Here is a 72,089-nt window from a genome sequence, read left to right on the forward strand (position 1 = left end):
GTAGTGTCCTGGGGCACTTGGGTTGCTCAGTGGGTTAAGCCTTTGCCTTTGGCTCAGGTCATGATCTCAGGGTCCTGGGATCGATCCCCACATCGAGAACTCTGCTCAGTGGGGAGCCTGCTTCCTCCACTCTCTCTGCCTGCCTTTCTGCCTACTTGTTACCTCCCTCTCTGTCAAATAAATAAAATATTTTAAAAAAATTATGTAGTGTCCTTCTGTATCTCTGACTACAGTCTTTTGTTTAAAATCTAATTTATCTGATATGAGAATCACTATCTCAGCCTTCTTTTGACGCCCACTGGCATGAAAGATGCTTCTCTATCCCTTCACTTTCAGTCTGAATGTATCTTTAGGTTCAAAATGGGCCTCTTGTAGACAATATATGGATGGTTCCTGTCATTTTTTCCAATCTGCCACCCTGTGTTGTTTTATGGGCACATTTAGGTCATTCACATTAAGAGTGATTATTGAGAAATACATTTTTATTGACATCGTGTTACCTGTGAAGTCTTTGTTTCTACAGATTGTCTCCATATATTTCTGTTCAGTAGTATTCTTAGGATTTTTCTTCTTTTATAGAACCACCCTTAATATTTCCTGCAGTGTCGGCTTGGTGGTCACATACTCTCTTAAACTTTGCCGGTCTTGGAAGCTCTTCATCTCTCCGTCCATTTTGAATGTCAGTATTGCAGGATAAAGTATTCTTGGCTGCATGTTCTTTTCATTTAGTGCCCTGAATATGTCTTGCCAGCCCTTTCTGGCTTGCCAGGTTTCTGTGGACAGGTCTGATGTTATTCTGATGGGTTTTCCTCTGTATGTAAGGAACTTCTTTGCCCTAGCTGCTTTCAAGAGCTCCTGTCTATAATTATGATTCATCATTTTTACTATCAGTTGTCTTGAGGTATTTCTAGATTCTATGATCTTGTGGGGATGCCTTTCTGCCTCTAGGACACAAATGCTATTTCCATTCGCCAGATTGGGAAAATTTTCATGGAGAAATTCTTCAACTGTATCGTCTAGTCTCCCTTCTTTTTCCTCCCCCTCAGGGATTCCAATAATTCTGACATTGGTACATTTCATGGTGTCATTTATTTCCCTAATTCTGCTAATTCTTGCTGCTGTTCCCATTCCCATTTGCGTTTAGACAAACCTTCTCTGACTTTTGCCATTGATTCTTGGACTATTCCCAAGTGGTCAGTGAAGAAGCAACATTCCTCATTTAAGGAAGCACATACCCCTCTTGTTGTAAGAAGACTAGGTCGAATCCCCTTTTGTTTTGAAGGACAGCCTAAGATAAAGTTGTTAGGAATATTGGAGGTGGGAAATAGAGGTTTTTATCTGTTCTATGTCTAGATTGATTGCTGCTTTGAGACTGTTATAGTGGGAATGCTGTATGACAAGTGAAGCAATACATGCCCCCACTCCTGCTAAAACAATTCCCAACAGTGTGGCAATGGTGATAGCTGAGATGGGCTCTCTTTTATCCCATCTGTGAGTAACTGCACTGAACCATTGAAGTACCTTTTCATCTGAGTGGTAGATAATTTTAGGAAGTAAAATTATACTATACATATACATATATACATATAACTATTATATGTACTATTATAGCACACAGAAACCCTTTGTCTTATTTAGAACCTGACCATGAAAGCAGGGGATTAGGCCTGCAGAACATGCCCACCAACCATTTTGAGGAGATAGGTGGTAGTCTAGGCTAGATATAGATCTTGTATCATTACATAGGGACTGGTATTGGGGTGAGGCGTTGCCTATACAGAGTCCCTGACCCGACACTGATTGTAAAGTGGGCCTTGAGTCTTTTGATGCCATCTACAGGCATTAGGGTCAGAGGTTGTGTTATACTGATCCAACATCACGATTCCCTCATAGAATGGAGGCTGGATGTCATAGCTGAGCAAGCCAGATCAGCTAATATTGGGCTTGGTTGCACTGAGGAACCTGTACGCTTGGAACATCGGGTCCCAAAATGGATGCGGAGAGGGGCTGAGGAAGGGAGGATCTTATGGGAAGGAGGTTGGGACAGGAGTGATTGTGTCTGCATCAAGTGTCTTATTGGATGGCATGGTAGGTACAGGGGATGGTGGTGGGGATATAGGAGTTGTCTGAGGTTTGGGTGGAGGAGGTGCTAACACAGGGTTTGGACCTAAGGAAATTGGGTTAGTTTCTCTGGCCAGGAGTCTCACAGTAAACAGGGCTCCAGGGTCAGTTTTTTCCCATCTTGAGTCATCTCTGGAAGTCAAATAGTTTCTAAGACCCCAGGTAAGTCCCATCTGCCATCTGGTATCTAGTTTGATGGCCTCAGTGAATTTTAGGGTGATTGGATTACAGGTTTTAGAGCCAGGGTTGTCTTTTACCTGTGATGTGTAGGTTTGAATTTTTTGTAAGGTGTGGTTTCTTTTAAGGGTAATTAAATCATCTTTGTAGGGGGCCATCCACCAAATTTCGCCATTGGAGATACAGCTCCAGCTGGCACAGTAAAACTGGGAGGGGACCCCACACTGTCTTGCCTTTAAGTTATCCTGGGCAAACAGAAATACTGTTTCTGCAAAAACCATGGTTGGACCAGGCAATGGCCGCATGTGTCCTCCACATGGAGTATCTGTAACAAGTCAAAGGTCAAGTCAGGAAACCAAGCTTGTAGTGGGGGCAGTTTTTGAGAGGGAATATACAATTTCTCCTCTAGAAACATCTATCACCTGCCAGGTTAGGTTAAGTCGTCAGTGGGGGTTCGATCTGGCATGAAGAGGACCTAGTATAAGCAACATTAGTGAGGTAAATAAGAACGGCGCAGTTTTAGCTTTAGGGGATTGTCCTTGTTTGGTTGGCTTTTCCATTCTGGAACAAAGTCCTTGAGAATGGTGTGTGGGTCAGCTGGCTGGACGTGGGTATAGTGGACCCAGGGAGTAATCCCGTCAACCTTGAGAGCTGTGGGAGTGGTCAGGATCACGATGTAGGGTCCCTTCCAGCGTGGTTGAAGTGTCTGGTGTTGGTGTCTCCGGACGTACACCCAGTCACCCAGCTGATGGGGGTCTGGTGGTGGCTCAGTCTCATAGAGGGCCCTCAGCTTAGGCCATACCTATTCATGGGTTTATTGTAACATTTGGAGGGAGAAAAGGAGTTGGTGATCATCAAACTCAGCAAGCACCTCAGGTTTTAAATTGGGAATAATAGGTGTAGGAATACCAAACATGATCTCATAGGGAGTAAATCCCATCTTATGTGGGGAGTTTCATACCCTATAGGACAAAGGGGAGGAGAGTCATCCAGTCCCTGCCAGTATCCAGGGTTAATTTAGTTAGGGTCTCCTTTAATGTTCTGTTCATCCTCTCTACCTGTCCTGAGCTTTGGGGCCTGTATGCATAATGTAATTTCCAATCTACCGCAAGTACTAGTGCCACTCCCTGTGTTACCTTAGAGACAAACCCTGGTCTGTTGTCTGATCCAATCTTAATGGGAAAACCATACCTCGGAAAGATGTCTTCCAGTAGTTTCTTGGTCATGGTCTGTGCTGTTTCATGTTTGGTGGGAAATGCCTCTGTCCATACTGAAAAAGTATCTACAAACTCTAGGAAATACCTGTATCCGTATTTTCCAGGTTTTACCTCAGTGAAGTCCACTTCCCAGTAGGCTCCTGGGCGGTCCCCCAGGAGCTGGGTGCCTGGGTTAGATTCATGGGCAGTCGCATTAGTTAACTTACATGTGTGGCAGCTTGCCACAATCTGTTCGATCTTTGATTGGGAGTCTTTGATGGTGATCTTTGCATGTCGCACCAAGTCTTCCATTTTTTTTGTTCCCATGTGGGTACTCTTATGAATTTTGGATAGGACTTGCCATCCCAGTTCCTCTGGTAGGATTATGCTGCAATCTGCAGCTCTCCACCAGCCATGTAAGCATTGTGTCATGGGCAGATGTCTAATCCATTGTAAGTCTGAGTCAGTGTAGTTGGGGCTGCCTGGCAAGTTCAGTGCCCCAGGATCAGGCAGTGTGGTCACTAAGACATGGGCCACCGAAAGAGCTGCCTCTTTTGCCTTTAAGTCAGCTAGCTGGTTTCCCCTTGCCACTGGCATGTCTGCTTTTTGGTGTCCTGGACAATGGATAATGGCCAGTGCCTTAGGCAGTCAGAGAGCCCTTAGGAACTCAAGATTTTCTACCTTGTTTTTCATAGTCTTTCCTTCTGCTGTTAAGAGCCCTCTTTCTCTATAAATTGCTCCATGGATGGGGGCTGTAGCAAAGGCATACCTGCTATCAATATAGATGTTTATCCACTTGCCTGCTCCCATTGTTAGTGCCTTGGTTAGTGCAATCAGTTCTGCACGTTGGGCAGATGTCCCAGCCACCAATGGTTCTGCCCAGTCTCTGTCTCTGTGGTCACAGCTTCCCCCACATACCTGATTCCTTCCCAGACAAAGCTGCTGCCATGTGTATACCAGGTGTCATCTGCATTTGGCAGTGGTCCGTCCTGGAGATCAGCTCTGACTTCGTGCACCTGAGTCAGGATTTCTTGACAGTCATGTAAGGGGGATTCCCAGTCAGGGTTAGGGAGCAGTGTCACTGGGTTTAGGGCGGTTGACGCCTGGAACAAAATTCTGGTAGGGTTCAAAATCAAGCCCTGGTAATGGGTCAAGTGGGCATTGATGATCCATCAGTCCGGGGGTTGTTTGAGTACCCCTTCAATGACATGTGGGGTAGTGACGTATAGTTCCTTCCCCATAGCTAGCTTATCTGCATCCTTAACCATGGTGGCCACTGCAGCAATAATTTTTAAGCATGGAGGCGATCCAGCAGCTATAGCATCTAATTTCTTTGAGAGGTAGGCCACTGGTCTCTTCTAGGAGCCTATTTATTTTTTTTTTAGATTTTATTTATTTATTTGATAGAGAGAAATCACAAGTAGATGGAGAGGCAGGCAGAGAGAGAGAGAGGGAAGCAGGCTCCCTGCTGAGCAGAGAGCCCGATACGGGACTCAATCCCAGGACTCTGAGATCATGACCTGAGCCGAAGGCAGCGGCTTAACCCACTGAGCCACCCAGGCACCCCAAGGAGCCTATGTATTGAATTAGGACTCCCTTTGCCACCCCTTCCTTATCATCCACATAAAGGTGGAAGGGACTGGGGCCAAAAGTAAGGCTTGCTTAAGGTCACTGAAGGATTTGTTCATGGCCTCAGTCCATACAAAGTCCTGTTTTTGTTTGGTGGCCTTGTAGAGGGGCCTAGCTATGTCAGTGAAACCAGAGATCCACAATCACAGAACCCAGCCGACCCCAAGAATTCACACACCTGGTGAACATTTTGAGGCTGTGGTATCCTCATGACAGTCTCCTTCCATGCATCTGTTAACCATCTTTGTCCATCTTTCAATTTGTACCTCCATTCTGCAAATCTGGGCCTTCTTAGCTGAAGCCTGGTACCCCAGAGTTGCTATCGCTTGGAACAAATCCTTGGTGCCTTGTAGGCATGTTTCCTGGTCCTCTGCTGCCAACAGGATATTATTATCTACATATTATAATAGAGTCAGATTAGGGTGCTTGGCACGGAACTCACCTAAGTCTTTGTGCAGTGCCTCATCGAAGAAGGTGGGCAAATTCTTGAATCCTTGTGCAGTCGAGTCCAGGTGAGTTGGATATCAACATCATTGATCAACATCATTGATAATAACTATCAACATCATTGATAACATCAATATCAAATGTTATTGATGCCCTTCTCTGGGCCCGCCCATTTAAAAGCGAAGAGGTCTTGGCTCTTTGGGGCCAAGGGTAAGCTGAAAAAAGTGTCCTTTAGGTCTAGCACTGTGTACCAAGTCTTGTCCAGGGGCAAGGTGGAGAGGAGATTATAGGGGTATGGGACTGTAGGGTGCATGTCTATCACCCATCGGTTAACTTCCCTCAAGTCCTGGACTGGTCTATAATCATTAGAGTGTGGCTTTCACACCAGCAGCAGGGCAGTGTTCCATGCCGACTGACAAGGTTGCAGTATGCCCGAGTCTAGCAGTCGCTGGATGTGTGGGGTGATCCCCGTCCATGCTGTGAGAGGCATGGGGTATTGTTGGACACTGACTGGATCTGACCCTGGCTTTAGTTCAATGTATATATCTGGCCAATGTTGGGCTAGTCCCGTTCTCCCAGTTTCTGCCCATGCTTAGGGAAACTCCTGCAACCAGTGGTCAATGTCAGTCATTGGTGTTGGGGGTGTTTGGTGAAGTGGTGAAGATGATATTCATCCTCAAGGGTCATGACAAGCACCTGGATCGGGTACCCTTCTTTATCCAGAATTTTTATCCCTTTAGGGTGGAAACTAATTTGGGCTCCCACCTTGGTGAGTAAGTCCTGGCCTAACAAGGGGTAAGGGCACTCAGGGATGACCATGAAGAAGTGGGATACCCAGGCCCCACCAAGATCCACCATTCTTTGGGTAGTGCATGAATATTGTTTAGTGCCTGTGGCCCCCTGTACCCATAAGGTCTTATTTGTCAATTTCCCTTGAGGTTGTAGCAAGACAGTGCTGTGCCCTGGTGTCTACTAGGAATTTAATCAGTTGCTCCTCCACTTTAAGGGTTACCCTGGACTCAGGGAAGGGTGCCAAACCCTGATCCCCCTAGTCATCTAAATCTTCGACCTCCAAGATAGTAGCAGATGCCTTTGGTTTTTTGTTGGGGCACTCCTTTACCCAGTGGCCTTCTTCCTTGCAATAAGCACATTGGTTTATGTTCAGTTTGGGGCATTCTCAACAGGGGCCATCCTTCTTACCTGCTCCTGAATCCAACTTCTTGAGACATCTCTGTTTTGCATGTGGGTCATCCGTGGTTGTGGCCAGTAGGATCTTAGCCAGGTTCCGGGTCTGTTAGTCATTTATCTTAGCCTGTTGTTCCCCCAGGCTCTCTCTGTTATTGCAGACTCTTTCTGCCACTACTATCAGATCCTGTAGGCTCTTTTCTCCTAGTCTTTCTATCCTCTGTAGTTTCCTTTTAATGTTTGGAGCAGTTTGGTTAACAAAACCATAATATTGGAAGCTTTGGTTTCTGGGGCCTCTGGATTCATAGGGGTATACTGTCTGAACACCTCTATGATCCTTTCTGGGAATGCCACCAGACTCTCCTCTTTACCCTGTCTTACATCGTATACCTTGGCCAGAATGGTGGGTTTGCATGCTTCAGTCTTGAGACCTGCCATAAGAGTCTGGCGGTAGACACGGAACCTATCCTTACCTTCAGCCGAATTGTAGTCCCAAGTGGGGCAAGACAAGAGGAAAGCTGCGTTTATGAGATCAGGGTTCTGAGTTGGCTGTCTGTCGTCACCCAGGATGGACCTTCGGGCTTCCACCTGGATCCTTTCTCTTTCCTCAATGGTAAAGAGAACCTGCAAGAGCTGCTGACAGTCATTCCAGGTGGACTGGTGGGTGAAAAGAACAGTATCCAAAAGATGAATAAGATCCTTTGGGTTATCAGAGAACTTTGCATGTTGGATTCTCCAGTTGTATAAATCACTAGGAGAGAATGGCCAATATAACATCAGCTGTCCCCCCATTTCATCGGGGGGGTCCCATGGTGTGGAGGGGAAGGACAGTGGAATCAGCTGGTCCCAGGTTTGGGGTTGGGCTGCCCGATGGGTCCATCCATGTGTCCTCACCGCTGGTCCATGCATGGGGGTCCCTCATCTGGGAAGGGGAGTGGCACTCCCTTGGCAGCCCCTGGTGCTTCTATTGGAGGGGCAGATGGGTGGGGGGAAACCTGGTAGGGTGGTGGAAGAATCAGGTCCTCCGTGAAAGTGTCCTGAAGTACCGGGTGAAAGGAGTCTTTGGTTTGGATGCCACTTCCTTGTCAGACTTAGGATTTGGGTTCCACAGGGCTAGAATCTTGGATGTAAGTCCTGCTTTGGGAAGGAGAAAAGGTTTAAGCCTTATATCCTGCCAGACCAGGATATAAGGCACTTGGTCAGGGTGGACATGTGGTTTTTCTCTGAAGATGATGACCTTAACCTGTAAAACAATAGGCAGTTGAAAAGTTCCCTGCCAGGGCCATCCAACAATAAAGGATGGACATTCAGACATGCAGAAAGTTTGAAACTTTCCCTTTCGTATGTCCATGCTCAGGTTATGAGCTCTTTCCCTGATGTCTGGGAAGTGGTCAACCATCAGAAACAGAGGGGTCATCTGTGTCTGTCTCATTGAAGTCCTCAGTCCACACCAAGACAAAGACACCAATGACAATTAACAAGAACACACTCACACAGACAAAATCCGGCGCAGCCATGAAGAAAAAACTGAAAGTAAGTTGAGGGGTGGTCCTACCACAATGGCAGCCAACTCTCCTCACAGATGAGGACTTCGTCCCCCAGGCAGGGGCAAGAGACGTCTCCCACGACCCCAGGTCGACCGCCCACCAGCACGTCCACTTAAGCGAATGTTGACCCAGATATAGCTTGGAATTCCTACAGGTAAAAATGCAGATTGGAGCTCCCAGAAAGTATGTGTGCAAACAGGTAAAAATGAGTCCAATCATCAGTTGGCCAGGACTCTCCAGGTCAGGGTCCTGGGGGTCTCTCAGATCCGGGACGCACCCCCAAATTTTATCCCCAAGTTGCAAGCCCAAGAGACCACCAAAGAGCCAACACTGACACAAACACACGAGGGTCTTTATTTGGATTCGAGTCCAGGATCACAACTGTTACTGGCACAGCGGCACAGGAGCAAGAGCCCCAGACCTGCCAAGCAAGGAGTTTTTATGTGTGGTTGCCAGAAGCTTGCAGGGGTTGGGGGGAAGTGGGGAAATTTCAGACTTCCCTGCAGTAAGCTGATTGGCTGTTGCTGGGGTGTTTGCAGTGTTTGGTATAGCAGTTTTTCCTGTAATTAAAGTAGAGTTTGGCATAGCAGTTTTTCCTGTAACTAGAGTTCAGCCCCTGGTCACAGGGACCTGAGATGACTGTCAAAATTAAGATGTCTGTACTTTTGCTAACACTAAACTTGAGGTGGGATGGCCTTAATTTTCTTGGCCTCCACAGTTCTGCTGGCTGGTGAAGCTCCCTCCCTCATGGGTGCTGCCACCCAGATGCTCTCAGGTGTACCAGTGGCTCAGGGACCAAGACTCTCTCTGTCTCATTGCCAGCGGTGGCTGTCCTGGGTCAGTAGGCTTAAGCCCCTGTCCCTAACTGCCCAATTCCACCAATTTCCCCCTACAATCCTTTGCTCTTTTTGAGTGCTTTCAACCAGACTCCAAGTTAATGCTGGTCCCCTTTCACAGGGCACTCTCATATTAGGGTATTACATTCCAATGGGCCACTTCTGGTGGCTCCCTCCCCTTTTGTTTATGTTCTGATATCAGTCTAATGTTCCCATTCCACTTTACCTGCCCACTGGTGTCTTCTGCCCTGGTAGAGATCCAGAAGTATATAATTCTAATCTCAGGCTGATTTCATAGGTGATCAGAGTTTACAGTAGGTAATCAGCTCACTTTAAGGTTGAAACAGCACCTCCTCCTACTTCTTCACCATCTTGACCCCTCTGGTGGATAATATTTTTAAGGTACTCTTTGATCCCATTAGCTAGGATCTTGTTGAGAATCTTAGCATTCATATTCATCAGGGATATTGGTCTCAAATTCCCCTAAGAGGCAAAAGATCTGTACTCAAGGATTTACAGAACACTCATGAAAAAATTGAAGACACAAAAAGATGGAAGACCATTCCGTCTCATGGATTGAATAATAAACAATGTTAAGGGCGCCTGGGTGGCTCAGTGGGTTAAGCCGCTGCCTTCGGCTCAGGTCATGATCTCAGGGTCCTGGGATCGAGGCCCGCATCGGGCTCTCTGCTCAGCAGGGAGCCTGCTTCCTCCTCTCTCTCTGCCTGCCTCTCTGCCTGCTTGTGATCTCTCTCTGTCAAATAAATAAATAAAATCTTTAAAAAAAATAAATAAACATTGTTAAAATGTCTATTGCCTAGAGCAATCTATTCTTTGAATGCCATTCCGATCAAAATTCCACTGGTATTTTTCAAAGAGCTGTAGCAAACAATCCTAAAATTTGTATGGAACCAGAAGAGATCCCGAATTGCTAAGGAAATGTTGAAAAAAAAAATGGGGGCATCATGTTGCCTGATTTCAAACTTTACTACAAAAGCTGTGATCACCAAGACAGCATGGTACTGGCACAAAAACAGACACATAGACCAGTGGAACAGAGTAAAGAATTCAGACATGGACCCTCAACTCTATGGTTAAATAATCTTTGACAAAGCAGGAAAAAATATACCATGGAAAAAAGACAGTCTCTTCAAAAAAATGGTGCTGGGAAAATTGAACAGCTATATGTAGAACAATGAAACTTGACCATTTCTTACACCATACACAAAGATAAACTCGAATTGGATAAAAGACCTTAACGTGAGAAAGGAATTCATCAGAATTCTAGAGAAGAACAAAGGCAGTCAACCTCTTCAACATCGGCCACAGTAACTTCTTTCAAGATATATCTTCAAAGGCAAAGGAAACAAAAGTGAAAATGAAGCTTTGGGACTTCCTCAAGATCAAAACCTTCTGCACAGCAAAGGAAACAGTCAACAAAATGAAGAGGCAACTCACGAAATGGGAGAAGATATTCACAAATGACAATACAGACCAAGGGCTGATATCCAGGATCTATAAAGAACTTCTCAAACTCAACACACACAAAACAGATAATCATGTCAAAAAATGGGCAGAAGACATGAACAGACACTTCTCCAATGAAGACATACAAATGGCTATCAGACACATGAAAAAATGTTCATCATCACTAGTCATCAGGAGGATTCAAATCAAAATCACATTGAGATGTCACCTTACATCAGTTAGAATGGCCAAAATTAACAAGAAAGGAAACAACGTGTATTGGAGATGATGTGGAGAAAGGGGAACCTTCTGACACTGTTGGTGGTAATGAAAGTTGGTGCAGCCACCTTGGAAAACAGTGTGCAAATTCCTTAAGAAATTAAAAATAGAGCTTCCCTACAACTCTGAAATTGCACTACTGAGTATTTATTCCAAAGGTAGAGATGTAGTGAAAAGAAGGGCCATATTTACCCCAATGTTCACAGCAGCAATGGCCACAGTGGCCAAACTGTGGAAATAACCAAGATGCCCTTCAATGCATGAATAGATAAAGAAGATATGGTCTGTATATAAAGTGGAGTATTATGCCTCCATCAGAAAGGATGAATACCCAACTTTTGTATCAACATGGACAGGACTGGAAAATATTATGCTGAGTGAAACAAGTCAGAGAGAGTAATTTATCATATGGTTTCACTTATTTGTAGAGCATAAGGAATAACACAGAGGACATGGGGAGATTGGGAGAAGGGATTTGGGGAAATTGGAGGGGAGAAAAAGCATGAGAGACTGTGGACTCTGAGAAACAAACTGAGGGTTTTGGAGGTGTGGGGGGTGCAAAGTTGGGTGATTCTGGTGGCAGGTATTACGGAAAGCAGGTATTGCATGGAGCACTGGGTGTGGTGCATAAACAGTGAATTCTGGAACACTAAAAAGAAATTTTAAAAAATAAGCATAATGTTTAGACCTAGAAATTGTCTATGAACTTAATAGAATTTTTTTGTATTTTACCAATACAAGATCAAATACTAATAAAAAATATTTTATTAAAAAAAAACCTTTCTGTAGTTTCTCAATTAATCAAAGATGAGAGACAAATTTAACATATCCTAAAAGGCTCTAGATGGTGTGGCTTTTGGTCTGCTTCTTCAGCTTTAAAAAATATATATATTTCTTGTTGAACTGGGTGTACAAGTCTTCTGTCAGTCTCTGTTACTGAGAATCTTTGTTCAAGGAAAGATGCCTTTATACTGCTATCCTCCCAGTGTAGTATACTGTTCTCCTTTCTCTCTCTCTCTCTCTCTCTTTTTTTTTTTTAATGATTCCTATACCTCTTTTAGCTCTCAATTGAAGCACTATTTAAGATTAAATATTCCTTAACCTGACTCACTAGCTAATGATCTTCCTATTGCAGGTCATTTTCACAATGGTTCTTGTTATGTTTAGTGGATAAAATTATTTTAATTCTTTTAGGCAGTTATTTCCCTGCTTTTTGGCACCCAGCCCCAAAGAAGGGAACCTAGATAAGGCAGGAAGACTCAGCACTCCTAGTTAGCAGAAAAGGAGGTGGGGGATGGTTCTGGGCTTTATAAGGTCTCCACTAGCCATCCCTGTCAGCAGAACCAGCCCTGGATTTCCTATTGCCTTCATATGTAACCCCATTCCTACGTCCCAGCCTTTCACCAGCTCCATTTCACTCTCCCTTCTTTATTCTACACCCAGTTGTTACTGGCTTGACCCTCTGAAGTCAGATGACCTCTCATAGAAGTTTCTGCCTGTCAATATGACCAATTTTTAAAGATTTTATTTTAGAAAGATAAAGAGAGAGAATGATCAGGGAGGAGCAAAGGGGAAGGGAGAGGGAGAAAGAATCTGAGGCAGACTCTACACAGTGCAGACCCCTATCTGGGTGTGGATCCTAGAGGTCTGGGAGATTAAGTCCTGAGCCAACGCCAAGAATAAGACATTTAACTGACTGAACCACCTTTGTGCCCTTCAATCTGAACTTTAAAAAACCAAACCAGAAGCCTCTGCCTGTCCATCTGATCTTTTAGAAACTTAACAAACTGCTAGAACAGGAAAAAAAAAAAAAAAATGATGACACCTGGATAAGTTTGAGTCAGAAAGTGGTAGAACTGCTGGACAGCTACCTCAATGTCATTATACTGTTAAAACCCCACTGTATTCATCTCAAGCCCTCATATAAAGAACTCTCTTTCCCCTGTTTCCAGAGATAAGGCTTTGAAAATTATACCCAGAAATCTTTTATTTATAAAACTAAAAATGACTTTGAGCAGGAAATGTCAGGAGCCAGTACAGGAGGCCTACTATAAGAGCTGTAAGGGACTGAATATGATTGGCTGTTCATTTAGGTCCACTCACGCGGGAGGTGCATGAGCACTGCGGTGATTGGCTAGGCGGGCTAAGCTGCCGGTGTATATATGCTTGAATGTACTTGTAGAGGGGCGGGCCCGCCGGGAGCCAGGCCGCGCCGCGCTCTGCCGGCTGGAGGGGGCCGCAGCGCGGACCCTGGCTGCGGTGGGCGCCGAGGGGCGGCGCGCGGCCCTGGAGGCGGCGGCGATGCCCGAGCGGGGCGGCGGGAGCTGCGTGCTGTGCTGCGCCAGAGGGAGAAGAAGATAAAAAGAAGCCATTAAAGAAGTTTGCCTCCATGCGTGTCTCCGTGTCGTTCTTGCTAGCGAGAGCGACAAGGAAATATACCTCGTGTTGGCTTTGTCTGTAAGTTATCATCTACCCTGACTTGTGCTTAGCTTCCCATCCATCTTTTATGCCTGACCACTATCTTATCCACACTTCCCTGTTCTTAAAAAATAAATGCCATTATAAGTGCAGTTTCATGTGCTTATGATTGGATTAATATCTTTCCCACTAGAATAAGTTCAATGAGTGCATAAGCCATATTTAATAGTGCCCACCAGGGTGGTGCCTGGTATGTAATAAGTGATTGGTCAATGAATCAATTCAAATGGGGTGTGTGTGTGTGTGAAATATGCAGTTCAAACTACAACCTTGGACCTCACAGAATTTTAAGAAATCTACATACAGAGAGGGAGAGTTTTTATCTGTTGCCTATGAAATATATCAATGAAAACTGAAGTCTCTACAGAACTCTAGTTTCTTATTCCAATCTTATTTTCTTCTTGGAAGGAAGTATTTGTCAAACTTCATCATTTAGATCCCACCATTTGTCCTAATTTTTCACAATATCTAAATAGAATTTATGCTATTTTATATTTATTTTTTAATTGATTCACCTTAATCTCATCTTAACCTAGAATTTCAAAAATCATGAGCTTGATAGGCTGGATATATTACTTTCATTCACATAAAAGTAAATATTAACTATTCTTATTAAAATGTTTACTGGGGGCCACCTGGAATCATCTTCTACATCAGTGGGGTCTTCATCCCCCTTTGTGTCCTTATCCTTGGGGAGCTTTGCTGTCTGCAGATTCTCTGTTTTACTCTCTTCCTTTATAATAGACTTTCTATGTCCTAAATTTTTTTCTCTCTCACTCATTTCCTAGTCCATTCAATTTCATAAACATTGTGGTAGGCACTGAAGATGGAGATCATGGTAAAACACGAATCTTCCTTCAAGGAGTTTATACTCTGGTAGAGGAATTACTAATTCAGGTATCTCAAACAATATACAAAATCTACCTATCTTCTTTTGATGCCCAGCTCAAATTCTACTGCCTATGAAAGTCTTTCTTGTATTACCCCCCCAAACAAAGAGGTTTTCCTTTTCTGAATTTTTCCTGTTGTATTTATTGCTCTGAATTGATATTTCTATTTTCAACATGGTTTATTCTTCCCATTTATGTTTGTCCTATTGAGAAAGATATTTTGCATACCTTTATGGATGTTGCACTTACTAGAGACTACCTAAACAGCTATTTGGTTAGACAGGAAAACCCCAAACTTTTTGAGAAAATATAGATGTAAATTTCTTTAATCAGAGTTTTATTTAATTTTTATTAATTGTATTTTCCTGAAAATGATACATCATGAACATACATTTTGAAAAACTCACATTTGGCAGCTGAAGTTTGAAACTGAGAGATCTAAAAATAAGCAATTTCTGAAGGAGATGTTGCTAGATTACAAGCAAAGGAAAAGAAAATTTGTGATTAAAAAGAATGTAAGGAATGTATTATTTTCGTCTCTATCATAGAAAATGGGCATTTAGTTTTTTGAAGTTTATGTGTTGTAGCAAAATTATTCAATTGTTTTGTTAGTTTATGAAATGCGGAGTTTTCCTCAATGAGACCCTTTTCTTACTGCCCATTTTCTTTCCCTTGCCTTCTTTTGGGTCTATGTTCTTCTTGTCCTCTTTAGCCACCTTTATTTTATCTTTTTGTTTCATAGAATCTCCTTTCATATCCTTGTCTTCTGTCTTGTCTTCACCTCTTTTCTTGTCTTTCTCCTCTGTCCTGTCATCATCCTCCTTTATGTCCTCATCTCCATTCTTGTCTCTGTTCTCTGTCCTGTCCTCATCTCCCTCATTGTCATTGTTTTCATCCTCTTTTATTTCCTCATCTTCATTCATGTCTTTGTCCTCATCCTCCTTTATGTCCTCATATACATTCCTATCCCTGTCCTCTCTCCTGTCCTTATCTTCATTCTTGTCCTTGTGCTCATCTTCCTTTATGTCCTCATCTTCATTATTGTCTTTGTCCTCCTCCTCCTCTATGTCCCCATCTCTATTCTTGTTCCTATCCTCTGTCCGGTCCACATCTCCCTTATTGTCCTTGTCCTCATTCTCCCTTATGCCATTATCTCTACTCCTTTCCCTGTCCTCTGTCCTGTCTTCATCTCCTTTATTGTCCTTGTCCTCCTCCTCCTTTCTCTCATCTACCTTTGTGTCCCTGTCTTCTGTCTTGTCTTCACCCCCTTTTGTGTTCTTGTCCTCTTTCCTATTTTCATTTCCCTTATTGTCCTTGTCCTCATCCTTCCTTATGCCATCATCTCCTTTCTTGTCCCTGTCCTCTGTCTTGTCTTCATCTCCCTTTGTGTCCTTGTCCTCTGTCTTATCGTCATGTCCTTTCTTGACCTTATCCTTTTTGTTCTTTTCCTTCTCCTTGTATTTATTCTCCTTTAAGTCTTTATCTTTCTTCTTGTCTTTATCCTCCATGTTCTTATCTCCCTTATTTTTCATGCTTACCCTTTCTTCTTCTTCACCTTTATATTTTTCACCACCTCCTTCCTTCAATTGCCCCTTAGCTATTTTCTTTTCCTTGTCCATGTCTTTCTCAGTATCTTTTCTTTTGTCTCTTTTTACTCTTCTCTCTTCTTTACTCTGAGTTTTCTCAGGATGCTTTTCAACTTTCACTCCAGTTTTCTGTTTTTGTCTCTTTTCATAAGTCTTCTCGGGGCCACTTACTTCTCCCTTATGTTGGTATTTAGGACCATTTTGGCTATTTTGGTATGGGACTATCTGAATTCTCAAATGTATATCCTGTTTTGGGGTAGTTTTCCTTGATTCTGTAGTCCTAATTTTAACTTCTGTTTCTGAATCTTCTTTCAAATTATCTGAAAATATAATAGATAATGTAATAAAATGCATAACTCATATCTTAGTTTTTCTATTGTCAACTTTAGTTACCAAACACTTATACTTTGCTTTAAGTTTGAAACAATCTATTTGTTTTCCCAATAATATAAAATTTGTGCAGTTGTACACATATGAAGGTTTAGATAAGAGGTTCTTGAAATACAGACTGTTCAGGAATTGAACTGAAAAAAAGGGAAAAATATAACACAAAAAATTAGTGATTCTCAGTAGACTAGGACTGGAGTGTATGATTAAAATAGAAATGTAATATGAAAAGGATAACTTCCTCTGAGAAAATTATATTATTAAATAATATTTATAATTTCTTAAGGAAGCTCCATATCCCTTTGAGTGTTAAGTTGTCAATCTGAGAGAAAATGAGGCTGGAACTTTCCTTAGCTACCTTATAGATTTTCAGGAAGTCTGTTGTTTGTTTGTTTGCTTGCTTTTTTGTTTGTTTTTGAAATATTTATTTTCTAATGAGCATACAAGATGAAAATTCAATAAAAATATGTAAATATTTTACTCATACAGAACCTCATAGCATGACCCCTTGTCAAGCAAACTACACATGACTCTCAAAATATACAAATAGTTTTTTGGGGGGGGGGCATAAAACAAATGAAATTAAATTAGTTATTTTTTTTGTTTTGTTTTTTTGTTTTAATTTTTTAAATTTATTTTCAGTGTAACAGTATTCATTGTTTTTGCACCATGCCCAGTGCTCCATGAAATATGTGCCCTCTCCAATACCCACCACCTGGTTCCCAGGAAGTCTGTTTTAAAAGTAATTTAGATAGGGAGAGGATCAAGATGGTGGGGAAATAGCAGGCTGAGATGACATCAGGTAGCAGGAGATCAGAGAGATAGTTTATCAAACCATTCCAAACACCTACAAATCCAACAGGAGATTGAAGAGAAGAAGAGCAGCAATTCTAGAAACAAAAAATCGACCACTTTCTGAAAGGTAGGACCAGCGGAGAAGTGAATACAAACTGATGGGTAGAGAGACTGTGGGGGTGGGGCTGGCTCCCTGCAAGTGGCAGAACAATGGAGCACAAAATCAGAACTTTTAAAAGTTTGCTCCACTGAGGAACATCACTCCAGAGGCTAAGCCGGGGTGAAGCCCATGCAGGGACAGCCTGGTCTCAGGTCCTGAGGGGTCACAGAAGGATCCAGGGTGTCTGAGTGTTGTAGAGCTCACAGGTATTAGAGCGGGGAAGCTGGCTATAGAGACGGAGTTGAGGAGTGAACTCTCAACTCAGGGTACCTTAAATTGTGATCCATGGCTCAGGCCACTTCTCTGTGAGCAGGGACCCCACAAGATCCAGGGAAACCACCCAGGAAGAGCACAACCAACCCAAAGAAATACAAACAAGTATAAGAAGATATTATGGGCAAATATACGCCAGCAAATTTGACAATCTGTAAGAAATGGATGCATTCTTAGAGACATTTAAACTACCACAACTGAACCAGGAAGAAACAGAAAACCTGAACAGACCCATAACCAGTAAGGAGATTAAAGCAGTCAAATCTCCCAAAAAACAAGAGCCAAGGGCCAGACGGCTTCCCAGAGGAATTCTACCAAACACTTAAAGAAGAATTAATTCCTATTCTCTTGAAACTGTTCCAAAAAATAGAAATTGAAGGAAATCTTCCAAACTCATTTTATGAGGCCAATATCACCTTGATCCCAACACCAGGCAAGGATCCCATCAAGAAAGAGAATTACAGACCAATATCCTTGATGAACACAGATGTGAAAATTCTCACCAAAACACTAGCCAATACGATCCAACAGTCCATTACAAGGATTGTTCACCACGACCAAGTGGGATTTATTCCAGGGCTGCAACATCTGCAAATCAATCAATGTGATACAGTGCATTAATAAAAGAAAGAACAGGAACCATATGATACTCTCAATAGATGCTGAAATGTATTTGACAAAGTGCAGCATCCTTTTCTCATTGAAACTCTTCAAAGTGTATGAGTAGAGGCTACATACCTCAAAATCATCAAAGCCATCTAAGAAAAACCCACCACAAATATCATTCTCAATGGAGAAAAACTGAAAGCTTTTCTGCTAAGGTCAGGAACACAGCAGGGATGTCCATTATCACCACTCCTATTCAACATAGTATTAGAAGGCCTGGCCTCAGCAATCAGACAACAAAAAGAAATTAAAGCCATCCAAATCGACAAAGGAGAAGTCAATCACTCTTTACGGATGATACAATATTATATGTGGAAAACTCAAAAGACTCCATTCCAAATCTGCTAGACCTTGTATAGGAATTCAGCAAAGTGTCAGGATATAAAATCAATGCCCAGAAATCAGTTGCATTTCTTTACACCAACAAAAAGACTGAAGAAAGAGAAATTAAGGAGTCAATTCCATTTACAATTGCACCCCAAACCATAAGATACCTAGGAATAAACCTAACAAAGAGGCAAAGATCTGTACTCAGAAAATTATGATGTGCTCATGAAAGAAATTGAGGAAGACACAAAGAGATGGAAAAATGTTCAATGCTCATGGATTGGAAGAAAAAATATTGTGAAAATGTCTATGAGACCTAAAGCAATCTACACATTTAATGCAATCCTTATCACAATCCAATCCATTTTTTCAAAGAAATTGAACAAATTATCCTAAAATTTATATGGAACCAGACGAGACCTCGAATAACCAGAGGAATGTTGAAAAAGAAAGCCAAAGTTGGTGGCATCACAATTCCAGACTTCAAGCTCTATTACAAAGCTGTCATCATCAAGACAGTATGGTACTGGCACAGAAACAGACACATCGGTCAATGGAACATAATAGAGAGCCCAGAAATAGACACTCAGTTCTATGGCCAATGCATCTTCGACAAAGCAGGAAAGAATGTCCAATGGAAAAAAGACAGTCTCTTCAACACATGGTGTTGGGAAAATTGGACAGCCACATGATTAAGGATGAAACTGGACCATTTCCTTACACCACACATGAAAATAGGCTCAAAATGGATGAAGGACCTCAATGTGAGAAAGGAATCCATTAAAATCCTTAAGGAGAAGGCAGGCAGCAACCTCATCCATCTCAGCCATAGCAACTTCTTCCTAGGAACATCGCCTAAGGCAAGGGAAGCAAGGGCAAAAATGAACTATTGGGACTTCATCAAGATCAAAAGCTTTTGCACAGCAAAGGAAACAGTCAAAAAAACCAAAAGACACCTGACGGAATGGGAGAAGATATTTACAAACGACATATCAGATAAAGGCTAGTGTCCAAAATCTATAAAGAACTTAGCAAACTCAAAACCCAAAGAACAAATAGTCCAATCAATAAATGGGCAGAGGACATGAACAGACATTTCTGCAAGAAGACATCCAGATGGCCAACAGATACATGAAGACATTCTCCACATCACTCGGCATCAGGGAAATACAAATCAAAACCACAATGAGCTACCACCTCACACCAGTCAGAATGGCTGAAATTAACACATCAGAAAATGACAGATGCTGGCAAGGATGCAGAGAAAGGGGAACCCTCCTACACTGTTGGTGGGAATGCAAGCTGGTGCGGCCACTCTGGAAAACAGCATGGAGGTTCCTCAAAAAGTTGAAAATAGAGCTATCTTTTGACCCAGCAATTGCACTGCTGGGTATTTACCCTAAAGATACAAATGTAGTGTTCCAAAGGAGCACGTGCACCAGAATACTTCTAGCCACAGTGTTCACAATAGCCAAACTATGGAAAGAAACTTGATGTCCATCAACAGATGAATGGATAAAGAAGTGATTATATATACATATATGTACATATATGTATATATAGTGGAATACTATGCACCTATCAAATAAATGAAATCTTGCCATTTGCAATGACGTGGATGGAACTAGAAGGTATTATGCTTAGCGAAATAAGTCAATAAGAGAACAACTATCATATGATCTCCCTGAGATGAGAGAGTGGAGATGTTTCATGGGGGGCTTGAGCGGTGGGAAAAGCATAAATGGAACAAGATGGGATTGGGAGGGAGACAAACCATAAGAGACTCTTAATCTCACAAAACAAACTTGAGGGTTGCTGTGGGGGTTTCAGGGAGAGGGTGGTGGGGTTATGGACATTGGGGAAGGTATATGCTATGGTGAGTGCTGTGAGGTGTGTAAACCTGGTGACTCACAGACCTATATTCCTGGGGCTAATAATACATTATATGTTATTTAAAAAAATAAAATTAAAGTTGAAAAGAAATGATAATCATTGATGTGAGGTCCACTTCCTGAGTCAAAAATATAACTTTCATTATTTTATTATACATATTATATTTGCTATAGGTTTATGTGTGAGAAAATCATCCAAGTTTTCAAACAGATTTCTTCAACAGAGCTTTGTTAATCCATAATCCACATTGTTGGAGGTCATTCTTTGATAACTTACTACCTTATATGTTGGGTTTTATTTTATTATTTTATTTCCTGAAATTTCTTCTCCAGAAAGGATTTCTGTATTTTTCATATCAAATATATGGAGTACTACAAATAGGTAGCTTAACATATCTCAACTAACATATATGCAACATTTTAGAAACTGTCTATGTTGTATTCTCCCCTAATTTTCTATTAAACATCTGGATATTTAATACAGATATTTTCTGTACATATCTTACTGTGTAGGATGATTAAAGTAGATATTAGTTTCACTAATAACTAATGAACACCAGAAATAAATATTTCCTTCACTCAAAAATAAAAAAAGTGGTTTAGGGATAGTAGCATTACTTAAGGTGGCACAATAGCTTGTTCTTTTAGTACCTAGGCTAATAATAGGAATATTTATTGCTGTGTGATACATAGAAAACTAAAATTAATATTTTTACAAATAGGAAAACAAAAGCATGATTATTTGTTTTATTGAAATCCAGGTTAATTTAGTTAATCCTTTCATGATTAATTTCTATTTTAATTGATCTGAGTGTTTGCTTCTGCTAAGGTTCATTGCCCCTTTCTTTATTTAACCTAGACCAAATAGGACAAGTAGTTACAAAAATATGATAGAAAACATATTTTATGAAATAATGAGAGTTAGGAGTCTTCCCCATTGGGAGTGGGTTAAGAGTTTAGTGAGAGCTCATATTGTGCATCATAGTATCATCCCTTTATAAATGTCCCAGATATTTGGAACTGGACAGTCAGATTTATACAGTTGGTACTGCATATTGGTTCATGCACTCTCTAACGGGCTCTTCTCTTTGGTTGGAGCCGAGGTGTGTGTTTTATGTTTGGGTGTTGCATTATCTGTATTGGGCAACAACCTCTATCCATATTTACTCCTCTATGTATTTTATTAGTAAAGGAAAGTTAGGAGTTGGGGAGCTGGAATACATAGAATCTTGAAAGTTATGTGAATAAGCATAAAGTAATTCATGATTTATAAAACTGGACAGGTGATGTTGAGGGTAGAGAGATGGGGTAGGATATTATGAAGGGAATTTTCAATAGGGCTTCTAACCTGGAATATTAGCACTGTGGAATAGGCCTGTTTCTTGTTTTGAGAAAGCTTGTTAGACACAGTTCAGTAGTGGAGAGATCATTGGATGAGGAATTTGAGTTCTGTTATTATGTGACCTTTACCAAAAACTCCCACATTTTTGTATCTTAACTTTTCATATGTACAGTGAAGTTAATAACACTGGCCTTGTTTACATCATACAGTTACGTGGGGACAAAATGACAAAAAGTACATTAGTGCACTTTAAAAATTGCTGAAATAATAGACACAAATACATTTGAGGTTAACAACTTGCAACACAAGAGGAAATTTTACCATTAAACATAATTAGTACAGTGGTCTTTTTTTTTTTAATATAATTTTTTATTTTTTATAAACATATATTTTTATCCACAGGGGTACAGGTCTGTGAATCACCAGGTTTACACACTTCACAGCACTCACCAAAACACATACCCTCCCCAATGTCCATAATACCACCCCCTTCTCCCAAACCCCCTCCCCCCAGCAACCCTCAGTTTGTTTTGTGAGATTAAGAGTCACTTATGGTTTGTCTCCCTCCCAATCCCATCTTGTTTCATTTATTCTTCTCGTACCCACTTAAGTGGGTACGAGTAGTACAGTGGTCTTTTAATTTAAAAACATTTCATGAGGGGTGCCTGGGTAGCTCAGTGGGTTAAAGCCTCTGCCTTCAGCTCAGGTCATGATCCCAGAACCCTGGGATCCAGCCCATATTGGGCACTCTGCTTAGCAGGGAGCCTGCTTCTGCATCTCTCTCTGCATGCCTCTCTGCCTACTTGTGATCTCTGTCTGTAAAATAAATAAACAAAATCTTAAAAAAAAAAAAAGTATTTTATGGTTCTATGTCCATACTATTGATTGTTATAAAATGTTAGCACAATAGTACATTTATGTAATTTCATAATTTTAAGCCAGTCTCCTATTGATTAATATTATGTGCAAATTTTAATTATTGTAAATGATAATGTCGTAAACTACCTAATACATATACCTTAAGAAAGTTTTTTTTTTTTTTTCTTAGAAAACATTTCTGGAAAAAAAAAAAAAGAAAACATTTCTGGAAGCATAATTTCCTAGTTAATGGATGTGAACATCTTATATTTTGAAACATATTGTCAAATGCACTCTTGAAACATTAAACAAAGTTACCTTAGTACTACTAGGGCATAGAAATAAAAATGTGCTCGACACCCAAAAGACTTTGTAAATCTTTACAATCTTTCACAGATAGTTTTTTTTTTAAAGGTCTTATTTGTATTTCTTTGATTAACTAGTACTTTTGGATTTTCAGCATTTACTTATTGCTATATTACCTGTATCTTTTGCTTTATTTTTTCCCCCAGAGATCATTATATATTGAGGCTGTAAAATGTTTATGTGGTATGAATCTTGTTTTCTTAATTTCTATTTGCCTTTCAGATTTATTCACAGTGACTTTTTTTTCACATAGAAGTTTAAAAATGTAGTCTAATTAATCAAACTTTTAAATTAAATTTTCTGTATTTTATATCATTCTTAGAAAATAATTTTGTTTGTTGATAGCACTCTAAGATGTTAATTTACAAAGTAAAAAATATTTTATGACGCACATAGGTTACCAAATAATCATTTTTTTAATTAAAAATAGAATTACAAAATGATCCAGTAATTCTACTACTGGGTATTTACCCATAGAAAATGAAGAAAATAATTTGAAAAAATATACACAACCCCCATATTTATGGCAGCATTATTTATAATAGCTAAAATGTGGAAACAACCCAAGTGCAATAAATAGGTGAATGGATAAAGAATAGATGAATGGTATATACATCTATAGGTAGTGGAATATTAGCCACAAAAGAGAATGAAATCTTGCCATTTGCAATAACAGGGATGGATATAGAGGGTATTATGCTAAGTAAAATAAGTCAGAGAAAAACAAATACCATATGGTTTCACTTCTATGTGGAATCTAAAAAACAAACAAAATAAAACAAAAACCAAAAACAATCCAGAAAACAAAACAAATGAACAAACACAAAAACCCAGTCTCTTAAATACAGAAAATAAACCGTATTTACCAAAGGGGAGGCAAGTGAGGGAATGGGTAAAATAGGTGAAGAGGATTAAGAGGAACAAACTTCTGGTAATTAAATAAGTCATGGGATGAAGAGTACGGCATAGGGGATATAGTTGATATTATTTTAACAATGTTGTATGGTGATAGATGGTAGCTACACTTATCATGGTAAGCATTAGTTCATGTATGGTGTTGTTGAGAATCACTGCTTTACAACTGCAACTAATATAACATTATATGTCAATTATGCTTCATTATAAAAGTCTATTCATAATATAAGACACCTTTATAATGGAGATATTGATTAATATTAAAGACTTAAAAACTTCCAAATCTAGACTTCAGTTTTTCTAGCAAGTAGGCTAGTATCAAAGAAAGAGAACAAAATCTGAAGTCAAAGCAACTAGTTTTAAAAACTGGTTTATCGGGGCGCCTGGGTGGCTCAGTCGGTTGGGCGACCGTCTTCAGCTCAGGTCATGATCCCGGAGTTACGGCATCGAGTCCCACATCGGGGTCCCTGCTTGGCAGGGGTCTGCTTCTCCCGCTGACCCTCCCACTTCTCATGCTCATCCTCTCTCTCACACTCTTTCTCTAAAATAATTTTTTTAAAAATTTAAAAAATTTTTAAAAATTGGTTTATCACTTAACAGTTAAACAACATGTGAAAAACTCTCTGAGCCACAGATCTATTAAATATATTAAAGAAATACTCGTTACCTAACCATAACTTGTTATTTTCTGGTGCCTATTAATTCTTCAGTAAATATTTGTTTAAAATTAAAAAAGGTATTTCATGGTTGAAAAATGTAAATTATGAGAAAATTTGAAAAAACAAACAAAGAGGTTCAAGGACAAGAAATATCACCTGTAGTCCCACAACTCAAGGATTGACACCTTTGATTTATTTTATTCTAGGTCTAGATGCTTAGATTTTTTTTTATTCATTTTTTATTTTTTATAAACATATATTTTTATCCCCGGGGTACAGGTCTGTGAATCACCAGGTTTACACACTTCACAGCACTCACCAAAGCACATACCCTCCCCAATGTCCATAATCCCAGCCCCTTCTCCCAAACCCCCTCCCCCCAGCAACCCTAAGTTTGTTTTGTGAGATTAAGAGTCACTTATGGTTTGTCTCCCTCCCAATCCCATCTTGTTTCATTTATTCTTCTCCTACCCACTTAAGCCTCCATGTTGCATCACCACTTCCTCATATCAGGGAGATCATATGATAGTTGTCTTTCTCTGCTTGACTTATTTCGCTAGCTAGATGCTTAGATTTTATTTTAAATCTTTCTCTCCCTTTTCCTTCCTTCCTTCCTTCTTTCCTTCCCTCCTTCCTTTTTCCTTCCTTCTATCCTTCCTTCCTTGGTTCTCTTTCTAAAGTTGTGACCTAAGTATAAATGCATTCTAAACAATTTCATGCCAGGTTTCACTCTATTAAAAGCCTTTTTCCATATTATTGCAATTGCATGAAAACAGTTTTAATTGTGCTATGATTTTTTTTTTTTGCATAGTAAATATGTCATAGTATTTCAGGTTTATATTATTTGTGAGAGGGAACAAGTATATCCTTTCATGTACTAACACATGGTAATGAGTGTGGGAGATTTAGTAATTATCTTGTCTATCTAGAAATATTTGCAGTGACTTTGCAAGGCCAATTATATATATATAATCTAAGGAAAAACATAAAATTGTGTTGATATTAAACTCAATTATCTGAAGAAAGCATTTAAATGAGGCAATCACTATCCCAAACATGTTATAATTTGGAGGCATTTGGTAGCTTTTATTTATTCAAGGATATAAAAACAAATCTTAGTGATAACAAATTTCATTATAATTATGAATTATTTTCAATAATGCCATAAAGAAGTGAATGCCCTACTTGAAAACTTACTTACTTTCAAAAACATGTTTGGCAATATTGTGTTTATAATATTTACATCTATATTCACTAGGAATATTGGTCTGTGCTTTTCTTCTTGTTTCCTTAGCTGGCTTTCGTACCAGAGTAATGCCTGTCTTATAAAATGAGTTAGGAACTGTTTTCCTCTATTCAATTTTTTGGAAGAACTTGAGAAAGATTGACATTAATTATTCTTTAAATATTTCATAGGATTTACTAGTGAATTCATCTAGTGCTGGGGTTTTCTGTATTGAGAGTTTATTTCCCCCCCTTTACTGTTTCAGCTGGTCAGTTGTTTGTTTACAGGAGTGTATTTATTTCTTGTAGGTTATCCAAGGTGTTGGCATATAATTGTTCATTAAAGTCTCTCAGAATCCTTTGTATTTTTGCAGGATTGTAATATATTTCATTTCTGATTTTGAGCTTTCTTTCTTTTATTCTTAATTGAGCTACAGATTTCTTAATTTTGTTTATCTTTTAGAATAGCCGCCTTTTAGTTTTGTTATTTTTTCCTTGTTTCTATTACATTTATTTCTCTTCTAATCTTTGTTATTTCCTACCTTCTACCAGCTTTGGGTTTAGTTGTTGTTTTTCCTACCTCCTTGAAGTGTAAAGTGAGGTTGTTTATTTGCAATCTCTCTTTCTCCCTAATGTGTTTCTCGCAAAACTTCCTTTTTAGAAATGTAACCCAAATGTTTTATTATTTTGTGTTTACATTTTTATTTGTTTTAAGAGATCACTTTTTAATTTAATTTAATTTTTTTTCATTTATTTATTTTCAGCATAACAGTATCATTATTTTTTCACCACACCCAGTGCTCCATGCAATCCGTGCCCTCTATAATACCCATCACCTGGTACCCCGACCTTCCACCCCCCTGCCACTTCAACCCCCTCAGATTGTTTTTCAGAGTCCATAGTCTTTCATGATTCAACTCCCCTTCCAGTTTATCCCAACCCCCCTCTCTCTAACTCCCCATGTCCTCCATGCTTTTTGTTATGCTCCACAAATAAGTGAAACCATATGATAATTGACTCTCTCTGCTTGACTTATTTCACTCAACATAATCTCTTCCAGTCCCATCCATGTTGCTACAAAAGTTGGGTACTCATTCTTTCTGATGGAGGCATAATACTCCATAGTGTATATGGACCACATATTCCTTATCCATTCATCTGTTGAAGGGCATCTTGGTTCTTTCCACAGTTTGGCGACCGTGGGCATTGCTGCTATAAACATTGGGGTACAGATGGCCCTTCTTTTCACTACATCTGTATCTTTGGGGTAAATACCCAGGAGTGCAATGGCAGGGTGATAGGGGAGTTCTATTTTTAATTTCTTGAGGAATCTCCACACTGTTCTCCAAAGAGGCTGCACCAACTTGCATTCCCACCAACAGTGGAAGAGGGTTCCCCTTTCTCCACATGCTCTCCAACACATGTTGTTTCCTGTCTTGCTAATGTTGGCCATTCTAACTGGTGGAAGGTGATATCTCAATGTGGTTGTAATTTGAATCTCCCTGAGGGCTAGTGATGATGAACATTTTTTCATGTGTCTGAAAGCCATTTGTATGTCTTTATTGGAGAACTGTCTGTCCATATCTTCTGCCCATTTTTTTGATATGATTGTCTGTTTTGGTTGTGTTGAGTTTGAGGAGCTCATTATAGATCCTGGATATCAACCTTTTGTCTGAACTTTCATTTGCAAATATGAAATGAAAGTTCCATGGGTTGCCTCTTTGTTTTCTTGACTGTTTCCTTTGCTGTGCAGAAGCTTTTGATGTTGATGAAGTCCCAAAAGTTTATTTTCGCTTTTGTTTCCTTTGCCTTTGGAGACCTTTCTTGAAAGAAGTTGCTGTGGCTGATATCGAAGAGATTACTGCCTATGTTCTCCTCTAGGATTCTGATGGATTCCTGTCTCACATTGAGGTCTTATATCCATTTTGAGTTTATCTTTGTGTATGGTGTAAGAGAATGGTCGAGTTTCATTCTTATAAATATAGCTGCCCATTTTTCCTAGCACCATTTATTGAAGAGACTGTCTTTTTCCCACTGTATATTTTTTCCTCTTTTGTCAAAGATTATTTGATCATAGAGTTGAGGGTCCATATCTGGGCTCTCTACTCTGGTCCACTGGTCTATGGGTCTGTTTTTATGCCAGTACCATGCTGTCTTGGTGATCACAGCTTTGTAGTAAAGCTTTAAATCAGGTAACGTGATGCCCCCAGTTTTTTTGTTTTTCAACATTTCCTCAGCGATTCAGGGTCTCTTCTGATTCCATACAAATTTTAGGATTATTTGCTCCAGCTCTTTGAAGAATACCAGTGGAATTTTGACCAGAATAGCATTCAAAGTATAGATTGCTCTAAGCTGTATAGACATTTTAGCAATGTTTATTCTTCTGATCCAAGAGCATGGAATGGTCTTCCATCTTTTTGTTTCTTCTTCAATTTCTTTCATGAGTGTTCTCATGAGTAGTTCCTTGAGTACAGATCCTTTACCTCTTTGGTTAGGTTTATTCTCAGGTATCTTATGGTTCTTGGTGCTATAGTAAATGGAATCAATTCTCTAATTTCCCTTTCTGTATTTTCACTGTTAGTGTATAAGAAAGCCATGATTTATGTACATTGACTTTGTATCCTGCCACGTTGCTGAATTGCTGTATGAGTTCTAGGAGTTTGGGGGTGGAGTCTTTTGGGTTTTCCATATAAAGAATCATGTCATCTGCAAAGAGAGATTTTGACTTCTTCATTACCAATTTGGATACCTTTTATTTCCCTTTGTTGTCTGATTGCTGTTGCTAGGACTTCTAATACTATGTTGAACAAGAGTGGTGTGAGTGGGCATCCTTGTCGTGTTTCTGATCTCAACGGGAAGGACGCAAGCTTTTTCCCATTGAGGATGATATTTTCTGTGGGTCTTTCATAGATCGATTTGATGAAGTTCAGGAATGTTCCCTCTATCCCTATACTTTGAGGTGTTTTAATCAGGAACGCATGCTGGATTTTGTCAAATGCTTTTTCTGCATCAATTGAGAGGACCATGTGGTTCTTCTCTCTTATTAATTTGTTCTATCACATTGATTGATATGCGAATGTTGAACCATCCTTGTAGCCCAGGGATGAATCCCACCTGATCATGGTGGATCATCTTTTTAATGTACTGTTGTATCCTGTTGGCTAGGATCTTGTTGAGAATCTTAGCATCCATATTCATCAGTGATATTGGTCTGAAATTCTTTTTGGTAGGGTCTTTGCCTGGTTTGGGGATCAGGGTAATGCTGGCTTCATAGAAAGAGTCAGGAAGTTTTCCTTCTGCTTCAATTTTTTGAAACAGCTTCAGGATAATAGGTGTTATTTCTTCTTTGAAAGTTTGGTAGAATTCCTGAGGGAATCGATCATGTCCTGTGCTCTTGTTTTTTGGGAGGTTTTTGATCACTGCTTCAATCTCTTTACTAGATATTATTCTATTCAGGTTGTCAATTTCTTCTTGATTCAATTTTGGGAGTTTATAGTTTTCCAGGAATGCATCCATTTCATCTAGTTTGCTTAGCTTTTTGGTATATAACTGTTGATAATAACTTCTGATGTTTGTTTTTACTTCCTTTGTGTTCGTTGTGATCTCTCCCTTTTCATTCATAATTTTATGTATTTGAGCTTTCTCTCTTTTCTTTTGGATTAGTGTCTCCAATGGTTTATTGATCTTATTCTTTCAAAATCCAGCTTCTAGTTTCATTGATACGTTCTACTGTATCTCTGGTTTCTACCTCATTGATCTCAGCTCTAAACTTGATTATTTCCCTTCTTATGTGTGGAGTGGGTTTGATTTCTTGTTGATTCTCCAGTTCTTTAAGGTGTAGAGACAGCTGTTGTGTTCTGGAGTTTTCAATTTTTTTGAGGGAGGCTTGGATGGCTATGTATTTCCCCCTAGGACCGCCTTTGCTGTATTCCATAGGTTTTGGATCAAAGTCGCTTCATTGTCATTGGTTTCCATGAATTGTTTCAGTTCTTCCTTGATATCCTGGTTGATCCAAGCATTCTTGACCAAGGTGGTCTTTAGCTTCCAGGTGTTTGAGTTCCTTCGGAACCTTTCCTTGTGATTGAGCTCCAGTTTCAAAGCATTGTGATCTGAGAATATGCAGGGAATAATCTCAGTTTTTTGGCATCGGTTGAGTCCTGATTTGTGACCCAGTATGTGGTCTATTCTGGAGAAAGTTCCATGTGTACTTGAGAAGAATGAGTATTCTGTTGTTTTAGGGTGGAATGTTCTGTATATATCTATGAGGTCCATTTGGTCCAATGTGTCATTCAATGCTCTTGTTTCTTTATTTATTTTCTGCTTCGATGATCTATTTCTGAGAGAGGCATGTTAAGATCTCCAACGATTAGTGTATTCATATCCATATGACTCTTTATCTTGATTAACAGTTTTCTTATGTAATTGGATACTCCCATATTGGGGGCATAGATATTTACAATTGTTAGATCATCTTGGTGGATAGTCCCTTTAAGAATGATGTAGTGTCCTTCTGGATCTCTGACTACAGTCTTTAGTTTGAAATCAAATTTGTCTCATATGACAATTGCTACTCCAGCCTTTTTTTGAGGCCCATTGGCATGAAAGATGCTTCTCCATCCCTTCACTTTCAGTCTGGGTGTATCATTAAGTTCAAAATGTGTCTCTTGTAGACAACATATGGATGGGTCCTCTCGTTTTATCCAATCTGCAACCCTGTGCGATTTTATGGTCGCATTTCGGCCATTCACCTTGAGGGTGATTATTGATGGATATGTTTTTATTGACATCATGTTACCTTTGAAGTCTGTCTTTCTGTAGATTGTCTTTATATTTCTGTTCAGTGCTATTCTTGGGCTTTTTCCTCCTTTAAAAAGCCCCCTTAATATTTCCTGCAGTATCGGCTTGGTGGTTGCATAGTCTTTTAAGCCTTGCCAGTTTTGGAAACTATATCTCTCCATCCATTTTGAATGTCAGTCTTGCTGGATAAAGTATTCTTGGATGCATGTTCTTCTCATTTAATGCCATGAATATATCTTGCCAGCCCTTTCTGGCTTGCCAGGTCTCTGTGGACAGGTCTGACGTTATTCTGATGGGCTTTCCTCTGCACGTAAGGATCTTCTTTGTCCTAGCTGCTTTCAAGAGGTTCTGCCTACAATTTTAATTCTTCATCCTTACTATTAGGTGTCTCGAGAACTTTCAAGAATCTGTAATCTTGGGGGGAAACCTTTCGGCCTCTAGTACATGAATGCTGGTTCCATTTACGAGATTTGGAAAATTTTCATGAAGAACTTGTTCCACTCTATCTTCTAGACTTCTTTCTCCTCCCCTTCAGGGATTCCAATAATTCTGACGTTGGAATGTTTCATGGCATCATTTATTTCCCTGATTCTGTTTTCGTGGCTTTTAAGCTGTTTGTTCCAGGCTTCCTCCTGATCCGTTCTATCTGTTTGTCCTCCAGATCACTAATTCTATCTTCTGTCTCAGTTAGAGTTGAGAGAATTTAGATTAGATTGGAACTCATTGAGAGCATTGTGAAGCTCATCCCTGGTAGCTTTCCGCTCTTCCCTAATATTGAAAACATTATCTCTGGTGTTTTCAGTTTGGCCCTAATCAATTCTGATTGGTCACCCATGGCTTTCTCCAACCTAGCTATTGCTTGGATAATTGTTAGCCTGAATTCTCTTTCTGACATATTGTCTATGTTGATAGCCATTAGCTCTGTTGCAGAAGGTCCATCCTCTGTATATTTATTCTGTTGGGCATTCTTCCTCCTAGTCATTTTGGTGAGAGATGGCTGAACGGGTGTAGCTGGGTGTATCGACTGTAGTGCAGTCAAGGTGCACCATGGAATGCTCCTGAGCAATCAGGGTTCCCCACCCAAATGTGAGGAAAAAGAAAAGGAAAAGAAAAAAAGAGAGAGGGAGAGAGACAGGAAAGAAAGGTGAGATAAAAGAGAAGGTTTAGCCCAAATGGGCCCCAAGTTAAGATTTATGAAGTATACAGACACGGACAAACAAAAAGACTGATAAAAGTATATGACAAGAGAAAAAAATATATATATATATTTGCATATATATATATGCAAATAAAGGAAGAACCTCGTCAAAAAGAACCCTGAGTGTAAGATTTATATTCTATCAGGACAAACACAAAAACACAGAAATACTGGTGGAAGAAAAAGATGGGAGAGTGGTTGTAAATTCTCAGTGTGAGTAAGGAAGGTTGTTTTGATTCTTCCTGGATGTATCTTGATATCTTTCTTAAAGGATTCATCTTTCCTAAGATAAGGGGGGATTAGGAATTGGTTTACCTATAGGGGTGGCATTTTTTGGGGAAAGGGGATTACCTTGAAGTTTAACTCTATATGAATATTAGAAAATAAAAATTTAAAAAAAGGAATAAACTAAACTAAACTAAAATTAAAAAGAGAAATATAAAAAATAGAAATACAAAAGGAAAACACAGGTGTATGTATCAAAAAGTTTAAGTTAGAAGGTTATTATGGAATTTGATGTACTGGACATCTCACTGTGATGGTAAATAGGTTAAAAAATATCTATATAATAATAAAAAATTAACTATATAAAAAAATGAGCCAGAATAGTGGGATCGAATTAATAATAAAAATTGTCCTATGAAGTAGTGGTGGCTGTTCTCTTGTCATCTTTTTGTTTTTTTTGTTTTTTTTTTTCCTTTCCTGGTTGGTTTTCTGGGGGAGGGGCCTGCCATGTGGGTTTTCAGTTCCTGAAGTTCTCTCAGCTAAGTCCTCCCGCCCCCCTCAAGGGGGTGGGCTCTGAGGAAACTGTTTTTTTCAGGATTTTGTTCTCTGGAGGTTTTTATATTTGTTCACTTTTGTTTTTCTCTCTCGCCTTGACCGCTTTTGATGGTTTTTGTAGGTTTAGAGGAAAGAAAACTGCACCCTGACCTCCCTCTCAGAGAGAAGCCTCAGTCCAGCTGCAGAGCCCATATAAATACCCCCTTGGCCCTTGGCAGAGCAGGTTCCCAGTCACGGTCCCTGGGGACTCAGGATTTTTTGTTTGTACCCAAAACCATGGCAGCAGCGGCTGTCTGGGCAGCTCCAGACTGCCAGAGAAGTTCCAAACAGCGATCACACACTGAGATATTCCAGCTGGCCAGGGCTGGGAGTGCCTGGTCTTTCCAGTCTGAGAGCACCTGGCTGGCATTTGTGTGCACCTCTCTCAGGGGTGGGCACTTGCGTGGGAACTGCAAAAAGGCTGTGCTCTTGTTGGCTGGTGAGGCTCCCAGTCCCTCACGGGAGCTGGACACCATGCACTCTCAGGCGCGCTGGTGGTTCAGAGACTGAGACCTGGTTTCTCTGCTGCACTCTCTCTGGCTCTGTGCCAGGGGTGGCTGTCCTGGGTCTGGGGACTTAAGCCCTGACCCTAACACCCCGATTCCCGCAATTCTCCCCCCCCCAGTGATCCTTTGCTCTTTTTGAGCGCTTTCTACCAGACTCCTGAGTTAATTCTGGTCCCCAGGCACAGGGCACTCTCGTATGGGGATATTACTTTCCAATGGGTCACCTCTGGTGGCTCCCTCCCCCTTTTGTTTATCTTCCCATATCAATCCGACTTTCCCACTCTGCTTTACCTGCACACTGGCGTCTTCTGCTCCAGTAGAGATCCAGACGTGTATAATTCTGATCTCAGGCTGATTTCGTGGGTGATTGGAGATCTTTGAAGGTAATCAGCTCACTTTAGGGTGCAGGTAGAATGGGCGCCTCCTCCTACTTCCCTGCCATCTTGTCTCCCCTCAGAGATCATTTTTTAATATTACTTTTTTAACCCATTGGTTGGTCAAGAATCTTAAATTTTCATAAGTCAATCAGAGAAAGAAAAATATCATATGATCTCCCTGATATGAGGAAATGGAGAAGCAACATGTGGGTTAGGGGGTTAGGAGAAGAATAAATGAAACAAGATGGCATTGGGAGGGAGACAAACCATAAGTGACTCTTAATCTCACAAAACAAACTGAGGGTTGCTGGGGGGGGGGTCGGGAAAAGGGGGTGGGGTTTTGGACATTGGGGAGGGTATGTGCTATGGTGAGTGCTGTGAAGTGTGTAAACCTGGCGATTCACAGACCTGTACTCCTGGGGATAAAAATACATTATACGTTTATAAAAAAATAAAATAAATAAAAAAAGAATGTTTGATTTTCATAGACTGAATTTTCCAGTTTTTACCCTGTTATTGATTTCTAGTTTCATACCATTGTGATAGGAAAAGATACTTGGTATAATTTCAGTCTTCTTAAATTTGTAAGTCTTGTTTTATGACCGAATTTATTACCTAGTCTAGATAATATTCTATAAGTAATAAAATAGCATATGTGTTCTGCAGCTATGGGACGGAGTGCTGTGTATATGCCTCTTAGGTCCACTTGTCAAAAGTATAGTTCTAGTCAAATATCTCCTTATTTATTTTGTCTGGAGGGTCCATCCATTTTTGAAAGTGAATTATTGAAATCCCCTACTATTTTTGTATTGTTACCAATTTCTCCTTTCTGATCTGTTTGTATTTGCTTAATATACTTAGGTGGTCTATATTGAGTGCATATATATATATATATATATATATGTATGTATATATATATATTATTTATTTATTTGAGAGAGAGACAGTGAGAGAGAACATGAGCAAGGAGGTCAGAGGGAGAAGCAGACTCCCCATGGAGCTGGGAGCCCGATGTGGGACTCGATCCCGGGACTCCAGGATCATGACCTGAGCTGAAGGCAGTCGTCCAACCAACTGAGCCACCCAGGCGCCCAAGTGCATATATATTTAAAATTATTATGTCCTCTTGATGAACTGACCCATTTACCATTACATAACAAATTTTATTTCTTGTTGCAGTATTTGACTTCAAGTCTATTTTATCTGTTTACGTATAGTCTTCCCTGTTCTCTTTTAGTTTCCATTTGTGTAGAATATTTTCCATCCTTCACTTTCAGACTAACTGTTTGCTTAAAGCTGCAATGTGTCTCTTGTAGGCAGCATTATCTTTTTTAAGATTCTATTTATTTATTTAACAGACAGAGATCACAAGTAGGCAGAGAGGCAGGCAGAGAGAGAGAGGGAAGCAGGCTCCTTGCAGAGCAGAGATCCAGATGCGGGGCTCGATCCCATGACCCTGAGATCATGACCTGAGATGAACGCAGAGGCTTAACCCACTGAACCACCTGTAGGCAGCATTATAATTGGGTGAATTTTTTTTTTTTCATTCAGTCATTCTATTATTGGAGAATTTAATCTGCTTACCTCTAAATTAGTTATTGAGAGCTAAGGATTTACACTTGTTATCTTATTCACTTCTGGGTGTTTTTGGTTCATTTGTTCTTTTATCCCTCTCTTCCTATCTTCTTGTTTTATTTTATGATTTTCTATATTTCTGTGCTTCTCTTCTCTTCGCCATTTATGTATCTACTCTAGATTTTTGTTTTGTGATTACTGGGAAGTTTACATAAAAATCTTATAGTTATAACAGTCTATTTTTGGCTAATAACAATGTAATTTTGATCATATATGAAAAATCTACAATTTTATTCTTCTTCCCCACATTTTATGTTTTTGAGACCATAATTTACATCTTTTTTTAAAAAATTATTTATTTGACAAACAGATCACAAATAGGCAGAGAGGCAGGCAGAGAGAGGGGAAGGGAAGCAGGCTCCCTGCTGAGCAGAGAGACCGATGTGGGGCTCGATCTCAGGACCCTGGAATCATGACCTGAGCCGAAGTCAGAGGCTTTAACCCACTGAGCCACCCAGGCGTCCCTACATCTTTTCATATAGTGTCTACTAACAAATTTTAGATGTCATAATTTTTAATATTTTTTTAAGTGTCTTACACATCAGTATTAGAATTTGACTATTATGAATTAGACTACATTTTTAAAAGATTTTTTTCATTTATTTGAGAATGAGAGAGAGAGAGAGGGAGCAAGAAAGCACAAGTAGGGAGGATGGGCAAAGGGAGAGGGAGAGGTAGGCTCTCCACTGAGCCCAGTGTGGGGCTCAAACCTAGAACCCCAGGATCAGCACCTGAACTGAAGGCTTAATGGACTGAGCCACACAGGTCCCCCTACATACTACTTTTACCACAGTGTTTTATATTTTCATATTATTATTATCCTTAATTGCAAGTGAATAAGTCCTTTCAGAATTTCTTGTAAGGCAGTCTAGGTGATGCACTCCTGCTTTTGTTTTTCTTTTTTTCTCCTTTATTTCCAAAGGATAGCTTTGCTGGGTAAAGTATTCTTGGTTGATTTTTTTTCAGCACTTTGAATGTATCAAATCACTCTCCCTTGTCCTGCAAGGTTTTTTGATGAGAAATCCATGAATAGCCTTGTGAAGAGTTTCATGTATGTGACAAGTTTTTTTTTCTCTTGTTGCTTTCAAATTTTTTTTCCTGAAAATTTATTTATTTTTTAAGTGATTAACCACAGGTACAACATATGATATTTCACTTTCTCTTTCACTTGACATTTTTACTTTTCATAATTATTTAAAACATATTTTTCAGAATTTTTCAGTCTGGATATGTGCGTATATTAGGTAGATTAAAATAGGCTCTATAATAAAATTTTGTAAGAATTTCCTTCTATTTACATTAAATGTCAGCTATTCAACAAGTAAATATTTTATTTTATTTTTATTATATGTTTTCATTTAGTTTTATTATACTGTGACTTGGAAAAGATCCCTTTGGGTTATATCTGCTTGGAGACTTATAAGCTTCATATATTTGTATATCCATATGATTTGGGAAGTTATTAGCCATTATTTCTTTAAATAATTTTTCTATCTCTTTTTCCCTTTCTTCTGGGATTCCCATATGCATAAATTCCTTCATTTGATGGTATTTCATAACTTTGTCCTTCTTTTGTCTTCTTCTTCATTCTCTTTTCTTTGTTCTCTTACCACATAATTTCAGATAACCCATCTTTGAGATAACAGATTTTTTTTCTGCTTGATCAATTGTGCTGACAATGCTCTTTATTGCATTTCTCACTTCATTCATTGTATTTTTCAGCTTTAAAATTCCTGTTTGATGCTTTTCTGTGATTTCTGTCTTTGTTGAGTTTCTCATTTTGTTCTCATGTTGTTTTCCAGATTTCATTGAGTCACATAAGTCTTGTAACTTGCTGAATTTCCTTAAGACTGTTTTTGTGTTGGGCGCCTGGGTGGCTCAGTGGGTTAAGCTGCTGCCTTCGGCTCAGGTCATGATCTCGGGGTCCTGGGATCGAGTCCCACATCAGGCTCTCTGCTCAGCAGGGAGCCTGCTTCCCTCTCTCTCTCTCTCTCTGCCTGCCTCTCCGTCTACTTGATCTCTGTCAAATAAATAAATTTTTAAAAAAAGACTGTTTTGTGGGTTTTTTTTTTAATTATTTGTTAAGCAATTCATAGGTCTTCATATCTTTGGGTGGTTACTGGAGCTTTTCTAGGTTCCTCTGGTGGTGTCAGATTTGCCTGATTCTTCACGGTCTATGTAACCTTGCATTGATTTCTATGCATTTGAAGGAAAAAAACACCTTTTCCTGTCTATACAGACTAATTTCATTAGATAAAGTTCTTTACCTGTCAGTTTTAAGAGTGATGGGACTGCCTCTGGGATCTCAGGCAAGTGGAGATGAAGCTGTCATGTGGCTGTTGCCAGATCTACAGTTGAGTTTGTGTTTGGCAGGTCTGTTATGGGGGTGAGGTAGATATGGTTCCTCCTCAATCTCCAGGTGGATAAGCCTCCTTTAGACTACACTCAAGCAAGGCTGGAGTTAAGTCATAGGACCATTTCTGGGTCTGCAGTCAAGTCAGGCAACAGTAGGCCTATTGCCTGGGGGTGTAGATCCCACTGGGTTCCTGAGTGAGTGTACTCTGGGTCTCTGGATGAGCCCTGTGCTGGCAGGACTGGCTTCCAGGGCAGGAGAGCAGAGCTCGGCAAGTTCACAGGACTGCTTCACACTCTGTAGTCAGAACCAAGGCCAGTTGCTGACCTTCAATCAGGGATTGGATGAGTGTGTCTCTTGTACATTATCTGCTTAAGCATTACTTTTTCTGGACTGCAGTAGAGTGGGGCTGGAACTGATCTCAGAATTATTTCAGGATTGACAGCTGAGACTTTAGAAAGGAAATAGGAGGGAAAAGTGCTTCATTTTCTCTCATTATTGCTAGAATTGGAAACCTATCAGAACCTGTTACAAATTCTAAATTTGCTTCCTTGAATTTCACAAATTCTCTTTAATTTTAAAAATATATTTTCTTCTTTTGTCCCCCATCTTCTGTTGCTGTAAACTCTGGTGTGGTAAACTCTGGTGTGGTAAACTCTGGTGCTCTAAACGCTGGTTAGTTTCTGTTAATGACTTTTTAACAAGTCACAGGAGATCATTTCTTTGCCCTCTAAGGAATGTCCCTCCTTTCAGAATTTATAAAAAAAACTAAAGAGTTGAGCGAAAAGACAATGGAACTCAAGGTCCAACAGAATTAGAAGTAAAACAAAACAAAACAAAACAAAACAAAACAAAAAAAACTGAGCACAGAAGAATGGATGGGTGACCTATGGACAATGGAATTGAGAAACAATGCATTATTAGAGAACACAGAGGACACTGGGGGACAGAAAAAGTACAGACAAAAATAATAATTTGAATATTCTATTGTTTGCCGAAGATTAGTTGACCATAGAGTTGAGGGTCCATATCTGGGCTCTCTATTCTCTTCCATTGATCTGTGTGTCTGTTTTTGTGCCAGTGCCATGCTTCCTTGGTGATCACAGCTTTGTAATAGAGCTGGAAATCAGACAATGTGGTGCTCTCAGGTTTGTTTTTCCTTTTCAACATTTCCTTGGCGATTCAGGGTCTTTTCTGGTTCTGTACAAATTTTAGGATTATTTGTTCCAGTTCTTTGAAAAATGCCATTGGTATTGCACTGCTGGGTATTTACCCTAAAGATACAGATATAATAAAAAGAAGGGGCACATGTGCCCCAGTGTTCATAGCAGCAATGTCCACAATAGCCAAACTGTGGGAGTAGTTGAGATGCCCTTCAAGAGATAAATGGATGAAGGAGATATGGTCCATACATACAATGGAATATTACTCAGCCATCAGAAAGGATGAATTGCCACCGTTTGCATCAACGTGGATAGATCTGAAAGGGATTATGCTAAGTGAAATAAGTCAAGCAGAGAAAGACAATTGTCATATGGTTTCACTTATATGTGGAACATAAGGAATGGCAAGGAATGACATTAGGAAAAAGAAGGGTGGAATCAGAGGGGGAGATGAACCATGAAAGACTATGGACTCTGGGAAACAGACTGAGAGTATTAGAAGGACGGGGTGGGGAGATAGGTTAGCCTGGTGATGGGTATTAAGGAGGGCACCTATTGTAAGGAGCCCCAGGTGCTGTGCGTGAATGATGAATCATGGAACACTACATTGGAAACTAATGAAGTACTGTAGAGTGACTAACATAACATAAAAAAAGTAAAAAAATAAAATAAAATAAAATCTACATTTAAAAAATAAATATATGTGGGGGTGCCTGGGTGGCTCAGTGGGTTAAAGCCTTTGCCTTCATCTCAGGTCATGATCCCAGGTTCCCGGGATCAAGCCCTGTGCCAGGCTCTCTGCTCAGCAGGGAGCCTGCTTCCCTTCCTCTCTCTCTCTGCCAGCCTCTCTGCCTACTTGTGATCTCTGTCTGTAAAATAAAAAAATAAAATCTTTTTTTAAAAAAAATAAAAAAATAAATGTAACATGGAAATAAAAAGCAAAATAAGAGGTGCTTGGGTGGCTCAGTGGGCTAAATCCTCTCCCTTCAGCCAGGTCATGATCCCAGGGTCCTGGGATCGAGACCCACATCAGGCTATCTGCTCAGCAGGGAGCCTGCTTCCTCTTCTCTCTGCCTGTGTCTCTGCCTACTTGTAATCTCTGTCTGTGAAATAAATAAATAAATAAATGAAATCTTTTAAAAATTAAAAAAAAGCAAAATAAAATAAAAATAAATAAATAAATATTTTCTTGGGTCAAGAATCTGGTTCATCCTCATAAGGTCGTCTCAGAAATGAGACCATGAAGCAATACCTTTTCCTTTATGCATTTATATTTTTTGCCACAATAAGCTGGTACAATGGACTTGGTGTTTGTGTCCCTCCCAGATTTATATGTTGAATCTTAATTCCCAATGTGATGGTAGGTAGAGGTTGGGCTTTTAGGAGGTAATGAGACCGTGGGGGTGGCATTCTTATGAATGGATAATATTAGTATCCCTATAAAGGACCCCAGAGAGAGGTCTCCCATTTTTTGCTACAGTAAGGAGATGGCATTCTGCAACCTGGAGGGGGTTTCTCACCAGAACCTGACCATACTAGCACCCTGATACCAGACTTCCAGCCTTCAGTACTATGAAAAATAAATTTTTACTGTTTGTAAGCTACTTGATCTATGGTACTTTGTATAGCACCCTAAACTAAGACAAATAGAATGTGAAAGCAGGATTTCTTTCTTTGTTCTCATGTTCCCATCATTGTATTGGAGAGAAGGAGGCCCACTTTAAGTCTTTTATTATTTTACTCAGTCTTATGGCTGAAACCGTTCAGAGACATTTAACATGTTCTCTCTCTCCCCCCCACTCCTCCTCCTCTTTCTTCTTCTTCACTTCTTTCATTCATTTTTCTTCTTGTCTCCTTTCCCCTATTTCCTTATTGTTGTTTATAGCTCTATTTTTTTTGTTTGTTTGTTTGTACAATATGTTCACTAATGTTGATAAGCTACTTAAGCATTGGTAATGATTGTCTCAGATTCAGGCATTATTTTTTCCATTAATCTGGGGAATTGTCTTTTACAAAATATTTTTTTTTAATTTTTTAAATTTTTTATTTTTTATAAACATATATTTTTATCCCCAGGGGTACAGGTCTGTGAATCACCAGGTTTACACACTTCACAGCACTCACCAAAGCACATACCCTCCCCAATGTCCATAATCCCACCCCCTTCTCCCAAAACCCCTCCCCCCAGCAACCCTCAGTTTGTTTTGTGAGATTAAGAGTCACTTATGGTTTGTCTCCCTCCCAATCCCATCTTGTTTTAACTAAAACATATGTTGACAGCAAGGAGATAAAGGGTTAAATATGAGATCGAAATTATTGTGTTAGAAGTGATTGGTTCTTGAGGAAACCATCACTTAAGGAGAAAAATTATCTCTGCATTTTATCACATATTTTTCTGAAGTCAAAACACAAAAAAATGGGTGTCTTGGTTGGAGTTTTTGAATAATTTCTAATGATAGATTACTCTTAATTTTACTACATTTTTGTCTGAAATGCTACAATTTTATTCAAAGTAAAGCTTGCGGGAGAGGGAAGAGAGGAAAGTCAGTTCCAGATTCTACTTTCTCAGCTGTTTTGGAATTTGAAGTCATTTAGATTAAGTCATCTTTCATACATGTTCTTTAACTCCTCCATTTTCCACATTTCCTAGTCTAAGATTTTTACATCTCTTATAGATTCTGATGGAGATTTTGTTAGTTTTTCCTGATAACCTCTTATAATCATTCCAAGGAAATCATTTGTCTTTTATTTATTCTTTTGGATAAGTGATGGATTTCCTTTTAGGAAACATAATAAACTAAAGGAATATTGGGTAAATACACCAGTCTCAAGGTAAAAGTAAAAATAATCATATCAGAAATTTTCCCCAGAACCCTCAGAATACCTTTGATTAGTGGAATTAACAAATAGGAAGAAAACATATGAATGGATATTAAAGATATTGACAGACAGAAATAAGAACAACGTATTGAAAAAAATTCCCCCCATGAAGATTAATTCCTATTCTATAGTCTTAGAAAAGGAGCAATAAAAGTGAGCTTTTTAGATGAGAGATGACAGAGATTAGCATCCCGTTTGTATTAATCATGTCCTCTTATTGTAATAGTGGTGGGTTGTGGGATGGCCATTTGATAGGGAGCATTGATATCTCTCAGAGGGTTGGTTGCTGTAACATCATTTTACTTAAAAAATCATTTTTCTCTTTGTTTTTCTTTCTATATATTCAGCTCATTTATTTTTAAGTATTTCCTTTTCACTTGTTCAGTATGTTTTTTAGAACATTTTTCAGACTTACCAGGAGTCTATAATAAACATATAGCTGAAATAAACTAAAGAAATAACTTAGATAACAGATACTGGATCAGTGACTGAGTTACTATTTAAACCATAATTTTTTTTTTTTAGACCATAAATTATTTTTCTAAGAAATAGCAAGCTCTCACAGTTATATTGAAGTATGCTATGGGTTGAATATTATTATTTTAAGAATGACTTTTGGTTTTTGGTTTTTCTGAACCCTAAGTTTGATAAGCCTTCAGGAACAGTTGAGTAGATGAAGCCCATTTTAGTTTTTCACTTCTTTCCTGAGTCCAGAATTGAAAGCTTTCAGTAGATTGATATTTACACACTACCACGTCTCTCCTTTCTTTTGTTTGATCTGCCACAACTCTCTTTCTTATTTTATTCTCTTCAATCTTCCTGTTCATATTTAAAACTCTGAATACTGTTTTTCAAGATAAATAACAATTTTATGATAAGCAAATTATTTTGTGATCTCCCCCCATTTTAAAAAGAGATTTTATTGAATTATCTCTGCACTAAACATGGGACTTAAATTCACAACTTCAAGATTAAGAGTCACAAGACCCCCCCAGCTGAGCCAGCCAGGTGCCCCAGCATCATTTCCCTTTATGTTAATTTTTTTTTAATCACAAGGGTGAGTTCTTTAAAAATGACACTACTCTCACAGCAGGAAGAAGGAATGATAAGCTCTCATTTTCCCTGTATAAGGGATAATAGTAGTCTCTTAACATTGCTTGAGACCAAGGTATTTTTATTGAAGAGGAAATTATTAGTCATTACTACAGAATTTTCTAAAATTAAATATTTCATTTTAATGTTTTATTTTTGTACATGGTATATATTTTATGTTGATAATATTTTCTTAAGTACATCAGTGATCTGGACCTCAGGGCCATCAAATCATCTATGACATGTGCATAGGGGTTTTAGTTCTGGCAAAGACAGAACTTAAGAGGGCTGGGCAGGGGTCTATCAATCCTCTCCAATGACCACCTTTTGTCACTCACCATCTTGTTGGAAATTAAAACTCCTGAAGGATTGTAACTGTTGTCTTACTTTAAACCAAAATTCCCTAAATTCATCAATTAATTTCTTCCAATTATCTTTTTAGGTTACTTTATTGCTTCTGTTCTTTTTAAACATATACATAAAATATATTAAATATTGGGAAATGCTTCTGTTATTAATTGTTGTTTCAGTTAGTGATTTAAACATTTCACTGTGTAAAAATTTCTCAGTGAACTGTGGAACTTCTGGATAAAAAGGAAAAAGGGAAAGGAGACAGATATGTGAGACTGAATTGAAATAGAGAGCCTGAGTTGAAAAAGGCATTTTGTGAAAAATTCCTTGGATTCTACAGGAGACTGACATATACTAGAAAGAAGAGATGCAAAGGAACTTACTTGTGGGTACTGGAGTTGACCCTAAAAAACAAAACCAAGAAAAATAAGATTTTTTTGGTATAATATACAGTTTCCTACCATATTTTTCCAGATAGACTTTTTAAAAATGGGACATTTACAGAGCACCACACCAATCCTACATTTATTTCTAAAGCAACTTGGCAATTTTGATGGGCCTGGAGAAAAAAACAGAAAATAGCACTTATTCTACATGTTTTTCATATATATTTAGCTATTTAACTATTTCATTTATAGTTGAACTATTTATGAAGTAAAATTTTTCAGTATTTGAATTTTCTTACCACATTTAATTCCCTCAGATTTCCTCATGTAATCTGCTCCTGCTATCTGTCTTAGTCTGGGGGTCAATTTGCTTTTGTTATTTTATTATTATTATCATTATCATCATCATCATTATTATTATTCGGTACATGTATCTCAGAGTGCAAAGTCAAGAAATTGCTCACAATAGGCTTAACACATTTCCCCTGGTGATGTTATTACACATTACATGAATATATATATTTTTCTATTAATGAGGAATATATGCTTTCTAAAGATTATCAGTAAACTACATATTTCAAAACAATTTGAAGAGTTTTCCAAAAGCTAGAAATGGCAGCCCTTAGATAGTATAGAAGACCAAAATGTATTATGAGGAGAAAACAGCAAGAAAGCCAATGAATAACACCTATTCTCCCACAGAAAAATACCACTATTTGAGGTCATTTTGTCTGGCACATATTGAAGAAAATTAACATTAATAATCTATTCCTTCTTTCCTTCATTCTGTCAATGTTCACCAAGAAATATTTACCAATTTTGTATTCCAGGCACTGTACTCAACACATGGGATCTAGCTCTGAGTGAAAGACTCTGTTTTTAGGAGCTTCTGACCAGAGGTGTCAGGCTTAAGCTTTAGGATGTGCACAGAAATGTTTCACTTCTATTAAAGGTAAATTTAAAATTAAAATTAAAATAATTTCATTGAATCCATAAATGCGTATTTTTAAACTTTCAATTTACTATTCAGTTGAGTGGGAAAGAAATAGAAAAAAATGGCAGTATTTCAAAGACATGAAAATGTTAATATCCCGATCTCTTAATTTAGAAAAGCTTATGCATCAGCAAATATATTTCCATTCTGAAAGTAGACACAAGGTTATTTCATAAAGCAAAGCTGAATTTGCTCAGCACTCTTCAAAAGGGAGTTGAAATTCAGGCTCTCCTACATTGAAGCTTCAATTAAAATTTTCTTCTTCCATTTGTCTTTTCACTCCTTCATCTTAACCTTTATTTTTTTCATGAAAAACATTTAAATGGGAAATATGTCCTGTTTATTATTATCAGATTATTATATAGATCAATAGGATAATTACATGTTTTAAAGTCTATATCCATTTTAATAATTAGTGCTTTTTTGCAGAGAAAATTAGAATTTATAACCTAAAAACAAGTTCCTTTTAGGTTTTCCAACTGTGCATAGTATATAGTCATAAAATATAAAAATTAGATGTCCCCCCCTCCTGGCACTTAGGGAATAGTTTCTTATGACAGTCTTCCTAAGGGAGATTTTACATCCCTCTGCTGAACTCTTAGGATTTTTGGCTTACACTTGCTAAGATATTCCACTTTTTAAAAAATTTTATTTTAATAAACATATAATGTATTTTTAGTCCCAGGGGTACAGGTCTGTGAATCGCCAGGTTTAAACACTTCATAGCATTCACCATAGCACATACCCTCCCCAATGTCCATAATCCATCACCCTATCCCAACCCCTCTCCCCCCAGCAACCCTCAGTTTGTTTTGTGAGATTTAAGAGTCTCTTGTGGTTTGTCTCTCTCCTGATCACATCTGGATATTTCACTTTAATTTCATCCCTTTCTCATCTCAAACATGAAACCTGGTTCGTGTCAAAACCCACCTAACTGTCCATGAGAGAAGCCTTAAATGTGAAGTGATCATCTAACCATAGAAGTAGTTGCCCTCTGAGTCCTGTTATCACATTGTTTTCAGACTCATTTGCTAAAATGCAATTCTGTTTGTATTCTTTGAAAACTTATTGCAAGACCAAACTCTTAATATAACATTTAATTTCACCCCTTTCTCATCTCAAGCATGAAACCTGGTTCGTGTCAAAACCCACCTAACTGTCCATGAGAGAGGCTTTAAATGTGAAGTGATCATCTAACCATAGAAGTGGTTGCCCTCTGAGTCCTGTTATCACATTGTTTCCAGACTCATTTGCTAAAATGCAATTCTGTTTGTATTCTTTGAAAACTTATTGCAAGACCAAACTCTTAATATAACATCCTTTATAATTTAGTCTTATACCCTTCTCCAGACTTCTTTCCTCCTGACAGCAACACCTCCCTTCTGTTACTAGTCTTTAAACCCAACACAGAATCAGAGGAAGATGACAGTGAGAACAAACTGGAGGACATTCCATTTACAAAATTTTAGTGAATGATTCTCTCCCTGATACAGACTTAGAGAAAGACACTGCCTGAATTTCATGAAATATTACATAATTCCTGTCTCAGTAACATCCCAGATGCTTCTCTCCAAATGGCATTTACTACCTTCTGTATCATTTTAAGTTGCCTTATTACACCCAGGCCCCAGGGCTTCTCATTGTTATTATGAAGTTCTCTATACTTGGGATCTGATATTTTGACTTCTGTTTTCAGTGTAATCTTCCATAGTGTACACTATTGTCTGTGTTTCACTGATGAAGTAAATTGCCTAAAGTTCTCCAGCTCTTAATTGGATATGAATCCATTTGAACCCTAGCAGCCTGGCTCCAAAACCCTTACCTCTAACATTGTTGTTTTATCCCCACCCTTCTCCCCAGGTCCATGTTGACCTCTTTGGCACTTTAATCCTTGACATCCATATCTCCTTCTTGAATTTTACTTCTTTGACACTTTTCCTTTACATGATTTTTTTCTTTTCTTTCTTTATTTTTTTGAGGGAGACAGAGAAAGTCAGGGAGTGGTGGGAAGGGCAGAAGGAAAGAGAATCTTAAGCAGGCTCCATACCCAGGACAGGGCCCAATGTGGGGCTCAATTTCATGACCCTGAGATCATGTACATGATTTTTAATTTCTCGCTCCTTCTTTTTGTCCTGTTCTTTTCTGCTGTGGGACATTCTTTTAAACTAGAGAGGATTGTTAACCTGTCTTTAGCTACAGACCAAGAAGGTGGAGGTTCTGTTCTGAGAATCCAAATTTGACACCACATTACTTTATTTCTTTCCAAGATTTATAGATAAATGAAAAGAATATGATTATCTTACTTTTATAAAACAAATGCTTAAGGGTCTGCTATGTTTTATGTGGTAGTATAATATATACTGGGGATGAAGAAATGAACAGAGGAACACTGTGCCTGTACTTGCAGACTTAGCAGTTTAGTAAAGAAAACAGGCACATTAGCAATTAGTTTCATCAATGTGGTGGACATTCATACTAAAGGAGTACTCAATCTATATGGTATCAAAATTCTCTAGAAATTATTAAGATCTCCTAAATGAAAGACAGCTTGGTGTACTGGGGGGTTTGACTTTAGGGACCAGTACTGTGTAGAAGAGCATTAACAGGTATATTAAAATCTTAATGTGAAGATAAAACTTTAGATCTCATAAAATAAAGTAAAATGCTGGAAAACACCTTCAATGGTCTTGTGTTGAGGAAAGACCTCATTAGAATCCCCAAAACACAGAATTTGAGAAACAAGTGTATTTGATTATAATAAAATTATATTTCTTTTTAACTAAAAACATCATAGACAATGTTTACAGACATATAATAAATTGAGAAAATATATTTTCAAAGTATAAAAGTCACAAAAGATTAATATCTACATTATACAAGAAAGACCTGCAAAGTAATAAGAGCAGGAACCTGAATGGGGGAAAAAAAGGCAGAAAAGATGAATAGGCAATTTATGAAAGGAAAGTCTGAATGGCTATGTACATGAACTCACCACTAGACACCAAAAAGCAAATTAAAATAACAACAAAGAGCTTTGCTGTACCAAACAGAATGGCCAAAATTAGGATGACAGATAAAACAAAGTGCTGTGTAGGATATCAGGTGAAGGGAATATTTCTCCAACAACTGGTGAGAGGATAGATTATTACATTAGTTCTGGAAAGCAATCTAGGAAAGAAATTAAGTATCTGTACATCTCATCAGTAGCACTACTCCCAGTTATAATTCTAGAGAAATAACTCACAAGATCTAAAGAGAACTCACTCTAGATGTTGATTTAGGCAAAAAGCTTGTGAGAATTGGCCAGAAAGCCCCTGCAGACTGGCTTCCAGTGGCCGGTGCCTTCGGGTGAGCCTGCTGGGCCTAGAATGGAGTCCCCCGTGCTGTCGCCCAAAGCCTACGGGAACACTCTAAAAAGTGGACATATGATACTGATGGGTAGGATATAATAAGGAGGGCAGATTGAAGATTCAGCAGAATTGGATGACTGATGGGAAGAACTCCTAGTATTGATAAGAATTGGTGGAATCCAGATCCTGGGGGGAGGAGCTGATATTAATAGTAGAGACATGGCTATCATTGTAGAAAAAGGGAAGATTAGTGGAAGGCTTTCACCTGTGGATTATAGGCACATCTCATTTTATTGTGCTTTACTTTATAACACTTCACATATATTGTGTTTTGTATACATTGAGATTCAAGACTTTAGTGGAAGAGGTACCTGAAGAGATGGTGGAAATAGTAAGAGTATTAAAAATCAGAAGTAGAGCCAGAAGATGTGACTGAATTGCTGCAATCTTATGATAAAACTTTAGTAGATGAGTTATTTCTTATGGATGAGCAAAGAAAGTGATTCCTTGAGATGGATCTGGTGAAGATGCTGTAAAAACTGTTGAAATGACAACAAAGGCTTTAGAACATTACATAAACTCAGTTGCTTTTAAAGCAGTGTCAGAGTTTGAGAAGATTGACTTCAATTCTGAAAGAAGTTCTACTGTGGGTAGAATGCTATCGAACAGCATCCCATGCTATAGAGAAATAATTAATGAAGGGAAGAGTCAACTGATGCTTCAGACTTCATTTTTGTCTTATTTTAAGGAATTGCCACAACTACTCCGAACTTCAGCAACCACAGAATCAATCAGTCAGCAGTCATCAACATTGAGGCAAGATCCTCCACCAACAAAAAGGTTGTGTCTTGCTGAAAGCACAGATGGTGGTTAGCATTTTTTAGCAATAAAGTATTTTTAAAATTAAGTTATTTTTTTCATTTATTTATTTTCAGCATAACAGTATCATTATTTTTTCACCACACCCAGTGCTCCATGCAATCTGTGCCCTCTATAATACCCACCACCTGGTACCCCGACCTCCCACCCCCCCCCTTGCCACTTCAACCCCCTCAGATTGTTTTTCAGAGTCCATAGTCTCTCATGATTCACCTCCCCTTCCAATTTACCCCAATCCCCTTCTCTCTAACTCCCCATGTCCTCCATGCTTTTTGTTATGCTCCACAAAAGTGAAACCATATGATAATTGACTCTCTCTGCTTGACTTATCTCACTCAGCATAGTTATTTTTTTAGACATAATACTATTGTACATGAAATAGACTATATGCACTGAGAAACCAAAAAAATTCATTTGACTTGTTTTGTTGCAATATTTGTTTTATTGGGGTAGTTTGGAACTGAACATACAAGTTCTCTTAGGTATGCTTATTATTTGGTGGCACAAACCTGAGGATTATGTGTGTCTTTTTTTTTTTTTTTTTTTTGTCTTTCAACATGATGCATAGCCTCTATGGAGAGTGAGAGGTGTGAAGAAATTTTAATTTCATTTATATCATGAGGAAATTTCAATAGTTTCTTTGGAAAATGGGAGTGCAAGTGGATGGGGGAAAGATACTGTGACCAGCTTTGAGTGAACACCTGAGGCTGGCAGCTATGAAAAAACAGAGGGACAAGCATGCATAGTGGTGACACGCTCCAGTTGCACCTCCAAGTATTGAGTGATAGTGTTGCTTGTTATTTAAAAACTTCTTCACTCATTGTATACTCTTTTATTTTTCTATCTTCCCTGTTATGTTTTAATTTATTTAACTTAAAATTTGGTATGCCCTGAGTAAGATATTATTAGGTTTTACTATTAACTGATTTGATATGGATTGATAATATCCTTTGTAGATTATTCTTTCTACAATTAAATAGTTTAGTTTCCAGAAATTTAGCAAAAGTACTAATTTGTTCTCTACTGAAAATGACAACCAGCAAAGTTAATAATAATCTCATCTACACTGTAATAATCCAAAATATAACATAATTACAAATATCACAATGTTACTTACTGGGAAGTGGTGGAGCTTGTGCTGAAATAAAAGAAATATAAGTTTTGTTAGGCACTTATGGGCACAGTATACCTACCCCTATTAATCTTACATGAGGGAATCTTTTAATCAAAAGCTATAAGCAAAAGGACTTCTGTATCAATTACTTTGATGTTGGGGTTCCTGACAAAATATTCACTTAGAAAGTATGTCAGATGCTCAATTCTGGTGTTGGAAAGGAAGTAGGACCTTAGTACCCACTAAGCTGTTGTGATATCCACACTGTAATATCCTTTACAAGTGAAGAACTTGTTTGTTTGTTTATATTGAAACACAGTTGACACGTGATGTTATATTAGTTTCAGGTGTATAATATAATTACTTGGTAAATCTGTATGTTATGCTGCTCTTCTAATTATTTTTTTCTTTTACCTCTTTTTTTTTTCCTTTTCTGAATTTTAATTCCAGGATAGTTAACATAGAGTGCTTTATTAGTCTCAGGTGTACAATATAGTGATTCAACAAATCTATACATTATTCAGTGCTCATCAAAATAAATGTATTCGTAAGTCCATCTACCTATTTAACCCACCCTCCTAAACACCTCTCTTCTGGTAAACATCAGTTTGTTCTCTATAGTTAAGGGTCTATTTGGAGGGGCGCCTGGGTGGCTCAGTGGGTTAAGCTTCTACCTTTGGCTCAGGTCATGATCTCAGGATCCTGGGATCCAGCCCCACATCGGGCTCTCTGCTCCCGGGAGCCTGCTTCCTCCCTCTCTTGCTCTGCCTAACCCTCTCTGCCTGCTTGTGATCTCTGTCTGTAAGTAAATAAATAAAATCTTTAAAAAAAAAAAAAAAGAGTCTCTTTGCAGAAGGGAGTTGAGGGAAATTGGAAGGGGAGGTGAACCATGAGAGACTATGGACTCTGAAAAACAACCTGAGGGTTTTGAAGGGGCGGGGGGAGGGAGGTTGGGGGAGCCAGGTGGTGGGTATTAAGGAGGGCACGTATTGCATGGAGCACTGTGTGGTGCAAAAACAATGAACACTGTTAAGCTGAAAAGAAAAAGGAAAAAGAATCTATTTGGAAGGTGGGCAGGGGAAGCAGGCTCCCCGCTGAGCAAAGAGCCCGATGCAATGCAATGTTGGGCTCCATCAGAGGACCCTGAAATCATGATCCAAGCAGAAGGCAGAGGCTTTAACTCACTGAGTCATCCGAGCGCCCTCAATTTTTAGTTTTTGAGTAATCTCCATACTGTTTTTCAGAGTGGCTGCCCCAGTTTCCCTTCCCAAACATTGCAAACAGTTTTCTCCACATCTTCATGAGCAGTTTTCTTGTGGTTTGTTTTTGTTTGTTTGTTTCTTTGTTTTCCCATTCTGATGGTGAGGTGATATCTCAATGTCGTTTTGATTTGTATTTCCCTGATGATGAGTGATGTTGAGCATTTTTTCATGTGTCTGTTGTCTATCTGGATGTCTCCTTTTGAGAAATGTCTGTTCATAACTTCTGCCCATTTTTAAAATTGGATCATTTGTTTTGTGATGTTGAGATGCAAAATAATCTTTTTTTTTTTTTTTGCTTCTAATCCTTTATCAGATACGTCATTTGAAAATATTTTCTGCCACTCATTAGTTTGTCTTTTAGTTTTGTTGATTGTTTTCTTTGCTGTGCAGAAGCTTTTTATTTTGATGTTCCAATAGTTTATTTTTTATTTTGTTTCCCTTGCCTTGAGAGATATATCTAGAAAAAAATTTGCCATGGCCCAAGTCAGAGAAGTTATTGCCTGTGTTCTCATCTACGATTTTCTTGGTTTCAGGTCTCACATTAGTCTATTTTGATTTTACCTTTGTTTATGGTATAAGAGAGGGGTCCAGTTTCATTCTTCACAGGTAGCTGTCCAGTTTTCCCAATATCATTTGTTGAAGAAAATTTCTTTTTTCTATTGAATTTTTTTCCCTACCTTGTTGAACATTAATTGACCTTATCTGAACTATGTATTTTGTTCCACTGGTGTCTATTTTTGTGCCAGTACCATACTGTTTTGATTACTACAGCTTTATAATAAACCTTCAAATTTGAGATTGTGAGTTTGCCAGTATTGTTCTTTTTCAAGATTGTTTTGGCTTTGGAGTCTTTTGTGTTTCCATATAAATTTGGGGGTTATTTGTTCTAGTTCTGTAAAAGATGTCGTCGGGGTTTTGGTGAGGATTGCATTAAATGGGTAAATTGCCTTGGGTAGTACAAACATTTTAACATATTTGTTTTGCTATTCTATAGGCATGAAATGTTTTTCCCTTTCTTGTTTCATCTTCACTTTCTTTCAACAATATTTTATAATTTTCCGAGGTTCAGAGGCTACATGTCTTTCACTTCCCTGGCTAAGTTTATTCTTAGGGATTTTATTATTTTTGGTATAATTATAAATGGAACTGTATTTTTTTCTTTTAATTTCTTTTCAGTGCTCCAGAATTCATTGTTTATGCATCATCCAGTGCTCCATGCAATATGTGCCCTCCATAATACCTGCCACCAGGCTCACCCTACTCCCCACTTCCATCCCTCCAAAACCCTCAGATTGTTTCTCAGGGTCCACAGTCTCTCATGGTTCATCTGTCCCTACAATTTCCCCCAACTTTCTTCTCCTCTCCATCTCCCCATGTCCTCTGGTGTTATTCCTTATGCTCCACAAATAAGTGAAATGACATGAGAATTACTCTCTCTGCTTGATTTATTTCACTCAGCATAATCTCTTCCAGTCCCATTCATGTTGATACAAAAGTTGGGTATTCTTCCTTTCTAATGGAGGCATAATACGCCACTGTATACACGGACCATATCTTCTTTATGCATTCCTCCGTTGAAGGGCATCTTGGTTCTTTCCATAGTTTGGCGACTGTGGCCATTCCTGCTATGAACATTGGGGTAGAGATGGCCCTTCTTTTCACTACATCTCTACATTTGGGGTAAATACCCAGCAGTGCAATTGCAGAGTCATAAGGAAGCTCTATTTTTAATTTCTTAAAAATCTCCACACTGTTTTCCAAAGTGGCTGTACCAACTTGCATTCCCACAAACAGTGTCAGAGGGTTCCCCTTTCTCCACAACCTCTCCAACATTTGTTTCCTATCTTGTTAATTTTGGCCATTATGATGTAAGGTGGTATCTCAATGTGATTTTGATTTGAATATCCCTGATGGCTAGTGATGATGAACATTTTTTCATGTATCTTATAGCCATTTGTATGTCTTCTTTGGAGAAGTGTCTGCTCATGCCTTCTGCCCATTCTTCGATGTGATTCTGTCTTGTGTGTGTTGAGTTTGAGGAGTTCTTAATGGATATCAGCCCTTTGTCTGGAATGTCATTTGAGAAAATCTTCTCCAATTCTGTGGGTTGCCTCTTTGTTTTGTTGACTGTTTCATTTGCTGTGCAGAAGCTTTTTATCTTGATGAAGTCCCAAAAGTTCATTTTCTCTTCTGTTTCCTTCACCTTAGGAGACATATCTTGAAAGAAGTTGCTGTGGCCAATGTTGAAGAAGATACTGCCTATATTCTATCTAGGATTCTGATGGATTCCTGCCTCACGTTGAGGTCTTTTATCCATTTTGTTTATCTTTGTTTATGGTGCAAGAGAATGGTTGAGCTTCATTCTTCTACATATAGTTGTCCAATTTTCATAGCACTATTTATTGAAGAGACTGTCTTTTTTCCACGGTATATTTTTTCCTGCTTTGTCAAAGATTATTTGACCATAGAGTTGAGGGTCCATAACTGGGCTCTCTGCTCTGTCCACTGGTCTATGTGTCTGTTTTTATGCCAGTACCATGCTATCTTGGTGATCACAGCTTTGTAGTAAAGATTGAAATCAGGTGAAGTAATGCCCCCAGTTTTTTTTTTCTTTTTCAACCTTTCCTTAGCAATTCAGGGTCTCTTCTGATTCCATACAAATTTTAGGATTGTTTGCTCCAGCTCTTTGAAAAATGCTAGTGGAATTTTGATTGGAATGGCATTGAAAGTATAGATTTCTCTAGGCAATATAGACATTTTAACAATATTTATTATTCCAGTCCATGAGTGTGGAATGGTCTTCCATCTTCTTGTGTCTTCTTCACTTTCTTTCATGAGTGTTCTCATGAGTAGTTCCTTGAGTACAGATCCTTTACGTCTTTGGTTAGGTTTATTCCCAGGTATCTTATGGTTCTTGGTGCTATAGTAAATGGAATCAATTCTCTAATTTCTCTTTCTGTATTTTCATGGTTAGTGTATAAGAAAGCCACTGATTTCTGTACGTTGACTTTGTATCCTGCCACATTACTGAATTGCTGTGTGAGTTCTAGTAGTTTGGGGGTGAAGTCTTTTGGGTTTTCCATATAAAGAATCATGACATCTGTGAAGAGAGAGTTTGACTTCTTCATTGCCAATATGAATACATTTTATTTCTCTTTATTGTCAGATTGTTGTTGCTAGGACTTCTAATACTATGTTGAACTAGAGTGGTGAGAGTGGGCATCCTTGTCATGTTCCTGATCTCAAAGGGAAGGCTGTGAGCTTTTTCCCATTGAGGATGTTATTTGCTGTGGGTTTTTCATGGGTAGATGTTATGAAGTTGAGGAATGTTCCCTCTATCCATATACTTTGTAGCATTTTGATGAGGAACAGATGCTGTGTCTTGGTGTCAATTTTTTTTTTTCTGCATCAATTGAGAGGACCATGTGGTTCTTCTCTCTTCTCTTATTGATTGTTCTATCACATTGATTTGTGAATATTTAGCCACCCTTGCAACCCAGGAATAAATCCCACCTGGTCCTGGTGGATAATCTTTTTAAGGTACTGCTGGATCCTATTAGCTAAGATCTTGTTGAGAATTGAAGCATCCATATTCATCAGGGATATTGGTCTGAAATTCTCCTTTTTGTTCGGGTCTTTTCCTGGTCTGGGCTTCATAAAAAGAGTCTGGAAGTTTTCCTTCTTCTTCAATTTTTTGAAACAACTTCAGAAGAATAGGTATTATTTCTTTGAAAATTCCCCCAGAGAATGCTAGGTCCTGGGCTCATGTTTTTTGGGAGGTTTTTGATCACTGCTTCAATCTCCTTCCTAGATACTGGTCTATTCACATTGTCAGTTTCTTCCTGATTCAGTTTTGGATGTTTATAGTTTCCAGGAATGCATCCATTTCATCTAGGTCACTTAAGTTATTGACATATAAGTGTTGATAATAATTTCTGATGATCATTTCTGTTTCCTCAGTGTTAGTTGTGATCTTTCCCTTTTCATTCATAATTTTATTAATTTTGGTCTTTTATCTTTTCTTTTGGATAATTTTGGCCAATGGTTTATCAATCTTATTGATTCTTTAAAAAAAAAAAAAAGCATCTAATTTCATTGATGCATTCTCCTGTATCTCTACTTTCTATCTCATTCATTTCGGCTCTAATCTTGATTATTTCCCTTCTTGTGTGTGGGGTTGGCTTACTTTTTTTTGATTCTCTAGTTATTTAAGATATAAATACAGCTGGTGTATTCTGGATTTTTCAATTTTTTTGAGGGAGGCTTGGATGGCTATGTATTTCTCCCTTAGGACTGCCTTTGTTGTATCCCATAGGTTTGGATGGAAATGTCTTCATTCTCATTGGTTTCCATGAGTTGTTTAAGTTCTTCTTTGATTTCCTGGTTGACTCCAGCATTCTTAAGCAAGGTAGTCTTTAGCTTCCATGTGTCTGAATTCTTTCCAAACTTTTTCTTGTGGTTGAGGTCCAGTTTCAAAGCACTGTGGTCTGATAATATGCATGGAATAATCTCAGTCTTTTGGTACCGGTTGAGCTCTGATTTGTGACCCAGCATGTGGTCTATTCTGGAGAAAGTTCCATGTGCATTGGAGAAGAATGAGTATTCTGTTGTTTTAGGGTGGAATATTCTGTATATATCCTTGAGGTCCATCTGTTCCAATGTGTCATTCAATGCTCTTGTCCCTTTATTGATTTTCTGCTTGGATAATCTGTTTATTACTGAGAGTGATGTGTTAAGATCCCCTACTATTAATGTATTCATATCAATATGAGTCTTTATCTTGATTCATAGTTGTCTTATGTACTTTGCTGCTCCCATATTGGGAGCATAAATATTTACAATTGTTAGATCCTCTTGGTGGATAGGTGTGGAGCGGGACTCAGACCCCAGTGGCACAGCTTGTGTGCCAAGTCCAAAAGCCTGTGGTTCTAGACAGTGCCTGCTGGTGTCCATGCCAGACTCTCTCATGTGAACCACTGCCACCCAGATGCTGTCATTCTCGATGGTGGCTCAGGGACCAAAGCCTGACTTTGCTGCGCTCTCTCTGGCACAGCACCAGACACCACTGGTGGTATGTGGTTAGTTGTTCGCTGTCCTGGGCCCGTTAGCTTAAGCCTGTGTCCTTAACTCCCCAATTCCACCAATTTCCCTTTAATATCTTTTGTTCTTTTTGAGTGTTTTTAACTAGAATCAAAGATAATGCTGGTCCCCAATCACAGGGTACTCTCATGTTTGGGGTACTACTTTCCAATGGGTCACTTCTGGTGGCTCCCTCCTCCTTTTGTTTATCTTCCAATATCAGTCCCATGTCCCCACTCCACTTTACCTGTCTACTGGCATCTTCTGCCCCCGTAGAGATCCAGAAGTGTATAATTCTACTCTCAGGATGATTTCATGGGTGATCAGAGTGCTTTGGTAGATAATCAGCACACTTTAGGGGACTGGTTGAAACAGCGTGCCCTACTTCTCTGCCATCTTGCCCCCCTCCAGAACTATTTTCTTAATTCATCTTTCTACAATTTCATTAGTAGTTCAGAAATGCAACAGATTTCTGTATATCAATTTAGCATCGCATGACCTTATTTGAATTTATTTACCAGTTCTATTAATTTTATGGTGAGGTCTTTAGGGTTTTTTAATATACAATATCTATCATGTTACCAGAAAATAGTGAATATTTTACTTATTTACCAACATGGATGCATTTTATTCCTTCATCTTGTCTAAGTGCTGTCGCTAGGACTTCCAGAACAATGTTGAATAAAAGTGGTGAGAGTGAACATCTTTTTATTCCTGACCTTGTGGGAAAAGCTCTCAGTTGTTCCTCAATAAGCATGTTAACTGTGGATTTTTCATATATGGTTTTTATTATGTTGAGGTTTATTCCTTCTAAATACACTTTGTTGAGGGATTTTATCATGAATGGGTGTTGTACTCCATCAAATGCTTCTTCTGCATCTATTGAAAAATCATATGGTGTTTATCCTTTCTCTTGTTGATGTGATGTATCATATTGATTGATTTCTCTATATTGAACCACTTTGTATCCCAGGAATAAATCTCATCTGATTCTGGAGAATGATTTCTTATTTAATATATTGTATGTGGTTTGCTAATATTTTTTTGAGGACTTTTGTATCCAAGTTCATCAGAGATATTGGTCTGTGGTTCTCTTTTTTGGAGTGTCTTTATCTGGTTTTGATACCATGGTAATGCTGACCTCATAGAATGAATGATTATTATTATTATTTAAATTTTATTATTTTAAAATAAAAAATTTAAAAAATCAAATTATTTTTATTTTATTATTAATACTACTATTTTATTATTTTGGAATAATTTGAGAAAAATAGACATTGTCTTTTGTTTGTTTGTTTGTTTGTTTAATTTGAGAGAATTCACTCATGGAGCCATTTGTTCCTGGACTTTGATTTGTTGGAAGTATTTTGATTACTGATTCAATTTCACTGCTGGTAGTTAGTATGTTCAAATTTTCTATTTCTTCCTGAGTCAGTTTTGGGAAGCTGTATGTTCCTAGGAATTTATCCATTTCTTTTAAGTTGTCCAATTTGTTGGTATATAATTTTTCATAGTACTCTCTTATAATACTCTGTATTTCTGTGGTTTCAGTTGTTACCTCTCTTGTTTGTTTTCTGATTCTATTTATTAGAGTGTTTATCCTCTCTCTCTCTTTTACTATTTTTTTGATGAATCTGGCTAAATGTTTATCTATTTTTTTTATCTTTTCAAAGAACCACCTCCTGGTTTCAATGATATTTTCTGTTTTTATTTGTTTCTATTTCATTTCTTTCTTCTCTAATCTTTATTTCCTTTCTTATACTGCTTTTGGGTTTTATATGTTCTTCATTTCTAACTCTTTAGGTGTAAATTTAGGTTGTTTGAGATTTTTCTTACTTCTTGAGATAAGCCTGTATTGTTGTAAACCTCCCTCTTACAGCCACTTTTGCTGCATCTCCAAGATTTGGAATCACTGTTTTCTTTTGTCTCCATTTATTGTTTTTTAATTGTCTCTTTTTGGTTGACACATCCATTTTTTAGTAGCATGATATTTAACTTCCAAGTATGGTGTTCTTTCCAATATTTTTTTTTCTTTTTATTGTGATTGACTTCTAGTTTCACAGTGTTGTGGTCAGAAAAAAAATGCGTGGTATGACTTATATTTTGAATTTGTTGAGACTTGTTTTGTGGCCTAAAATGTGATTTGTTTTGGAAAATGTTCCATATGTACTTGAAAATATGTGTTTTCTGCTATTTTTGGATAAAATGTTTTGAACGTATCTGTTAGAGTCATCTGTTTCTGTGTGTCATTCAAAGCCATTGTTTCCTTACTGCTATTCTGTTTAGATGATCTATCCACTGATTTAAGTGGGGTGTTAAAGTCCCCTGCTACTATTGTGTTACTATTGGTTATTCCATTTATGTTTGTTGTTAAATACTTTATATATTTGGTTCTCTCATCTTGCATCCATAAATATTTACAATTGGCATATATCTTCTTGTTGGATTATACTGTTTATGGTTATGTAGTGTCTTGTCTTTTGTTACAGCCTTTGTTTTAAAGACATTTTGTCTGATATAAGTATTGTTATTTCAGCTTTCTTTTCACTTCCATCACATGATAAATGTTTTTGCACTTCACTTCACTTCAATTCACTTCACTTTCAATCTGCTAATGTTCTTATATGAAATTATTCACTTGTAGGAAACATATAGATAGGTTATTTTTTATCCATCCTGTCATCCTGTCTTTTGATTGTTTAGTCCATTTACATTCAGTTTAATTATTGATAAGTATGTGCTCATTGCCATTTTGTTACTTATTTTTATGGTTGTTTTGTAGTTTTTTCTCTGATCCTTTCTTCTCTTCTATCACAGTTTGTTGTTGTTGTTGTTGTTTTTATGTGATGTACTTGGATTTATTTCTCTTTATTTTTTTGCATATCTATTACTGGTTTTGATTTGTGGCTACCAAAGGTTAGTATGAACATCTTCTGCATATAACTGTCTATATGAAGTTAAAGATTGCTTAAGTCTGGACACATTCTTTATACCTCTCTCCCTGATCATGGTTTGGGTATAATGTGTCATACATTTCATCCTTTTATTTTGTGGACCCCTTGACTGATTTTTTTTCCCCTTGACTGATTTTTAAACATATACCTAATTTTACTACTTTTGTGCTTCCTATTTTTCTTATTCCTGTTTATGGTTTTCTTTTCCACTCAAAGTGACCACTTACATTTCTTGTAAGGCTAGTTTAGTGGTCATGAATTCCTCTAACTCTTGTTTGTCTAGGAAAATCTTTATCTCTTCTACCTGAATAATAGCAGTGCTGGATAGAATATTCTTGGCTGTGTATCTTTCCCATTCAACACTTTGAACACATGATGCCACTCTCTTCTGGCCTACAAAGTTTCTGCTAAAAAAAAGAGCTGATAACCTTAGGATGTCTCCCTTGTATGAAGCTATTTTCCTTTCTCCTGCTTCTTTTAAATCTCTCTCCTTTCATTACTTTTTGCCATTTTAATTCCTATGTCTCTTGATGTGATCCTCTTGGGGTTGATTTTGTTGGGGGCTCTCTGTGCCTCCTCATATATTTCCTTTCCCAGATTTGGAAAGTTTTTAGCTATTATTTCTTCAAATAAATTTCCTGCCCTCTTTTCACTCTCTTCTCCTTCTGGGATCCCTATAATGTGAATGGGCTTGATAGTGTTGCTGACTTCTCTTAATCTATTTTCATTTCATATTCCTTTTACTTTCCCGTGTTCAGCTGGATTACCTCCCAATAGTTTGTCCTCCAGGTTGCTGATCTGTTATTTTGCTCCCTCTAGTTTACTACTTTTTTCCCTCTAGTATATTTTAATTGCAGCTATTGACTTCTTTATCTCCGATTTGTTCTTTTTCTGTTTTCCAACTTAGTTAAGGGTTTCACTGAGGTCCTTCCCTCTTTTCTCAAGTCCAGTGATTATCTTTATGGCCGTTACTTTAAGTTTTCTATCAGTCATATTACTTATCTTTGTTTTGTTTGGCTATCTTATTAAAATTTTGTCCTGTTCTTTCATTTGGGACATATTCCTCTGTCTTTTTATTTTGTCTAATTTTCTGTGTCTGTTTCTATGTGTTTGGGAAGTTAGCTACATCTTCTGCTCCAAAAGGTAGTAGTCTCAGGAAGAGGTCCTATAATAATAGCCTGTAGGGCACTGTCTCCTATTCAGAACCTGATGCTTCTTGCTTGTCTCCAATATGAAGTGTGTGCAACCTACTATTGTGGCTATTTGCCTTAAGTCTAGTGTTCTGCAATGGGTCTCTTTGCCTGTGGTGGGCAGAAGTTGGTCCTGTGTTAATGGGCCAGTCTGGGACTGTCATGGGCTTGAATTGAAACAGAGAAAGAATTTTACAGAGCTACAGTTACATCAAATTCCAGGGAGCTTTCTCTGTGTTGTCCTCTGGGAAGCTCTCATTGGTGGGTGGGGCCTACAGTTAGATCAGATGTTCATCCCAGCCCATTGCTGACTCTGCAGTAGAACTGGTGTGTATGTGGTTTTCTTCACTTCTCATTAGGGCAGGAGTCACTTTGGGGTGGTGCTGGCCTCTGCTGTGACTGCTTGCACACTGTCACATTTGTTACACCACTTTGGATGACTCTGGCTAAAGATGCATTGGATAGAATGGGCTCACAGGAGAATACAGAGGTATGGTGTACAATGCCAACAAGGCCCATGCATGTCTGTTTTGGGAAGGGAAATGCAGATTTCCAGGAGAACTTCTGAGGCTGAAGTGGAGCTGGAGAGTTGGTATCTACTGAAGAGTGCAAGGGAGGGCATACCGTTAGCAAACTAGATGAAAATTGTTCAGAGTGTGCTAGTTCCCACAGATGTTTATGTATCTAGGCTGGGAGATAGGGTAGGAAATGGAGCTTGCCAGCTCTTTTGTTCTTGGAAAAGTCTCCCAAGTATCCCTATAGCTCCAGCATTCACTCTGAGATTACTAAACATATCTCCGTTCCATATATCCCAGGCATTTTTCAGACTGCTGCTTCTCTGCTGCACCTCAGCAAGACTATTTATTGTGCTGTCTCTTTAAGGCAGGGACTCACTATCCTAACATTCTCTGGCTTTCCCAGAGTCAAGCCCACTGGTTTTTAAAGATCTAGGTGTTAAGTTCCAAAGACTGTGGGAACTTGTGAAGTTAAATTCCCAATTTTTAAAGCCAAATATGGGGATTTATCTCACATTGTGGGTAGCTTGTATCTGAGATGGGGTCTCTTCCTATCTCCTTTCCACTCTAGTGGTCTTCCTCTCTCCCAGGTACAGTTCCATGAATAAATATGGATCTTGACCTCATTTATCTGATGTAGCTTTCTCTGCATTCAGCAGCATCTTCTCTCCCAGTCTTTGGGTCATTTGCTGGGTTATTTATATCAATGTGGGTACAAACTAGGTGTATCCAGGGAACAAGGTAATCCTAGGATCCTCCCCAATCTTCCATGGAAGTTGTTTATTTCTTCACAAAATTTCTGAAAAATCTATATTCACTTCAGATTTTACGTAGTTTAGATATGCATTTATTGAATATATCTGTGTAATAGTTACATTTATGGAAGCACAAACATGTTATATAGGTGTTCATTCTTTTTAACCTCTCTTATGTGTTTTGTAGAGATTTCAAAGCTTGGCAAATGCCTGTTGCTGTTGTTGCTTTTTCCCCCTTTCCTCCTTTTATAGTTTTCTCATTTCTTACTCTAACTTTTCTTACCTATGGTCTTCTTTGTCAGTTGCCATCTGACAAAGAATATTCAAAAATGAATATGTGATTCAGGCCATGACTTTTTTCCTCTACTTTTTATTCATTTAATTAATCAATGTAGTTTTAGTCTATAAATTAGTGGGCAAATACTTCTTGATTACATAAAAAGTACTTAGAAAGACTAGGGACTTCATGAAAAATTGAGAATAAATTATCATTATAAGAATCAATTATAGGACATCAGGTAGCAGGAGAACAGCTAGATAGCTTATCAAACCATTCCAAACACCTACAAATCCAACAGGAGATCGAAGAGAAGAAGAGCAGCAATTCTAGAAACAGGAAATCAACCACTTTCTCTGGTGGAGAAGTGAATCCAAAGCAAGGGGAAGATAGACCGCAGGGGGAAGGGCCAGCTCCTGGCAAGCAGAACTTCAGAACTTTTAAAAGTCTGCTCCACTGAGGGTCATTGCTCCAGAGGCTAAACAGGAGTGAAGCCCACATGGGAACAGCATGGTCTCAGGACTTGCAGGGTCACAGAAGGATCAGGGGTATCTGAGCATCACAGAGCTCACAGGTATTAGAGCAGGGATGCTGGCTACAAATATGGAGCTTAGAAGTGAGCTCTTGACTCATGGTTACCTCATTGTGATCCATGGCACAGATCACTGCTCTGAGCGTGGGGACCCCACAAGACCTGGGGACACTCCTCTGAAAGACTGCAGGGATCTGTGGGGTTTGGAGACTCCAGACAGTGCTGTATGCCAGAGACAGAGATGCTTGGTCATCGGCCGGATAAGCTTGGAGCGCAGCCAGAGGCCAGGGAGATGGGAGTGATTGAGTGCTTTTCTCTGAGGGCTCACTGATGAATGGGGCCCTGATATCTCGGCTCCTCCAGCCAGAGACTGGGAGTCTGCCATTTTCATTCCCATCCTCCAGAACTCTATGGAAAGCATTAAGGGAAACCAAGCAGATAACTTAGCCTGGCCCCTGGTAAGGACGGTGCAAATCCGCTTTGGGCAAAGACACTTGAGAATCATTACAACAGTCCCCTCCCCAAGATGATCAGCAAGAAATCCATCCATGACCAAGTTCACTTACCAAGGTGAACAATGGAATTCCAGAGAAGGAGAAAGCAAAGCATGGAATTAAGGGCTTTCTCCCCATCATTCTTTAGTCTTGCAAAATTAATTATTTTTTTTATTTTATATTTTTCTTCTGCTATTTTTTTAAACTTTTACCCTTTCCACTTTTAAAGTTTTTTAACTAGTTTATCTTAAAAATGCTTCAAGAAATATTTTTGAAACTTCATATTATTATAGTCACATTTTATCCTTCATTGTATCTAACTTTATTTTTTGTGTACATAGAGGGTTGTTTCTTCTAAAAAAATTTGGGATACAAATTCTTCTACTAGAACAAAATATACCCTAAATCTAGCACAGGGATTTGTTCTAGTTTCCAGCCTGAGCAAATTCTCTCCACTTTCTTTTTCTTTATTCTCCCAACCAACTAATATCATCAACTCTTTTTTAGAAAAAATTTTCAACTTTATAGTCATATTCCATCCCTTCATCATGTTTACCCTTAAATATGTTTTTCATTTCTTTAAAATTTGGGGTGGCCTAAATACTCCCAAAACTAAGTGAGTGAACCTGTTCTGTTCACCAGGCCAATATATATGTATATATATATATACATATATATTCAGAAAAAAATGAAAAAAAGAAAAAATATAAAAAAGAATATATATATACACACATATGTGTGTATCATTATAAGAATCAATATCATTATGATACACATATAATTATCATACACATAATTCTTATATACACATATAATACACATATAAGAATCATTATCACTATCACACACATTATAATTATCATACACATATGTGTGTATATATTATTTTTATATTTTTATTTATATTTATATTTATTGTATATTTATATTTAGATATTTATATTTTATTTATTATTTTATTTATATAATAATAAAATAATATTTTATTTATATAATTATATTTATTATATTTATATATTTGTATATTTGTATTATATGTTATATATTTATATTTTTATTTTTATTTTTATTTTTTCTTTATTTTTTTTAATTTAAAAAAATTCAGAAATTAATTTCTTTTTACCTTCTCCCCCCCCCCCCCCACGATTTGGAGTCTCCTCTGATTTGATTAAAGCACATTTTACTGGGGTCTTTACCACCCTTTTAGTATTATATTCACTCCTTCATATATTCTTATCTAGATAAAATGACAAAGTGGAAAAACTTACCACAGAAAAAATAACAAGAGGTAGTATCAAAGGCCAGGGAACTAATCAATATGGACATTAGTTAAATGTCAGATCTGGAGTTCAGAATGACAATTCTCAAGGTGCTATCTGGGAAAATATAAGAACTAACATCTAACCAAGTTGAAATAAAAAAAGCTATTAAAAAAAGACAGTCTCTTCAATAAATGGTGTTGGGAAAACTGGAAAGCTATATGTAGAAGAATAAAACTCAGCCATTCTCTTACACCATACACAAAGATAAACTCAAAATAGATAAAAGACCTGAACATGAGACAGGAATCCATCAAAACCCTAGGGGAGAACATAGGCAGTAACCTCTTTGATATCAGCCACAGCAACTTCTTTCAAGATATGTCTCCAAAGGCAAAGAAAACAAAAGCCAAAATAAAATTCTGGGACTTCATCAAAATCAAAAACCTCTGCACAGCAAAGGAAACAGTCAAGAAAACAAAGAGGTAACCCATGGAATGGGAGAATATATTTGCAAATGACAGTACAGACAAAAGGTTGATATCCAGGATCTATAATGAACTCCTCAAACTCAACACACACAAAACAGGCAATCATATCAAAAAAATGGGCAGAACATATAAACAGACACTTCTCCAATGAAGATGTACAGATGGCTATCAGACATATGAAAAAATGTTCATCATCACTAGCCCTCAGGGAGATTCAAATTAAAACCACATTGAGATATCACCTTATACCAGTTAGAATGGTCAAAATAGCAAGACAGGAAACAACATGTGTTGGAGGGGATGTGGAGAAAGGGGAACCCTCTTCCACTGTTGGTGGGAATGCAAGTTGGTGCAGCCACTTTGGAGAGCAGTGTGGAGATTCCTCAAGAAATTAAAAATAGAGCTTCCCTAGGACACTGCAATTGCACTCCTGGGTATTTACCCCAAAGATACAGATGTAGTGAAAAGAAGGGCCATCTGTACCCCAATGTTATAGCAGCAATGGCCACGGTCGCCAGACTGTGGAAAGAGCCAAGTTGCCCTTCAATGGACGAATGGATAAGGAAAATGTCGTCCATATATAGTATGGAGTATTATGCCTCCATCAGAAAGGATGAATACTCAACTTTTCTAGCAACATGGACAGGACTGGAAGAGATTATGCTGAGTGAAATAAGTCAAGCAGAGAGAGTCGATTATCACATGGTTTCACTTATTTGTGGAGCATAACAAATAGCATGGAGGACAAAGGGAGATAGAGAGGAGAAGGGAGTTGGGGGAAATTGAAAGGGCGGTGAACTATGAGAGACTATGTACTCTGTAAAACAATCTGTGGGGTTTGAAACGGCAGGGGGTGGGATGTTGGGGGAACCAGGTGGTGCGTATTAGAGAGGGCACGGATTGCATGGAGCACTGGGTATGGCGCAAAAACAATGAATACTGTTATGCTGAAAATAAATAAATTTTTAAAAATGAGGTGCAATAAAAATGGAGGCTTTTACTGCTAGGATAAATGAGGCAGAATATAGAATTAGTGATATAGAAGATGAAATGATGGAGAATAGAGAAGCTGAGCAAAAGAGAGACAAACAACTGCTGGCCCATGAAGAGAGAATTCGAGAGATAAGTCATACCTTAAGACAAACAACATTAGAATAAATGGGATTCCAGAAGAAGAAGAAAAGAAAGCAGGGAGCAGAAGGTATATTGGAGATAATTATTGTAGAGAATTTCCTTAATATGGCAAAGGGAACAAGCATCAAAATCCAGGGGGTGCAGAGTACCCCCCTCAAAATCAATAAGAATAGTTCCACACCCTGTCATATAATAGTAAAATTTACAAGCCTTAGAGACAAAGAGAAAATCCTGAAAGCAGACCAGGACATGAAGTCTGTAACATACAATGGTAAAAATATTAGATTGGTAACAGACTTCTCCATAGAGACTTGGCAGGCCAGAAAGAACTGGCATGATATATTCAGAGCCCTAAATGAGAAAAACGGCCAAGAATACTATATCCAGCTAGGCTATCATTGAAAATAGAAGGAGAGATAAAAAGCTTCCAGGACAAACAAAAACTGAAAGAATTTGCAAACACCAAATGAGCTCTACAGGAAATATTAAAGGGGTCCTCTAAAAGCAAAGAGAGAGCCTAAAAGTTGTAGATCAGAAAGGAACAGAGACAATATACAGTAATAGTCACCTTACATGCAATAAAATGGCACTAAATTTATATCTCTCAATAGTTACCCTGAATGTAAAAGGCTCAATGTACCAGTCAAAAGACACAGGGTATCAGAATGGATTAAAAAAAAATCAATATGCTGTCAACAAGAAACTCATTTTAGACCTAAAGACACCTCCAGATTTAAAGTGAGGGGGTGGAAAACAATTTACCATGCTAATGGACATCAGAAGAAGGCTGGAGTGGCAATCCTTATATCAGATCAATTAGAATTTGAGCCAAAGACTATAATAAGAGATGAGGAAGGACACTATATCATACTCAAAGGGTCTGTCCAGCAAGAATATCTAACAATTTTCAATATCTCTGCCCCTAACATGGGAGCAGCCAACTACATAAACCAATTAATAACAAAATCAAAGAAACACATCGACAATAATAAAATAATAGTAGGGGACTTTAACACTCCCCTCACTGAAATGGACAGATCATCCAAGCAAAAGATCAACAAGGAAATAAAGGCCTTAAATGACACACTGGACCAGCTGGACATCACATATATATTCAGAAGATTCCATCCCAAAGCAACAGAAAACACATTCTTTCTAGTGCACATGGAACATTCACCAGATTAGATCACATTCTGGGTCATAAATCAGGTCTCAATTCATATCAAAAGATTAGCATCATCCCATGCCTATTTTCAGACGACAATGCTCTGAAACTAGAACTCAAGCACAAGAGTAAATGTGGAAAGAACCCAAATACATGGAGTCTAAAAAGCATCCTACTAATGAATGAATGGGTCAACCAGGAAATTAAATAATAATTGAAAAAATTCATGGCAACAAATGAAGATGGAAACACAACGGTTCAAAATCTGTGGGACAGAGCAAAGGCACTCCTGAGAGGAAAATATATAGCAATATAAGCCTTTCTCAAGAAACGAAAAAGGTCTCAAATATACAACTTAACCCTACACTTAAAGGAGCTGGGAAAAGAACAACAAAGCCTAAATCCAGCAGGAGAAGAGAAATCATAAAGATCAGAGAAGAAATCAATAAAATAGGGGTGCCTGGGTGGCTCAGTGAGTTAAAGCCTCTGCCTTCAGCTCAGATCATGATCCCAGGGTCCTGGGATCAAGCCCTGCATTGGGCTCTTTGCTTCTTCCCCTCACCCTGCCTGCTTCTCTGCCTGCTTGTGATCTCTGTCTGTCAAATAAATAAATAAAATCTAAAAAAAAAAAGGAAATCAATAAAATAGAAACAAAACAAAACAAAACAAAAAACAAAAACCCAATAACAATAGAACAAATCAATGAAGCTAGGAGCTGGTTCTTTAAAAGAATTAACAATATTGATAAAACCCTGGCCAGACTTATCAAAAAGCAAAGAGAAAGGACCCAAATAAATAAAATCATGAATAAAAAAAGAGACATCACAACCAACACCAAAGAAATACAAACAAGTATAAGAACATATTATGAGCAAATATACACCAGCAAATTTGACAATCTGGAAGAAATGGATGCATTCCTAAAGATGTATAAGCTACCACAACTGAACCAGGAAGAAACAGAAAACCTGAACAGACCCATAACCAGTAAGAAGATTGAAGAAGTCATCAAAATCCCCCAACAGGGTGCCTGGGTGGCTCAGTTGGTTGAACGACTGCCTTCAGCTCAGGTCATGATCCCAGGCTTCCAGGATCGAGTCCCACATTGGACTCCTGGCTCCTTGAGGAGTCTGCTTCTCCCTCTCATCTTCTTTCTCATGCTCACCCATTCTCTCTCTCAAAAAAAAAAAAAAAAAAAAGAAAAGAAAAAAAAAAAAAAACTCCCAACAAACGAAATCCCAGGGCCAGAAATCTTCCCAGGGGAATTCTACCAAACATTTAAGGAAGAATTAATTTCTATTCTCCTGAAACCGTTCCAAAAAATAGAAATTGAAGGAATCACCTTGATCCCAAAACCAAACAAGGATTCCATCAAAAAAGAGAATTACAGACCAATATCCTTGATGAGCACAGATACAAAAATTATCACCAAAATACTATCCAGTAGGATTCAACAGTACGTTAAAAGGATTATTCACCACAACCGAGTGGGATTTATTCCAGAGTTGCAAGGTTGGTTCAATATCCATAAATCAATCAATGTGATACAATACATTAATAAAAGAAAGAACAAGAACCATATGATACTCTCAATAGATGCTGGAAAAGCATTCGACAAAGTACAGCTCCCTTTTTCTGATCAAAACTCTGCAAAGTGTAGGGATAGAGGGTACATACCTCAGTATCATCAAAGCCATCTATAAAAAACCCACCGCAAATATCATTCTCAAGGGAGAAAAACCGAGTGCTTTTCCACTAAGGTCAGGAACACGGCAGGGATGTCCATTATCACCATTGCTATTCAACATAGTACTAGAAGTCCTAGCCTCAACAATCAGACAACAAGAAGAAATTAAAGGCAGCCACATTGGCAAAGAAGTAGTCAAACTATCACTCTTTGCAGAAAATATGATACTATATGTGGAAAGCCCAAAAGACTCCCCTACAAATTTGCTGGAACTTGTAGAGGAATTCAGTAAAACGTCAAGATATAAAATCAATGCACAGAAATCAGTTGCATTACTTTACACCACAAACAACACAGAAGAAAGAGAAATGAAGGAGTTAATCCCATTTATAATTGCACACAAAACAATAAGCTACCTAGGAATAAATTTAATCAAAGAAACAAAGCATCTGTACTCAGAAAACTATAAAGTACTCATGAAAGAAATTGAGAAAGCCACAAAGAAATGAAAAAATGTCCCATGCTCATGGATTGGAAGAAAAAATACTGTGAAAATGTCTATGCTACCTAACACAATCTACACATTTAATCTAATCCTTATTAAAATACCATCCATTTTTTCAAAGAAATGGAAGTAATAATCCTAAAATTTATGGAACCAGAAAAGACCTCAATTAGCCAGAGGAATATTGTAAAAGAAAGGCAAAGTTGGTGGCATCACAATTCCAGACTTCAAGCTCTATTACAAAGCTGTCATCATCAAGACAGTATGATACTCGCACAGAAACAGACATGTAGATCAATGGAACAGAATAAAGAGCCCAGAAATAGAGCCTCAACTCTATGGTGAATGCATCTTCGACAAAGCAGGAAAGAATGTCCAATGGAAAAAAGACAGTCTCTTCAACAAATGGTGTTGGGGAAATTGGACAGCCACATGAAGAAGAATGAAACTGGACCATTTCCTTACACCACACATGAAAATAGGCTCAAAATGGATGAAGGACCTCAATGTGAGAAAGGAATCCATCAAAATCCTTAAGGAGAAGGCAGGCAGCAACCTCATCCACCTCAGCCATAGAAACTTCTTCCTAGGAACATCACCAAAGGCAAGGGAAGCAAGGGCAAAAATGAACTATTGGGACTTCATCAAGATCAAAAATTTTGCACAGCAAAGGAAACAGTCAACAGCTGTTTGTTGTTGATATTTGCAACAAATTGTTGAAATTGTTGTTTGTTGAAGATATTTGCAAACAACATATCAGATAAAGGGCTAGTATCCAAAATCTATAAAGAACTTATCAAACTCAACACCCAAAGAACAAATAATCCAATCAAGAAATGGGCAGAGGACATAAACAGACATTTTTTTTGTAAAGATTTTATTTATTTATTTGTCAGAGAGAGGGGGGGGGGAGAGTGAGCACAGGCAGACAGAATGGCAGGCAGAGGCAGAGGGAGAAGCAGGCTCCCTGCCGAGCAAGGAGCCTGATGTGGGACTCGATCCCAGGATGCTGGGATAATGACCTGAGCTGAAGGCAGCTGCTTAACCAACTGAGCCACCCAGGCATCCCGATGAACAGACATTTCTGCAAATAAGACATCCAGATGGCCAACAGACACATGAAAACGTGCTCCACATCACTCGGCATCAGGGAAATACAAATCAAAACCACAATGAGATACCACCTCACACCAGTCAGGATTGCTAAAATGAACACATCAGGAAATGACAGATGGTGGCAAGGATGCCGAGAAAGGGGAACCCTCCTACACTGTTGGTGGGAATGCAAGCTGGTACAGCCACTCTGGAGAACAGTATGGAAGTTCCTCAGAAAGTTTAATATAGAGCTACCCTTTGACACAGCAATCACACTACTGGGTATTTACCCTAAAGATATAAATGTAGTGATCCAAAGGGGGCATGTGCACCTGAATGTTTAGAGCAGTTATGTCCACAATAGCCAAACTATGGAAAGAACCTAGATGTCCATCACAGATGAATGGATATAGAAGATGAGGTATACCTATACAATGAAATACTATACAGCCATCAAAAGAAATGAAATCTTGCCATTTGTGACAACGTGGATGGAATTAGAGGGTACTATGCTTAGCGAAATAAGTCAATCAGAGAAAGACAGCTATCATATGATCTCCCTGATATGGTGGCGGGTTGGAGGTAGGAAAAAAAATAAATGAAATAGGATGGGATCAGGAGGGAGACAAACCATAAGAGACTTTAATCTCACAAAACAAATGGAGGGTTGCCAGGGGAAGGGGGGTTGAGAGAGAGTGGTGGTGTTATGGACATTAGGGAGGGTATGTGCTATGGTGAGTGCTGTGAAGTGTGTAAACCTGGTGTCTCACAGACCTGTACCCCTAATAATTCATTATATGTAAATAAAAAAAATTTTAAAGAATCAATTACAGAATTTTATTTAGTTTTGTAGATTCAACAACTTAAATATAGAAAATTTATTGGTTAGTTTAGAAAAAATATTAATTAGGGGAACATTTGTTGGAAATTATTTTAACATATTACATTAGTATATTAAACTATTTACCACATTTAGGCCTCTGGACTCTTCCTCGGTAGTAATAATATTATGCAACTTAGTTATAAATATATTACTACAAACTAATTATTTTGCCTTATTTTGGGGGGGGGAAATAAAAACTTTTATATCATGAGCTCAAACATATAATTTATTTATTTAGACTCACTTATCTTTCCTCAGGGAATACCCATGCACATTGTTTCTTTACTAACATTTGTCGTTTTTATCAATTCTCATACAATTTTGTTAACTAATAAATCTGGATATTTATATTTCATTTGTAAATGAGTACTAAGCTTTAATATTTCACCAATTATTTATTCTTTCAAATTTCTGTAGTGTAAATTAACTATACATGTTCTTTGACCTTTGTTAATAATAAAATGAGTATGCATCTATCCTGCTGAGATTCATTAAAAAACCATATATATGACAAGAATGGACCTGGAGGGTATTATGCTAAATGAAATAAGGCAGACAGAGAAAGACAAATATCGTGTGAATTCACTTATATATGGAATCAAAAAAAAAAAAAAAAAACAGCAAACAACTACTAAAAAACAGGTTCATCCATACAGAGAACAGATTGGTGGTGGCCAGAGATGGGAATGGTGGGGTGGATAAAATTGATGAAGGAAGTCAAAAGGTACAAACTTCCAGTTAAAAATATTTCATGTGAATGTAATGTACAAATGGCAACTTAAGTTAATATTTAACTTAATAATGCTCTATCTTGGGGTGCTTGGATGGCTCAGTCAGGAAGCATCTGCCGTCAGTTCAGGTAATGATCTCAGGGTCCTGGAATCAAGCCTCATAGTGGGCTCTCTGCTCACCAGGGTGTCTGCTTTTTCCTCTCTCTCTATGCCCTCTATGCTCATGTTCTCTCTCTCATTTGCTCACTCTCTCTCAATAAATAAAAATGTAAAAATCTTTAAAAAATTTTAATACTCTATTACGTATTTGCAAGTTGCTAAGAAAGTAGATTGCAAAATTTCAGATCACAAGAAAAAAATGTAACTATCTATGGTGACAAATGTTAACAAGACTTATTGCAGTGATAATTTCACAAAATACACACATACCAAATCACTATGTTGCACATCTAAAACTAATCAAATGTTATATGCCAGTTATGTCT

This window comes from Mustela nigripes, chromosome 5 (assembly GCF_022355385.1).
Source record: "Mustela nigripes isolate SB6536 chromosome 5, MUSNIG.SB6536, whole genome shotgun sequence".
Classification (NCBI taxonomy): domain Eukaryota; kingdom Metazoa; phylum Chordata; class Mammalia; order Carnivora; family Mustelidae; genus Mustela; species Mustela nigripes.